General features: G+C 43.1%; 1 protein-coding gene across 5 annotated transcripts; it reads right to left on the bottom strand.

The window, feature by feature from the left end:
• Positions 1–2,664: 2,664 nt before the first annotated feature.
• Positions 2,665–61,584, bottom strand: TMTC4 (transmembrane and tetratricopeptide repeat containing 4). Of its 5 annotated transcripts, none has more exons than XM_014466813.2 (18): positions 61,349–61,584; positions 57,470–57,585; positions 56,110–56,326; positions 49,707–49,794; positions 38,166–38,263; positions 33,797–33,889; positions 33,403–33,567; positions 32,417–32,619; positions 30,920–31,091; positions 30,688–30,819; positions 24,562–24,641; positions 23,609–23,716; positions 23,361–23,502; positions 16,364–16,478; positions 14,764–14,876; positions 9,266–9,335; positions 7,956–8,122; positions 2,665–2,791 (listed from the first exon to the last, which is right to left on the bottom strand). In XM_014466813.2, exons 1-17 carry the CDS (start codon positions 61,505–61,507, stop codon positions 7,974–7,976), a joined length of 2,220 nt encoding a protein of 739 aa, XP_014322299.1. In that variant the 5' UTR covers positions 61,508–61,584; the 3' UTR covers positions 2,665–2,791; positions 7,956–7,973. The 5 variants fall into 5 exon arrangements, with proteins under 5 accessions (XP_014322299.1, XP_014322298.1, XP_023620690.1 ...); XM_014466812.2 differs by lacking the exon at positions 2,665–2,791 and adding an exon at positions 6,884–7,846; XM_023764922.1 differs by lacking the exon at positions 2,665–2,791 and adding an exon at positions 56,745–56,864 and having other exon boundaries at positions 6,884–8,122; positions 61,349–61,364.
• Between the last annotated feature and the right edge of the window lie 1,764 nt (positions 61,585–63,348).

Genomic DNA, 63,348 nt, shown 5'->3' with positions numbered 1-63,348 from the left:
CCCCCCGATGCTGACCGGCTCTGCTCCCGTGTGTGCAAGCTATGATCCCAGAAGAATGTCTTGTGTTGAAATACAAGAAAAGTTGGCCACGACACGGGTCTACAAAGCCACCTGGGCAGCCATCCTCTTTTCTTCTTTACACCCCCTTTTTTCGAAGCACCCGGAAAGGTAAAAAACCTTTCTCCTTTCTTCCCAGGACGGGCAATCTACAAATCTTCTTATCCCATGTGTTCACCCAAACCACCACATTCCGGGTAATCTCCTCCCTTTCTTTTACTGGGGATTGGGGCGGGTTTACAAAAGCGGGGCACACTGGGGACCTGAACATCCTTCTTGTATGCAAAGGGACATTTATGTGCAGCGTAGGTAAAATGATCTTTACAGAAATCTTGCTCACATACATCACGTTTCAATGGAAGAAAATCTAGCTGCTTGCAGGTCTTTTCTGAACAATGCTTCCCCAAGTCAGGGAACTCCATCAGGAGAAAGTGTCCCGAACACAGAGGGCAGAGTGTAGCAGCTCCTGGCTCTCTCGAAGGCCGGCGCAGCCAAGCCGGAGGTGGCGCAGCCGGGGAACTGGGTGGTCCTCTTCCGCGGCCCAAGGCCGAAAGGACGAGGAAAACTGGGCCCGAGAAGCGACCGCGGTCCGCCCGAGCCCGGGAGAGAGAGCAGCATTCAACTTTTATACATTTTAAAGTGTACTTCTGTATAAGATTTAGTTTTTTAAAAAAAATAAAGGTTAAGCACCTAATGATGTTTAAAGACCTCTGGTTTAGTCCAACCCTCACATTTCATAGAGAAGAAATTAACAACAAAAGCAACAACCATTACCATTATTTTTATTAGAAGCAACTGAGGCATAGAGTGATTGACTCATCTCAGGTTCCTGGTAACTAGACAGGATTGGAAATGTTTGTATTTAATTGAATTGTTGAAGTTTGAAAACAATGACCTATGCCTGTGAAGCTGGCCCTAGGATAGATCTCTCCCTCCTGGTCTCTGCTGTCCTCCTTATCACCTTGTTTGCCGATGTCAGCAGATTCTGTATACCAGGACTGTAAAAGCATAAACGCTGTCATCCACATACTGATCAGAAAGCTCTAGAAATGAGCATTTTGATATTCCTCAAGACAAATCTCTAGTCTATTCATCAAAATTAATGCTATCAAAATGTAACTACTGAGACAAAACTAATGAGTTAAATAATGAGTAAAAGTTCCATTTAAATCTACAGGGAAAACATTTTCTCAAACACTTATCACAAGTAGGAAGCAGAAAGTTTTATTGGTCCTCAAAAAATGCCACATATTTAAAAATAAAATGACTGGAAATGCAGGATGTTCAAGCCAGTTTTGATAAACAGTGTAACAGTTTTAAAGTACTTCCTGAACGAATCAGACTCAGAACATAAGTGATCACAATTTAAATCTGAGGTTGTTTCTAGGTTACTTACAGGATAAAAACCTCATGAAAAGTGAGGGTTATCATTTTTTACTGAATATTATGTGCCAAGCACGGGTCTAGGGCTTTATATAACTGGTCTCATTTAAACGTCCCAGTCATCTTGGGCAAAAGGTCATATTCCACCCCGTTTTATGGATGAGGAAGCTGAGTTGCTGTGTTAGTTTCCTAGGTCTGCCATAAAATACCACAAACTGGGTGGCTTCATGTAGAAATGTTGTTCTGGAGGCCAGGGTCCAAAGTCAAGGTGAGGGCAAGACCCAGCTCCCTCTGAAGGCTCCAGTAGAGGATCTTTCCTGGTCTCTTTCAATTTTCGGTGGCTCCCTGGTGTTCTTTGGCTTGTGGCAGCATTAGTCCAATCTTTGCCTCCATCTGCCATGGCCTTCTCTTTTTATATGATACCAGTCATTGGATTTAGGGCCCACCCTAAATCCAGTATGATTTCCTCTCTACCTCCTTAACTAATTATATCTGTAAAGACCCTATTTCCAAATACAGTCCCATCCTGAAGTCCCAGGTAGACATGGATTTTGGAGGACACTATTCAACCCACTACACCAGTGGTTCTCAACCTTCTGGCCCTTTAAATACAGTTCCTCATGTTGTGACCCAACCATAAAATTATTTTCGTTGCTACTTCATAACGGTAATGTTGCTTCTGTTATGAATCGTAATGTAAGTATCTGATATGCAGGATGGTCTTAGGCGACCCCTGTGAAAGGGTCGTTCAACCGCCAAAGGGGTCGCGACCCACAGGTTGAGAACCGCTGTACTACACTTGCCTGAGTTCATACAACTAGTAAATGGAAGAATGGGATTCAAACCCAGTTGTAACATGCTTTCATCGCACATTCAAGCTTTGCGTACCCAAATGCCAGCTATTTCCAGACACCCACCAAGAGGGAGTCACAGCGCACACAGAATTCACTGACGATTTAAAGACACGCTTCAGAGAGGAGTCTGTATTGCACTCCAGTAGTTCAGCCAATAATCTGAAAAATGCTGCCTCCCCAATTCTTTTCACTCAGCATTGCTCTGGGGCCCGAGTCTCCTCAGCGTCTCTTGTCTGTTGGGCAAAGCAATTTAGCAAACACCTGGGTTACCTGAGTTTCCCTTATGGTGTTTCTTTCCCAGCAGGAACCTTATCACAGCTTTATTACAAATGCATCCATGGCTCTCGTGAATAAAGATTTCTCTGTGCTGTCACATATGTTCCTTTATTTAGAAAGAAAATTTATCTCAAATAATGCAGAAATTTGCAAAGGAGAAGTCTCTCTCCACTCCAATTCTATTCCTCTCAAAAAGCCAATGTAAATATAAACTGCGATTCCTATAAGTTTAAAGAAAAGAAGAACACGTGAAGACCTGTAATATTTGTTAGCATCCCCTGGGCTCCTGTCTCCACCATTCTTTCCTTGTCTGCTTCATTGCAACCAAACTGTCCCACAGGGGACCTCTGCTCCTTCTGCTTTGAACTAGAGGTCAGCTCTGATCAGCATTTTGTGAGGAACATCATCCTGAAAGAGGCCATCACCAAAATTAATACTCCCTCTGTCCCATAATAATAGTAGCAAGTGAATATTTAAACGGGAATTATTGGCGAATGCAGCTGTAAATTATGTTGTAGCGCAAAATTGCTAAGTCTTCAATTAGGATCAATGTTTCATGACATCTGTCATTTGTTTTGACACAGCTTTCAATTTTTAGGTTAATCTAATTATTACGAATTATAACTATTTTTCTAATTTCATCTGCTGATCGAAATCAATTGTTTTATTTCAGTTGAATATCAACCCATTGTAAAAGTAAGATGAAAAAAAGAGAGTTTTCAAGCAAAGATCGAGTTGCGATTGTCCAGTTCTTGATGCATCAAAAGAAAAAGGAAAAGTTGCAGAAAGGTGCAATTACGTTAGCTGCAAAACAATTTACGTGCAACAGAATGGCCATATCAAGAACTTGGAAACGTGCTTCCGAAAATAATTGTCAAGGAGAATCTTATGCTAATGTTGATTCTTTGAAAAAAACAAAACTGTGAACGTAAATGCAAAGATTATGGAGAAAAACTTGAAAAACTTAGACATATTTCTCTTAGCAGAAGAGGCAACATACTAGCCTTTGATAATATTTCTCCCGAAATACTGGATAATACGTTTCTGTCACTTCAACAAGTTATGCTGGAAGCAATGAAGAACGATGGCTCCAATAATTTTAAGCTCACACATATAGGGAAAGCAAAGCTTCGCAGCCAAGGGATCCTACCTACAAGTTTAAAATGCAGTAACAAAATTATTGAAAAATCCAGAAACTATCTGAACACTCAAAATAAAAATTAGGAGTACTATTTTTAATTTATTGTTTAATTTAATCTAGTTTTTTGATAATGTTGTGTTCTATATTTTCTTTTGCTACTATTATTATGGGACAGAGGGAGTATCTTCTTGGTACAATTCAGAGCTGAGAGAGACCATTTAAGACAAGACTGTGTGGGGTTTTAAAGTGAGAATGTAATAATAAACATATTTGGTATTTATGAATGAATCCAGAAATATTAAATGTCTCACTTTACTGAAAATCAGGGTTACTCAACTCTTGTCTCAGCAGAACTCTGTTTTCCCTGGATGCCTGGCAAAGTTTTTACATCAATATGAGGTCAAAAGAAGAAGGCAAAGGCAGCTGAACCAATATCTGTTCTTAGGAAGCAGATATTGACAAAGAAAATTTGAGATGATTCTGTTTCATTGCCTCCGGGAAAAAAACCAGATTTACAAACTGAGGGAGAATTTTCAACACAGAAGAAATGCCCTGACAACCTGCAACACTTGGACAGGTAGCAGCAAGTGGAAACGTGAATGAGCGACTCCCCAAGAAGTCCCCGGAGAGGGGGCCGTTAACAATAGCCCAGTCCCAGATGTCTACACCTGCATGCGTCACCAGGTATACAAGGCTGAGGTAACCTAAACTGTGAGCTCCCCAAGGGCAGGAATCCCATCTGTTTTATTACTGTTTATTTTTTAAATATATTTTTATTGATTTCAGAGAGGAAGGGAGAGGGAGAGATGGAAACATCAATGATGAGAGAGAATCATTGATTGGCTGGCTGCCTCCTGCATGCCCCCACTGGGGATCAAGCCCGCAACCCAGGCATGTGCTCTGACCGGAAACCGAATCATACCCTCTGGTTCGTAGGTCAATGCTCAATCACTGAGCCATTCCTGGCTGGGCGGCCCATCTGTTTTCATTTTCCATTGTATGCGCACTGCTAGCGCACAGTCAGTGCTCAAGAAAATATTTTGAAAAAAGTAATAACATGAGAGTAGCTCAAGAGATCCTTGTAATGGAACTGTTCTGTATCTTCACTATGGTGACCACACAAATCTATATGTGTGATAAAAATTGCACAGAGCAAATCATGCAAATGAGTTCATTTAAGACTGGTGACATCTGAATGAGGCTGGTGGGTGCATCAATGTCAATATCCTGGCTGTGGTAACGTACTACAGTCATGCAAGATGTTACCATTGGGGGACACTGGGTGCAGGGTGTATGAGATCTCTTTATTATTTCTTACAACTACATGTGAATCTATAATTATCTTCAAATAAAAAGTGATAGAAGAGGGGAAACAATCTCAGATTGTTGATATTAATCTAAAATCTAGTAGGATGGAGGTCAAGATGGACTATGGCTTTGAAAAGCTGTACTGTTTAAAAGAGAGAGGCCACTGAGAGAGGAGGCACACTAATCAGAGACAGACATTTGTGCGGACATTCAGGGGTGAAGCTCACCCGAGGGGGATAAAAAGAGGAATGAAGGGGTGGAATTACTGCCACAGTTCAGTGCTGTCTACTTGGGCAGGCAGGGGAATGAATAATGGGTCTCAAGATGCAAAATACATCTATATATATAAAAGCCTAAGTGACCATTACAACCGGTCGACTGAACGACCAGTCAACTGGTCACTATGATGCACACTGACTACCAGGTGGCAGATGCTCAATGCAGGAGATGCCCCCTGGTGGTCAGTGAACTCCCATAGCCAACCTCCCGCATTCCCTACCTCTGGACTGGGCTAGACGGCTCCAATCACCCTGATGGCCAGCCAGCCCGAGGGACCCCACCCATGCACGAATTCATGCACCAGGCCTCTAGTTAAGAAATATAAAACTGCATTAAAACAGGGAAGAGTTGTAGCAGTAACACATGTTAAACAAACTAAGAACAACCCCAGATCGCCATCTGCGTTTCATGATGCGCACTATCAGGGAGGTGAAAGATGACAATTAGGAATCTCAGATTTTCCCAACTGGCAACTCCCCACCCCATGTCTGTTTTTTTAAACATATTTTTATTGATTTCAGAGGGGAAGGGAGAGAGAGATAGAAACATCAATGATGAGAGAATCACTGATTGGCTGCTTCCTGCACACCCCCACTGGGGATCTCACCCGCAACCCGGGCACTTGCACCGACGGGGAATCGAATCTTGACCTCCTGCTTCATAGGTCGAAGCTCAACCTCTGAGCCACGCCGGCCCAGGACCCCATGTTTGTTTTGAAATTCCCTTACCCAACCTCGACGATGATTAGCAATAAAAACATTACAATTTAAGAAGATGCCAAATAAGAGGGGGACTGGGATACAGTTTCCCACCTCAGTTTCCTTAGGAAGGAAACCAAGGAATGAAGAGGGTGCTGCTTTGAAGTTGAAAAAGAAGGAAGGAAAAAGAGAGGCAGCATGTTGCACTGCCATACTCTGCAGAGCTAAATACTTCCTGAAATATCGATCAGACTCACGACTGTTTTCTCTGGAAAGAAGGCAGACAGCTGCAGTGCAACCCCGGGAGGCAGCGGGGAAAGCGAAGTGGGTTTGTTCCGTAGGCTGGAGTCCCAGATTTGCACGTCTCGATTTGACACTAAAGTTTTAGTATCAGAGGGGAAACAAAGAATCCTAAAGGGGCTTTTACAAGACATATTTTTTTCTTTACCCTCAAAAGAGAAGTACTGTTTTCAAGAAATTTGCTTTAAAAAAAAAATCAACAACCATATAGTGTATCTGTTATCTGCCATGTGAAGCACTATAAGAACCTAAATAAGAATAGACAGCTCCTGCCCCTAACGGATCTATAAATTGTTACTGGTATTTTGGGACCATTTAAGAACTGTTTGAAACACAGCACTTTCTTTTCTGATGTATGTCAATCACCAGCACTTTGTTTTCTGATGTAACTGAACCATCTTACCAGTAAGTTACAATTACTGATATACAAAACTATATAGATCTGCACCCCTAAAGAGTGTAGAGAATCAAATTCATCTCAGTGTGGGATCTATTCACCCAGTCCTCTGAACCTGGGTTAAAAAAAAAAAAAAGCGATTCTGTTAAATGGTCCCTAACACCAAATAGAAGCCACATACTAGACAGGATTTGTGCAATAATTTTACTGTGTAAGAAATCACAGAGATTGCATAAATCATTAGGTCAACAGTATATATAGAAGAATGAAACAAGACAAACATGATTATTCTGAGCAAATAAAATAGAAAAATAATCCAATTCTTAAAAATACCACAAACTCCCCAAATGTGGCTTCTTTTGAGAGAAAATACACATCTTGTGTTTTCTGAATATAGTGATGACTGGGATTCCCTTAAGCCAGATGGTAAATTGGTTTACAGCTAAAAACAGTAAAAAAACAACTTACATAGATGTGTAGCCCTCTTAATACTGGATATAACAAATAAAGACACCAGGCTGCCTGCTTTTGCCTATAGCATAGCTTGGATTTTCTATTCATAGTAACAATTCATGTAGAATGCCACACAATTTTTTGTGTTATAAAACTATAGGAGTTGGAGAATCCAAAAAATACTGCAGGAGTGAACTTCCTCCTATGAAGGAAAAAGTATATAAATGTACTAGATGTTAACATTTCCATTCTTCACTCAATTATTTGCCCTGTTCAAAACATAAAAATACACATAAATATATTTCCTTACACATGAAGTTCATACTATATTATTTAAAAAAAAAGATTTAAAAACCCCAAAATCTTAATTTACCCTTTGTTGTCATTAAATAAAATGCCTAATATACAGACACATTTGATATTTATATAAATTGTAGGAATCAGCTTGTCATTTCCTGTTCACAGCCGATGTTTAATAAGTGCTAGTCTACACAACACCGTTCACATCCCAAAGGCAGGGTTAATTCTAATGTAAGTTGCTCGAGATAATATTTTTCTCTTTTTCTTTTTAATTAAGAAAGACTTCATTCTGGAAATTTTGGGACTTATATTTGAATGGTCTGAAAAAATACAACTTCAATGCAAAAACCACATCACGTGTTCAAGAGTATACTGCTGGTGCTGTCATCTTTTTGCATGTCTTTGTTTTCATAGGAAAAAAACAGAATAAAAAGAATACATAAGACTTTTAAATGTTTAAATGTAACTACATAATATTAGTGATATGCCTCATGCATTCAAACACACACCAAATGGAAGGAAAAGGATCAGACATCTTTCTTTTGCATTTGTTCCAGCTTTCGTCGTAGGAGACCGTAATTCTCTTTAGTTCCTGGTGCCGTGGGGTCAAGCTGCAGAGAGATTTCATAGTGTTTTTTGGCCAAGTCTAGATGCCCCCAACGATGATAGAGCACAGCTGAAATAGCAAGAGATGTGTTTCATTGGGAATGCTCTGAATAACTCGCAGCGTTCCCAACCACTTCTACAAAGAAACATTGAAGAGCCTCTGAAACTGTTTTCAAAAATCATTGTGTAAAATAATATTGCTTGTACCACAAACTTTATTTATTGTAATCACAGTCCCCGTGATTGTCTGTTGAAACACCCCCAGTTAGTCCTGGGGGTCTTCATATCACTAGGCATGAGCTGTCTCCCTACAGCAACATTATTACATAAAGAGTAAAAGGAAGAGTACATTAAGTTTCTCAGTCTTGTCATGAAATTTCCAGGAAGCCAGGCTGAATAGCGAGGGTGGGGCTCCCTCATTGCTCAGAGCCCTGACTATTTACTTTACATAAAGATCCCCCCAAAATAAGAGCTTGTTTGTCACCAGCTGAAAATAAGGGCGCTCACATCAAGGTCTGGCCCTAGAGTGATAGTTAAAGTAAATCTAATTATTAGAATGGCAAGCTTCTGAAGATTATAATGATTTTGTAGGTAAAACCAACTTGCTAAATGGGCAGAAGAGCAACTATGCATGAGTCATGACTATAGACTATAGGGAGCAGATTTGGTGAAAAAACAGTCACATGACTGAACATTCTAAACATCAACCCACTGTGCTCTAAAAATCTTAGTTATTGAGATGTATAATGGAAGAAAGAAATTCTAGGGAACAAATCTTTGCAAATGCATTTCTAGCTAAGGCATAGGAGTACATAAGAAAGTGGAGAAGGACAGGCTAGAATGGAAGGTCCACTATGCAAGACAGGAAAAGGCTGTAAGTCAGACAGCAAATTTCCACAGTACACCGGTTTAACATTCCTAAAATCCTTCGCAAAAAGAAAGAAAATCCGAGTTTTATCATCAGAGTGGATGATTTTGGAGGCTGTTCTAGTCACATAATTAAGATCTGTAAATATGACTATTATTTACCTCCCATGTTAGTATAATTTCTTTTAAAAAAACCCCACAAAAAAACCCACACACATTTTGAAAGGATGATACAGGCTATGTTTGAAAAAAAACTACTCTCCCAATATCAGTCTTACAGAAATACACCCATTTCATCAAAATTACAAAGACTTTCAATATGATTAAAATTGAAAAATTTCCTTACCCAAATTGCCATGGTAACTTGCGGTATTTGGATGAGCTTTAATTGCTTTGAGGAATAATGCTTCAGATTCCTAAAAAATGAAATACATAAAAAGGTAATGCACACAATACAAAACCAATGCATAGTTTTATTGCCTATGGTTTTCGAACCCTTAGTGTGCTGTTTTGGTACCACTTCATCCTTCTTCCAGAGACACAGGGACGCCCAGCACAGCCACCCCCTGTTGAGAAGAGGCTTGGAAGGGCAATCGGGGAAGCGTGTGACAGGGCAAAGGTGACAGGGCCATAGTTGGTGGAGTGGGAGCAATGGAAAGAGATGGTGGCTGAAGAGAGAAAATGAATTTGCTAATGAGCTCTGCCACCTGCCTTAATGAAGTGGCTGGAATTCTGTGACTGCAGGCAGGTAGCGGCTCAGGGTGCAGTGGAGGGCGAGGGAAGGTCAAAAGACCGAAAAGGGCTGGACTGTTGAAGACACCTATGAAAGTGTCATTTTCTTTTTTTAAAGTGTCATTTTCAGTCGAACTCATTTCCAGGGTACTCAAGGTAGGAGTTGGGGCTCTTTTATCTCCCCCAACAGCTCACAACCCAGAAGCAGCCCCTTCAGCTGGAAAAAATGAGCAGAGAGAATGAGGGAGAGGCAGCCGCCCGTCACCTAAGCCATTGCCGTATTGAATATGACCATGACCAAATGCCCCTGATGTGCGTGAACTGATTTTTCTATCGATTTGCATTTCCCTGATGTAGAACTCACTTAAAATGGGGTCATAAGCAGCACGGCCGCGTGTTGGCTTCCCTGATCATTACTGGCCATGGCTGGCTGGTCCCTTTCTACCCAAATGTGGAGAAATAAAGATGCCTGATGGTTCCCACTGACACCTGCCGGGGACAGCTATTCCCGCCACCTACCTCCTGTTCCCACAGGGCCCAGCGCTCTCGTCAGTGCCCAACACTGGGCTTCAACGAAGTTGTGGTTTGGGGACAGGTCCGCTCCTTCTATCTGGGCCCTGGGCGGGTTTTCCCAGGTGGGCTTCCCACTGCAGGTCCTAGCACTTCATAAAGGGTAAGAAGCCTAGTGTCCTTGCTCCATGATGGCCTGTGGCACTCCTGAGGAACAGGCTGGGAAGCTGGGCAAACATCTCTGAAACCACCACCTTTTCGACAGAAGTGGCAGGAGAACGTGTGTATTTTAGAAATGTCGTCCAAGGGGGACGAATAAAGACTCAACATAATAGCACATGGGATGCCAGCAAACATCTCTCAGAGCTCAGCTCAGACACAGCGCCCACATTCCAAGGTTCAGAAGCTGAAACTCCTTCAAGGAAGCCTAAGATTTTCCTGCTCTTAGGGACACCGGCAAAAAAAAAAAAAAATCAAGTGAATTGTATAGATTTGTAGTAGTTTTTAAGTAGCAGTGCTGTTTCTGTTGATTTTCAAACATTTCCATTTAAAACCTAAAATCTGAGGAATAAGAAAGCCAGGGAATCTAAATCTACTTTAAAATGCTCCTCGACATGCCCAATGTGCTAACTAGAGAAAGCTGACAGAGATAAAAGTCGTCAGGAGTTCTCAGAGGGTGCCGGATCCATTGCTTGATTAACTAATTTCTCAAATGCCCATCAGTGTGGACATCATTTAAGGTGGTGTGGAGCGAAGTCAGGTCTGGGGATGTTCAGGGTGCTGTGCACAGGGAGGGTCTCAGGGCTTACGCCCCATTAGGGGCTGCTGCTCTTGGCGAGGCAGGGCCTGAACCCTGGGGGGTGATGAGGAGCCTGGGTGGGAAGGAATGGGAAAATAGAAAAACGAGCGAGGTGTCAGGAGGAAGAGCAGGTTTGGGGGGCATTGTGAGTGTGGGCCAGACACCCTCCCTCTCAGAGCACTGGGGCAACCTTAAAAGGAGGCTTCACTGGCCCCTGGGACTGTATGTGCGCCCTGGGAGCCAGGGCTGGGCCGGAGGCCTCTTTAGATTACAAATGTCTGTGGCATTCAAAGTCCATGAAATGCTCATCTTTTAGATCAGGCCTTTTAATGCCCTGTTCCGGAGAGCAAGGAACTGTTTATAAACTGATCTTCTGTGGAAGTGTGTGGATGCTTAGAGACCCAGGTAACATGCTGATTTATGCCAAGGAATAAATAAATAAGCTCACATTTTAAATCAGGGATATTTTTTCATCCACAGAAAGGGAAAAGAATATTATTTTCTGAAGTGCATTAGACAAGATGTACTTAACAAAGGTTCAGGGCAACATGTGAGACAGAGGAAGGCCTTACGAAGGAACAAGCGAGAGTCTTTATGTCTAGGTCAGCGGTTCTCAACCTGTGGGTCGAGACCCCTTTGGCGGTCGAACGACCCTTTCACAGGGGTCGCCTAAGACCATCCTGCATATCAGATATTTACATTACGATTCATAACAGTAGCAACATTACAGTAATGAAGTAGCAACGAAAATAATTTTATGGTTGGGTCACAACCCGAGGAACTGTATTTAAAGGGCCAGAAGGTTGAGAACCACTGGTCTAGGTGGAGAGGAGGGGGCAGTCAGAGGTCAGTCCAGCCACACTGGCTGGCAGGGCAGCATCCTTAAACCACGGACAGAGATTCACAACGGACATCCTGGAGCCTGCTCCAACCAGGGCCGTAATGTAGGCAGTCCAGAGGTAAGTTGAAACCACAAGTCACATAGGAAGTGAGCAGTTCCCTCTAATTTGCCTTCCTTTCTTCCTGTTCATCCCACACAAAAGTCTCTGTTTGGTGGTGATTTGGGGGCCACAGCCTCAACATCTGCTATTTTCCCTTTGAAGCTAAAAGAAGGCAAACCTCAGGATTAGAGCCTTGGCCAGCAATAGTATCTACCTGAGATTTAGAAAAATTATTTTATTTTCAGTTACCTTATATTTATAGCAATACTATGTTTCCACTTTAATACATTTATCTGTGTTAAAAATGTAAATAAAGATAATTAAGTAAATAATGAAACAAGTGATATGTAGATGTGGCCAAAGAAATTCATGAAGATGCGGCATAAACGTCTGGAATTGGGGAAACTGCTCTATAAACATAATCTGCTTTTAAACTCCAACGTCAGTGGAACAGGCAATACAGAAAGAGGAATTAGATCGAGAGACCATATTTTAAGCACTAAAACATTATTCTTATATTTTTGCTGTACCACATTAGCCATAAATTGGAAATTAAATGGCAATAAGTAATATCAATTCTAATTGGCTTTAATGATCCTTAGAATTTCATTTAATAATCACTGAACTAAAATTACTGTATATATATATATATACAATATATAAATTAAAAAAAATATATATATACCATTCAATAGTTATAAATTACCTTCTTGTGCATTTTTTCCTATCACCATTTTTCCTATCACAGATGAGTAAACTAAGGATTGGTTAAGTGACTGCTGTTAGGTAAAAAGGGCTGCTCGCATAAACAGATGTCCCACAATCACAGGGGTATAATAATGAGAACACTCACTCTGCACATCAAAGTCTCAAAAGAGATTCTGGAAGCTTAAATGTTTCAGAGCCAAATGTGAGACGCATTCAGCCATTTCACAATTACTACTGGGGCACTTAATAAATGCCCAATAGCACACTGGACAGCAATGGAGATGGAAAAATAGGACTGAAGACTCTGACCTCAAAAAGGCTCCAGGCTCACTAAAGAGTCATCAAAAGTTCATGAGAATCTAAAACAGCAAATGCTCAGTGGAAAGGGAGTTGCGTGAGCAGCAGACATCTGTCCTGGCGGGGACCATGCCGAGCTGGAGGCCAGGCTCAGTGTACCCCGTGGGCCCCCCCCCCCTCCCCCCCCCCCGGCCTCCTCTCCAGAGCTGCCCACCGGGGGCTCTGCAGGAACAGGCCGCAATGGCTGACCAATAGCAACAGGTGTCATTGCTATGGGAGAAAACCCTAAACAGTGGTTTAAAATTCCAAATCTTGAATTTAAAAAATATATGAAGCCAGGGCGTGGTGGCTGACCCACGGCTCATAGTGTGCCACCGCATCCCTCCTTTGGGCAGCTCCTGAAGAGTTTGTAGGAAGCCCTTAGTTCAGATTTCATCACCTTAGGTTCAGTGCCCTGGCCTAGCTAATTAGGGTGCAAAATGTGTAGAGAATGAGAAACGCATGTCTATTCCGCTTTATACGGAGTATTTTCTACTTTATCTAGGAAAAAAGAACAATGTGAACTGGAAGCGAAATGAACCCCGGGTTCTGTCACCTGAATATAAATTCTAGTTCACAGGCTATGGGATGATAGAAAAATCAATACAATGATTACATAAGCTGAATCATGAAGACTCGCTGTAGGTGGTCCCTGGACACCCCCAACATGCCCCAGACTGACCGGATGGCTGGAAAGGTCGTTAGAAGGGAAACCCACACACCTCATCTCCTTCCTGCACCCCCCACCCCTACACAAGTATATCCGTAAAAAATAAAACAACCCTTCAAAAAGTCACCTCTGGAGTAAAATCTAGAAATGCTAAAATGTATACTGAAGCTATTAAACCACCTGACATTCAAAAATGAGAGAAATGCAAGAAATGCGTTACTATTGTTAAAGGAAATTATACTGGCAATGATACCTAATGAGCAGAACAGGAGAAGTAAATAACAGGACAAGTATGAATTAATCACTACCTTTATGCCTAGTGTGATTAAAATCAGATGTGGCCCACAATTTTAAAAGAAAAATTTTCCCTCATGAATGGACTAAAGTAATGCTTCTAAAAGTGTGTTCTGTAACATCTGTGTTAGATACTGAGGATGCCAGTTAACAATGCATATCCCCTGACCTTACGCAACCGACAAAGTCTTTCTCGTGGGGAGGACGGTGGACATCTGCATTGTAACACTCTCCCTTGGTGATTCTGGTAGAATTAAAGCTTGAGATCACCAGTATTAGCAACACTGAGTCCTCTTCAACACACCTTTTCGGATTCACAGTCTACTCCTGGCCAACCCAGTTAGATAGAGCCCGGATAAAATACCTTGGGTTTTTCATTGGTCAGGAATTTCTAGGGCCTTGCAGATTACCTATAACTCAACTCTCGACGAGGAAACAGTTGGAAGCAGCAAGAACCAGTCCTGCATGCTCCATGGGCCGTTATTCCTTTAGTGTGGAAGACGTCACCCACATCTAAACCCAGAGCTCCAGCCCCGCTGCAAGGGGCTGACTCACAGCTTCTCGCCAGGGCAGGGCTGGGGCATCTGCTAGGATGCACCTCTTCTTGGGGGCTTCTCCTCCCCGCCCACATTTGAGCAATGGTAGTGAACTCTGATGACAAAGAACACAGAGTTTGACCCTGCAAATCCTTTTTTTGGGCAACTTCTCCAGGAAGCAAATTGACCAAGCCACACTGGTGTACTGCTACCCCTGTTTTGGTCTAATTCCGAATTTAACTGGGCAGAAGTAACATTTATGGTTTCTGTCAGATGCTGGCATTAATTGCAAGAAATCACGGCCTGCAGTTTACACACCTTGTATTTCTGGGACTTTCCCAGCACGTTTGCCAACGAGAACATCAGAGAGTGATCGTTAGGTATTAATTCCAGCGCCTCTCTTCCAACTGCTTCAGCTTGGGCTAAATTACCTGCGAGTGGAAAAGGAAAAACACGTCCTAGTATGTTGGTCTCTCTCTAAGAGGGTTTATGTACATTAGACACGATTATGAATAAACTACTTAAGAAAATCAATGTAAATGTGTAACACACACACACACACACACACACACACACACACACACACACAAATGATCCTATCAGTTGCAAAGCCAATGCAGCCCAGTGCCATTCTGAATAATACAGAAACAGCTTTTTAAAAAAATATATATATTTAATTGATTTTTTTACAGAGAGGAAGGGAGAGGGATAGAGAGTTAGAAACATCAATGAGAGAGAAACATCCATCAGCTGCCTCCTGCACACCCTCTACTGGGGATTTGCCCACAACCAAGGTACATGCCTTTGACCGGAATCGAACCTGGGACCCTTCAGTCCGCAGGCCGATGCTCTATCCACTGAGCCAAACCGGTTAGGGCCAGAAACAGCTTTTGATTAAATTTTGTATGAAAACTAATTTTAATTTTCTCCCAGATGCCAATTATACCCAAATCAGAGAAAACAAGCCTGCGAATAAGAACATCACAGGAGCCGAAACCGGTTTGGCTCAGTGGATAGAGCGTCGGCCTGCGGACTGAAAGGTCCCAGGTTCGATTCCGGTCAAGGGCATGTACCTTGGTTGCGGGCACATCCCCAGTAGGAGATGTGTAGGAGGCAGCTGATCGATGTTTCTCTCTCATCGATGTTTCTAACTCTCTATCTCTTTCCCTTCCTCTCTGTAAAAAATCAATAAAATATTAAAAAAAAAAAAAAGAACATCACAGGAATACTTTAATAACGGAATAGGTGTCATACTGAAGGACATGTTCTGTGCCTTCATTAGAAACAAGTGAGTATCTCTTATCCACACTGATTAGATGGCCTACTCACTGGCTTTAGTTTCTGCCAAATGAAAACTACCATTTCTTACGAGATGCTTGAATTTTTAAAACTAGAGGAGCAGAGTGTCTCCTAGTGGATCAAGTCTGCCAAGGGCTAAGGAACTAGATCACCAAGGCTGTTATTAGCATTATATCTAAAATAAGAATCTCTGAGTGTAGGTTTGAGGGCATCTGCTTTGAGAAGAGCCCATGAGCTGTAGAGCTTGGACCAGCACCGCCCATTGCACAGGCCCAGAGCATTCCCGCTCACTCTGGTTGCCTCCAGCGTCCTAGCTGCTGGGCGCTGCTAGAGAACAGGCTTCAGAGAAATGAGAGGTTAGCACACATTTTCCTTCATGACTCAACACCAATTTTAAGCGAAGTATCATTTCCCCAGACATTTATATTCTAATATATCAAAGGAAGCTCCATTTTCTAGAAGAATAGACATTTTGTAATGCAAAATATTAAATCCCATCATAATTTTTAAAAATAACAACTCTAGCAAAACCCTCCCCAATAATCTACATTTCCTAATTACTCAGTGGTACTGCCCCATGAAACGACTCCCCTGACTTATGTAATTCACCTTTCTGTACCTGTGTTATCGAGGAGTATGATCATGTTGTTCCAAGCCAGGCTGTGCTCTGGCTTCAGCACAGTGGCATTTCTCCATGCGTTCAACGCATCCACATGACGATTCAGATCTGCATACTGAAAATAAAGCATGAGTCGGAAAAATAAACTTTCCAATATTTTTCTTCGTCTCTCTAAGACATAACTAAAACCAAACCCCAAATCAAATAAAAGCTAACCTGGATTGATTGAGTTCCTAATTTTCCATATCAATTTATTTAATACTCAAAAAAATCCCAATGAAGGAGATATCTGTCGCCATTTTACATATGAAGCAACCGAGGCACAGAGTAAGTAACATACCCAAAGTTATAGATCTAGAAATAGTGGGGCCGGGTTAGAACCAGGTGGCCTAGCTCCCAAGCCTACAGCATCTTAACTGGAACCCATAACTTAGTGACTCCAGGTGTCAAATCATATTGCAGGCTAGGGATGAGAGAGAAGTTAAAAACCTAATCCTCAGTCCTTTTCTAGGAAGACTTCACATAGTCCATCTTTGGTAAGATGTTAGTTAAGGGTAAACAAAATATTTAATGTGAGTACAAGCTAAATGTGTCCCATTCACCGTGTGCCTCTTCCGGCCTACATCTAAGCTTCATCAGAAACTATGAGTACATCACACCTGTAAACACCCTGGGAAAGCCGTAAGCGGTGGTGTAGAACCCTGGGCCTTTGGGGCCTGCAGCCCTCCTTTGGAAAGGAGAGGATTACCTATTGCTTTCTGCTGACAGGCAATGCTGTCTAACATTGGTAACAGAAGGCAAAATGGCTGGCTCTCCATTTGCATAGTTACCAAAAGGGCGCCCAGGGAGAAAGTGATGGCTTTTTTAGCAGGTGACCCTCTTGCCCTCTTGAACTCAGTTCAAACGCACATCTCATCTGAATGAACATGGTTCCTTTAACTCTGCAGAGAGTACGAATGATAACAATTTATCAGGGTTTAAGGCTATTTTCTTACTGACTGTCAGGTCTGTCTTTTCCTTAGAAAACAGAAACATTTTGCCTTGCTCTGTGACCCACACCGCAAACAGGTGGCATATTATGCAAAAAAGATATAATAAATTATGAAAACATTTACAAATACCCATTTGCTAAAGATGTTGTCAGAATTTCCCATGAGACTTGGAAACTCAAGTTTCTGAATCTTATCCCTTAAATAAGGAAATGATATGAAAAGTTCAAAACCTTAAAATAATTTAGACTACTAATTATACCAACATATAATTGTTTCTCTATATTTGATGTTCCCATTGATTTCTCAGTCAATTCTCTCCAGCAAGTGACATGCATTTGAGTAGACAAAATCTGTGGTGACATTCTTTCTAACAAACCCAGGAAAACCAGTATAACTTCATGTAAGCAACAATACAATTCCTCACATATTTTGCTATTTATTACTATTACTAGAGGCCCGATGCACGAAGACTCATGTAAGAATGGGCCTTCCTTCCCCTGGCTGCCAGCACTGCCTTCGTTCTGGCCCGGAGCTGCCTTTCCGCCTTCCCACACTGCCCAGAGGCCCGGAGTGGCCAGGGGCGGTGCAGAACGCCTGTGTCCCACCCCGCCCCTGGCCGTTCAGCACCTGTGTATGCAAATTAACCCATCTTTGTTGGGTTAATTTGCATACACACTCCTAATTGGCTGGTGGGTGTCGCAAAGGTATGGTCAATTTGCATCTTTCTCTTTTATTGCTGTAAATTATTACTATTTATTAAAGAATAACAACAGACTGAAATTTACTTTTATTTTGTGTTGATCTTTATCCTTCTTATAGCTTCTATACAAAGTGAACAAGCGCTTTAAGGAAAGCAGAGACAAATGGTAATTTAGCAAGAACTATGCATCCAGAAAGTGGATATGTAATGCACATGTTATATACCTATTAGATCTATGCCTGTCCTTCTATACTCTCCATACTACATTTCCCAGGGTCCTTTGCTCCTTGGCTCCTTGTAAAGATTCTGCCAATAGGAGCCACAGGTGACCATCAGCTGGTTGGAAGAGGGGAGTAGCCCTTTCCCTCTACTCTCACTCCTTTCTATTTCTTGGCAGCATCTCTGAAGTGCTTATGTCCCTTTCTCCATAGTGCCAAGGCAGGAAGCAGTGGTTCTGCCTTAATGACCTCAGCTCTTGAGGCTGTGGTAGCTCCCGAGATGGTGGCCCTTTCTCTGAGCTCTTACCTTCTGGTGGCACCACTTCCTCCCGTTTGTTTCCCTTGACTGTCTGAGTTAATATCACCTTTCCATTTTTGTTCTTCTGGCCTTTTAACAATTGTCTAACTCAGTGGTCGGCAAATCGCGGCTCGCAAGCCACATGCGGCTCTTTGGCCCCTTGAGTGTGGCTCTTCCACAAAATACCACGTGTGGGCGCGCACGTACAGTGTGATTGAAACTTCGTGGCCCATGCGCAGAAGTCGGTTTTCAGAAAGGAGATAGACAAAACAAGTATACAAGACGAGTGTGGATGGGAGAGTTGGAAGGGGTTGACCTCAGCGAACGTACCTCAATCAGATTGAGGACGTTTTTAGCAAAGGCCAGCTTAGGAGTACCCTAATTAAGTTAATAACAATGTACCTTCCTATATAGTTTAAGTTTAAAAAATTTGGCTCTCAAAAGAAATTTCAATCATGGTACTGTTGATATTTGGCTCTGCTGACTAATGAGTTTGCCGACCACTGGTCTAACTGATTCCCTATATTAAATCTTCCCTATTTATACTTGCAATGGTTTCTGTTTTCCTGAATGGATCCTGCCTGATACAATTAGTCCCTGCACAATGACTTGTCTCTAGTAAATATCTTCCGTCACTATTGTTATAGTTCTCTATTATCAGTAATATGTCCCAAATAATCCAGCTCTTGCCAAATTCTTTTCTTATCTGGATCCAGAATCAAAATACATTTCTGTCTCCTGTTACTAAACAGTGACTGAAAACGATTTTTAAAATATTTATTTAAATTTATTGGGGTGACATTGGTCAACATGATCATATAGGTTTCAGGTGTGGGATTCTATGTTACAAGATCTGTATATTGCACCATGTGCCTGCTACCCAAAGTCAAATCTTCTCCTCTCACCATATATTAGGATTCCCTTCTCTCCGGCCCCTTCCCTCTGGCAATCACCACACTGTTGTTTGTGTTCACAAGTTTCAGTTTTATATCCCACATATGAGTGAAATTATACAGTTCTTAGCTTTTTCTGACTGACTTATGTCACTTAGCATAATGTTCTCAAGGTCCATCCATGTTGTTGCAAATGGTGCTATTTCATCCTTTCTTATGGCTGAGTAGTATTCCACTGTATATATATTTACCATATCTTCTTTATCCAGTCCTCAATTATAGGACACTTTGGTTGTTTCCATGTCTTAGCCACAATGAATAATGTTGCAATCAACACAGGGGTATATATAGCTTTGTGAGTACATGATTTTGAGGTTTTTGAGTAATCCCAGCAAAGGGATTACTGGGTTGTATGGTAGCTCTATTCTTAATTTTTTGAGGAATCGCCAGACTGCTTTCCATAGTGGTTGTACCAATCTACATTCCCACCAGCAGTGAATGAAGGTTCCTTTTTTCCCACAACCTCTCCAACACTTGTAATTGCTTGTCTTGTTGATAATGGCTGCTCTAACAGGTGTGAGGTGGTATATCATTGTAGTTTTGATTTGCATTTCCCTAATTGCCATTGAGGTTGACATCTTTTCATATATCTATTGGCTATTTGTGTGTCTCCTTGGAAAAGGTGTATTTCCAGGTCCTCTTCCCACTTTTTGATTGGATTGTTTGTTACTTGGTGTTGAGTTTTATGAGTTCTTTATGGAGATTAAACCTTTGTCGGAGCTACTGCTTGCAAATACCATCTCCCATCTGGTTGGCTGTCTCTTTGTTTTGTTGTCAGTTTCTTTTGCTGTGCAGAAGCTTTTTAGTTTGATATAGCCCCATTCCATTTTTTTTTTGCCTTTAAGGAGGATTTTTTAAAAAGAAACTTTTAAGTTATTTTGTTCATTTTATTTGCCAATATATAAATGTGCTGGTTGAGCTGTTAAAGATTAAGCTCTTAATGCTCTTAAGCTGTCAAGCAGGCAAAGGCTGGATAATTAAACAACATGGAGAGCAAAACCTTTAAATAAGCAAGAACAGCTGGCAGAAGAAAGAGGAAGATCACTTCATGTAGCATAATTAGTAAGCAATATACTCAGAGAGCAATGAAGGTCTCAGTCTATTTAAATTATTTTATTACCACTGATTTTCAGAGAGGGAGGAAGGGAGAGAGAGCGAGAGGGAAACATTAATGTGAGAGAGATACATTGATTGGTTGCCTCCTGCACATGCCCTGACTGGGGATCTAACCCACAACTTAGGTATGTGCCCTCAACTGGAATCAAACCTGCGACCTCCTGGTGTATGGGACAATGCTCCAACCAACTGAACCACACCAGCCAGGACAAGGTCTCAGCCTATTTAATCGTATACATGATCTTCTACACCAGTGGTTGGCCAACTGCGGCTCGCGAGCCACATGTGGCTCTTTGGCCCCTTGAGTGTGGCTCTTCCACAAAATACCGGCTCTTCCACAAAATACCGACTTCTGCGCATGGGCCACCAAGTTTCAATTATTACACTGTACGTGCGCGCTCGCACGTGGTATTTTGTGGAAGAGCCACACTCAAGGGGCCAAAGAGCTGCATGTGGCTCGCGAGCCTTGGTTTGCCGACCACGGTTCTACACGAATGTGGGAATGAACTCCAAGCACTGGAGCACATGATAAAAACCTATGTTTTATATTCCAACTTCCTTTCTTGGGATGTAATTCTTACAGAAGGCAAATTTAGCATAAATCCTGTATTTTCCAAACCCCAAGGAATTGCAGTGACAGGCAGCTACTAGGGGTAAGGAATAAGACTATTTCAGTATTGGGGCTTTAAAGCATAACCTAGAAGGCTGTAGGTTTAGATCATTTGCATAAAATGAAATTAAAAAAGAGCCCCCCTCCCCCCAAAAATGAAAAAGGAATTCATATGGAATCAAGTATGATGTCATGCAAGTACTAGTTTAAAAGACACAGTAAATAGAGACAGTAACCCCTGCAGTAACCACTAAGGCAAGGATTTAGATAACACCCGATTTGTGCCAGTCCCTCAGCTAGCCCTTATTCTCACTTAATTAACTTTGCAAGGGTCCACCTGCTTTGTGTGTGATTGATTTTTTTGGTCTCTACTTACATCATTATGCTGAAGTTTTACTGTTTTTCAGCCCTTTTCCCCAGAGAGAACAACAGACATATGAAAAGATGCTCAACATCATTACTCATCAGAGAAATGCAAATTAAAACCACAGTGAGATATCACCTCACACCTATCAAGAATGGCTATCATCAATAAATCAACAAACAACCAGTATTGGCAAAGATGTGGAGAAAAGAGGACCCTCATGTACTGTTGGTGCAGCCCCTGTGGAAAGCAGTATGGAGTTTCCTCAAAAATTTAAAAATGAAACTGCCTCAAGACCCAGCAATTCCACTTCTGGGAATATATCCAAAGAAACCAGAAACACTAATTAGAAAGAATATATGAAAACTAGAGGCCCGGTGCACAGACTTGTGCACATTGAAAGTAAATTAATTAGAAGGTGTCTGGTGGGACTGGGCGAGACTAGCCGGACATGTCCTGGAGCCAACCTCCCACGGTCCCTCCCCAGCCGGCCTGGGGTGGCGACGGGGCTTGAAGGGTGTCTGCGGAGTGAGCAGGGTCCCTTCAGCAGGTGGGGTCCCTTGGCCTGGCCTGTGGGGATCAGGCCGAAAGCGGCAGTCTGGCATCCCCCAAGGGGTTCCAAAGTGCGAGAGGGCACTCTGCAAAGTTGCTGATGCTCAGCAGCTCCTGCGTTGAGTGTCTGCCCCCTGGTGGTCAGTGTGTGTCATAGCTGTCAGCCAGTCGGCCAGTTGCTTAGGCTTTTATATATATAGATAAGGGTTCATTGCAACATTATTTACAATAGCCAAGATTTGGAAGCAGTTTACGTGCCCCTGTAAATAAATGGATAAAAATGCTGTGGCACATGTACACAATGGTATACTACTCTGCCATAAAAAAAAAAAAAAGAAGGAACTCTTACCTTTTGTGGCAGCATGGATGGACTTGGAGAGCATTATGCTGAGTGAAATAAGCCAGTCCGAGAAAGACAAATATCATAATTTCACTTATATATGTGGAATCCAATGAACAAAATAAACTAACAAAATAGAAACAGATTCATAGATACTGAGAACAGACTGATAGCTGTCAGAGGGGAAGGGGGTTAGGGGGCTTGGTGAAAAAGGTGAAGGGATTAAGTAAAGAAAAAAAAATCCCACAGACACAGACAACAATATGATGATTACCAGAGGGTGAGGGGGTGAGGGGGCTGTGGAGTAGGTATAAGAGGGTAAGGGGGCATAAATGGGATGAAAGGAGACTTGATTTGGGGTGGTGAACACACAATATAATATATAGATGATGTATCATAGAATTGTACACCTGAAACTTAAACAATTTTATTAATCAATGTCACCCCAATAAATTCAATAAAAATAAAAAATCAAAGAAATCACATTATAGGCTTATGTTTTTTTAAATCTCAGTATTTATTTGTGATTTCAAAACAGAGAAACTAATGTTTATCAGGAAGTTACCTTATCCCTAGGAGTGCAAGGCACAAGGGACTTTAAAAATTCTAATTTATTCTTTGGTTTGACCTATTGCCTCTGTGCTCTCTTAAGCTTGGCTAATTCAAGTTGGATTGCTCTCTAATTAGAGCTTTAGAAGTTAAATATAAGAAAATCAAATAGCTGTGCCTTCAAATGAGATAAACCTAAGTGAAAGAACTTTATGGAGAATGCTAGTAGGGGGATATTAGTATCCTCATTTAATTATAAATAAAGAAAAAAACAAACTTTTCTCCTGCAGTCACAGGCCACTTACCAAACGCCCGAGGTTGTAGTAACAGTCGGGGTACTTTCTTCTGTGTCTGATCGCTGTCCGGTAGCTGTGCTCGGCAGCTTCGAACCGCTTCAGGCTGTTCTGCACGATGCCCAAGTTCATCCACGCCGCAGCAAAGTCTGGCCTGGAAGAGCAGTTTGAAAAGGGAAACAAGGAAAAGAAAGGCTCAGGCCCCAAAAGGCAGGAGCTCATTTCTTTGCCACCAGCAGAATTCTGAGAACAATGCTTACTGTATTTGTACAGCCAAAGACAGCAGCTCCTCCGCTTCCTGTAGCTCATTCCTTTCCTTTAAAATATTTCCAAGATTATTCATGGCATGAACATACTTGGGATTTAATCTGAAAGTGGAGAGAGAAAACAAGCCATCTGTTAATGTTCAGTTGTCTTCACTAAGCTCTCAGGAATTGGCAAGGGTATCTTAAAGTTGGTGTCTTTAAGGGGACAGGTTTGGTTTTTTTAAAATTTAATATATTTGTATTGATTTTAGAGAGGAAGGGAGAGGAAGAGAGAAACATCAATGATGAGAGAGAATCATTGATTGGCTGCCTCCTGCACAGCCCTCACTGGGGATTGAGCTGCAACCCGGGCATGTGTCCTTGACTAGAATCAAACCCGGGACCCATCAGTCCACAGGTTGACACTCTATCCACTGAGCAAAACTGGCTAGGGCAAGGGGACAGAGTTTTAACTCTAAAAAGTTAAAACAATCTATAATAATAAAAGCATAATATACTAATTAGACCAGACATATGAAGCTACCGCAGCAGGGGCTGAGGCAGAGGCAGTTAGGGGTGATCAGGTAGGCAGTCAGAGGTGGTTAGGGGCAATGAGACAGGCAGGCGAGCAGTTAGGGGCGATCAGGCAGGCAGGCAGAATGGTTAGGGGTGATCAGGCAGGCAGGCAAGCGGTTAGGGGCAATCAGGCAGGCAGGTGAGTGGTTAGGGGCGATCAGGCAGTCAGGCAGGCGAGCGATTAGGAGCCAGTGGTCCCAGATTGCGAGAGGGATGTCCGACTGCCCCTGCGGGATCGGGCCTAAACTGGCAGTTGGACATCCCCAAAGGGGTCCCAGATTGTGAGGCCGGGCTGAGGGATTTCCCCCCCACCACATCCTCCCCCTGTGCACAAATTTCATGCACCATGCCTCTAGTACATATATATAAATGAGACAGGATGCCTGCAGTACCTCACAGCTTCCCTATAATATCTGATGGCAGCTGTTTGATTGCCATTATCAGCCAGGTTTTTGCCAACATTGTAGTGAACCTGAAAATAGAGATAGAAACTTGGTCATTAGCTGATAGACTTCTTTCTTCAGAATAGGGATAACTATCATATCTTCTAAATGAAAACAAAAGGTAATGGTATTTAAAACTAAAACAACCCCTCCCCCCCTCCCCACACCAGAACTTTAGCTAAAACCCTACAGACTTGGCCAGGGGCTTGCCCCATCTTGTAAGAAAAGAGAAGAAAGGGAGATAACAAGCAGATGATACCACTACATAAAGATATTTAACTAAAGAACTCACTGGAGAAAACTGAAAAATTAGGAAGCTGGGCTGGTTTTACTGCTAAACAAACCCTCGACTCCCACTCCTCTCTCACATACCCATCCCCCATTAGTACGACCACCATTCTACTTCCTGTTTTTATGAATTTGACTTCTCTCGGTACCTCATATAAGTGGTATCACATAGTATTTGTCTTCTTGTGACTGGCTTATTTCACTGAGCAGAATGTCCTCAAGGTCCACCTATGTTGTAGCATCTGTCAGAATGCCCTTCCTTTTTAAGGCTGAATAAACATTCCATTGTATATATACATTCCATTGTATATATACACTACATTCATCTGTCGGTGGACACTTAGGTTGCTTTCATCTTTTAGCTATTGTTAACTAATGCGATGAGGTCCTGCTCTCAATGTTTTTGGATATGCTATCCTATATAATAAAGAGCTAATATGCTAATTAGATTGGACAGTGGGACAACCTTCCGGAACGACCAGTGGGCGGGGCTGCGAGGCAGCCGGGGCTGAGAGCGCCTAGCCCCTTGCATGAATTTCATGCATCAGGCCTCTAGTATGTATATAATACATATATGTGTATGAATATATGTATATGCTGTATATATACACATACTATGTGTGTATATATATGATGAGGCAAAAGTAGGTTTGCAGTTGTGGGTACATGAAACAGTTTATTCTTGTATTATTATTAATTATTGTATTATTTTCCATATGAACATACTTTTGACCAACCCTGTACATCTATCTAGCCATCTTTACATATTTACCCAGAAGTGGACTTGCTGGATCATATGGTAATTTCTATTTTTTAATTTCTGAAGAACTAAAATGGTTGATTTTATGTTATAAGAATTTAACCTCAAATTTTTTTATAAAAGAAAATTTTTGGTGATTTGGTTGTAAAGTGGACTAGAAGAAACAGGACTCACAGCTGCAAACCTACCGGAAATTCTCAGGCATCTCAATGTGAGGGCACCAGGGTGGCTAACTTGTGGCATTTTCTTAAGAGCACATGGGCTCAGAATACATTACAAAGAAAGGAGTGGAAACGGAACTCAGACCAAGGCAGCAGAAGTGCACAGAGTCATGAGGACAATTATCAAAAGTGCTTATAACATTGAGGGCCAACAGCAATCTCAGAGGAGATGATGCTATCTAAAGGAATTTATTCCATTAGGGGTACTAAGTATGACTAATAACAGTAACAGAAACACCAGCAGGGGGCAGGTGCTGAAGGAGGCCGTGAGGCAGGGGTAGGGGTTGGCATCGCACACATATAGTCTCTCCTCTTCACAGCATCCCGGACAGGCAGCTGCTATCACCCTCCCTTCCGAGGTGAGGGACTGCGTTGAGGTTCTGGGCTGGATTTGAATCCAGGATCCAAAGCCTGTGTTTGTTCTTACTATATCACACTCACTTATTAGGGTGCTCGATAAAGATGAGCCATTTCTAGACCCACTCATTCATACCATCTATTACTTTTCTTAAAGTAAAATAAGGTTTATTTGTGTATGTTAAGGGCTGAATTGTGTCCCACTTCTCCCTCCAAAGTCCTATGTTGAAGCCCTAAACCCCACGTGATTGTATTTGGAGACTGGGTCTTTTAAAAAGTCACTGAGTTAAAATGAGGTTCTGCGGGTGGGCCTAACCCAACATGACTGGTGTCCTTACAAGAAGGGAAAACTTGGACACACTGAGAGACACCAGTGGTGCGTGCACACAGAGGACAGGCCCTGGGAGGGCACAGCCAGGAGGTGGCTGTCTGCAAGCCCAAGAGAGAGGCCTCAGGAGAAATCAACCTGCTGATATCTAGATCTTGGACTTGCAACTTTCAGAGAATGAGAAAAAATAAGTTTCTGTTGTTTAAGCCACTTAATCTGTGGTATTTTGTTATGGCAGACTGATATACCATGAAATACACTAATGGTTTAAACACATTCAAGTAGCTCACATTCAAATACTTCTAAACCCCTTCTGAAAATAGGAGCACATCCTGCCTCAGCAATCCTAACCTACACTTAGAGCACGTTTTCATAACTACTGATTATTTCTGAAAGGGCGGGGAGCGGTGCACGGTCTTTAAGCACATATGTAACAGAGATTTGTTTTTTAACTGTCAATATTAAAGTCCATTCATCTCTTTTTACCTGATCTAACCAGAGAAATCACAAGCAGGGATGCCACGGGTGATAGAAATATGCACGACTGCACAGCACACTGCATAATTTAAACTTCCTGGTCCAAAATACTGCCCATCCGTAGGTAAAATCATCTTCAAATCATAGCTTGGAGGCTAGTTAATGCCACGGTCAGCTGTTGAAAAGTATGCTCTAAATGGTTTGATTGTGTGCCTCTCCCAACCCCAGCCAAGACATGTGATCCACCTCTGGTCCCACACACAAAAGAACCACATCCGGAGACTCCAACCTGGGAGGGAGGCGCCTGTGGTCCCCAGAATACAAAGAGGGCTCCGAGGCACACTCCCGCCTCTTCCACCGAGCTCCCGCTGCTTTCCTTTGTTACGGGGAGATTCTGTTTTCTCAGTAAAAAGCTCAAACAAAGAGTTCAAGTGCCCTCTGCAGCATAAACAGTGTTCTGCCAGACACCCTCTGCTAGACACCTGCAAGGCCAGACGCGGGAAGATGAGGGAGGACGAGGGGCGCTCTGGGCCTTCGGGCCGCAGTCATTTCAGTGTCACCACTTAAAAACCTGGCAGCGCTCTGCAAGTCAAGCCGTCCAGGAGGAAGAACTGGCACACAGGTTCGCCCAGGGGCCAGCCTCAGCCTCTGGGTTATGTGAAGGGAAGTATTGGAACAGAAAACAGCTGCCTAGATAACACACTATAAAAAGATAAAACAAAATAACCCCGACACCTTTTACTTAAAAGAGTGTCTAAAGAATGAGTGATTTCTGTTTCCAGGGAAGGTAAGAGATTGAAAAATCCTATTTAGTCTTGAGCTTTCCCTCCAGCCTTTGTGATTCCTGCGCTGAGGCAATGAACCAGCACAGAAGCTGCAGATAAAGCCATCTGCAACCCAAGGACACGTTAATGTAAAGGAGGTGAAGGGCACAGTAATGGAAGGCAGTTTTAACACCAGCAACAGAACCAGTTTGTGTCAAACATTCTGCCAAGGGTTGATGTTAAATTTAAGATCTTTTAAATACCTAAAAGTCCTATAATCTATCCTGGGTCACTCCTTGGGGAAATCCCTCATTGTGGTTTGTGATCCTTTCATTATTAAAAGAGTTTAGAATTGTATCCCAGAGTTGATACAAAGTGACACAAGCCTTAAAAACTAAAAATGACTGTCAACATAATTAGATACTTGGCATTTCACCATAGTAAGCTCAAGGAATTTAATTTCCATTTGGCTCAATTCAGTCACTAATATTGAGTGCGTACCATATGCAAGGCACTGTGGATCATTCAAATGCAGACCAGGCACGGGTACTACCTGCCTACATATTGCAATCTTTTGAGAAAGATGAGCCTGTTTGTAAATCTGGGTCTAATCTAGAGCCAGGTGTCAACTGCTGACTTAATATTCAATGAACATAAAGTGGATACCAGTGCAAAAACTGTATCTCCTGTAATGGAGTTGAATGAAACCAGTGTCTTCCTAATGTGATCTCTACCCTGAAATCAACCTAGCTTTTTTTTTTTTTCTAAACAAAGTAAAGACAATTTTATAACATTTCAACTTATAGTGGCAAGTAAAATATAAACTCTCTTTTGCTCGGACTGAATGGCATCACTAAAAAAAGTTCATAGAAAGGACTATCACCACCGGGTCCATTTTGAAGAAGACGTATAACTGTGTGTGTGCCCATGTGTGCACACCCTGTGTTTTCTGGTCTACAACATAAGAAGTCATGTCACTAGGACACATAGACAGGCTCCAAATCACACAAGTCCCATCTCTCCCCTCTCCCACTTACTAGAGTAACGTGGGCACTGTATCATATCAGGTCTCCATCTAGCCACCCAGATCATTAAGCTAGATAACACCAGTTTCCTTTTCCTATGCCTCACTTTCCACCATTTGTAATAATAACAATAATAATAATAATAATATCCTCTCTCTAAAAACCTTAGAGGGACTATAATGGAGATTAATGATAGAGCCATTACAAAGATACAAAGAGATTTGAGTTCCTTATAAGGAAGAACTACTAGTGTATAAATAGAAGGCATAATTTCTGCTATTCAAATGCCAAAGTAAAAATAAAGCAAATCTATTAACATGCACAAAATTAAATCACAGGCAATTTGTTTTTAGTAATGGGGAGGCCAACAAATCAAATTAACGCTAAGTTTGAAGTAATTCACTTTTTTACCTAAGTCTCTTAACTATAAGACATGAACAAGATTTTTTTAATCCAAGATTAAGACAAACAAGGAGTCAGTATCTTTTACACTATTCTTCGCTTCGAGGTCACGATGTCAACTTTTCATTAGACTTGTTCATATAATTTTACCTGAAATCACCGCTTTTTCTTAGAGAATGTAAAAACATGAGAGCTGCAGGGAGCTCTTTGTTTCTACCTCCTGAGGATTCATTTGGAGCATCCAATTCTGATGACCCAAGGCAGTATGAACCCTTATTTAGTAATAATAATGATCTCCATGAACAGAAATCCTTCTAACCGATTAGGTTAGGAATCTAACCTAACCCCTTGGCATCCCACTTTGAGCAGTAACATTCCCTTCTTGTCAGTGAATGTGACGACCAAAACTAAGCCGAGCCTAAGAAAGCCAGCATTTCTTGAGCACCTGCTAGGTTCTCACTACCCTGTGAGGCCACGTCAGATGCCAGGTTCCAGGAAGGCCTCGCCACAAACCCAGGAGACAGGCATTACCGGCCCCCTTTTCTAAGGGCACTGAAAGTTCAAAATTTCATCCAAGAAGGCAGAGCCGGTGAAGCGAAGAGCTTGGATTCATGAAGAATCCAAGTGAAAAAATTCCTTCCAGACGGCTTCTACAAAAACACTGCCAATTTTAAAGTCTACACATTTATTTTCCCCAACCTGACAAAAGGAATCACGAGCAGGTGACGCAAATGTGTACTAGTGCATACCACACAGCACAATTTAAACTCCCTGAATCAAATTACTGTCCGTTTGTAGGTACTATCATCTTCAAATGATGGCTTGGAGGGTGGTTGATGCTGTGGCCAGAGCATGTATTCTGAAAAGTGTGCTCTGCATGTTTCAGCTGTGGGCCTCCTCCAGCGCAGACTGGATGTGTGGTGTTAGCTCCCCTGCCACCACTTCAAAGGGAGATGGGACCAACTGGAAGATGAGTAAAACTTCCTTTAAGTAATCCCTTGCTTCACTGACATTGTCTTTTTTAATATATTTTTATTGATTTATTTTTAGAGCGAGAGGAAGGGAAAAGGGAGAGAGAGGGAAAAAAAACATCGATGCAAGATCAAAACATCTATCGACTGTGTCATGCATCCCCCCTACTGGAGATGGAACCCGCAAGACTCCTAGGCATGTGCCCTGACTGGGAATCAAACCAGCAACCTTTCAGTGCACGGGATGAAGCCCAACCAAGTCATACTGGCCTGGGTAGACATTGCTTGGTTTTAATAACTTCTTTTGAATTATTTTGGCTCAGGGGAATTTTAATACATTTTATCAAAAGAACAACAACAAAAAAGAGAAACCCAGAATTATGCTAGATTCTGTATGAAGGCAAACATTCTTCTTATTCAGCTGTTGAACTGAAAACATTTCCTAGTAATGTCTTTCTAAAGACACAAGGCAGCCAACACACCTTAGCATTGAGAGGGCACACAGACAGGGCACTTCTAAAGAGCTGTTCTTCACTCCGCCACTCGCCGCTGCGAATTATGCACCTCAGCGTGTTTATGAATAGAATTCCCAGTACGAGAGCAGCGATTAGTTTCTTAAGAACAGAGAGACATGGTAAATGTCATGAGGAAAGTCCATCCCACCATCCAACCATCCAACCATCTGGTTACGAAAGGCACCCTCCTGGCCAGTACCTTTCTCTGCATATGTTTACCGAGAGCTCCGCACCCGAGCGTCAGCAGCATGCAGTACCCAGCACTGGGCAGGTAGAGGACTCTCTCGGCCACCACGAAGCCCACGCGGAAGAACAGGTTACTTGCAGGGAGAAACGGGATAACGAGGAATCCCAGGCCCAGCGTGAGGATCCTGGAAAGTGAGAGGAACGGAGATGGCTATTTGTAGCTATCTCAAGAAAATGGGCTACTCAACATTAAAATAATAGTGAAGGCTTTTTTTTCATGCCATCCATTGAGAAAAGGTATTCTCAGCAGCAAAACGCTGTCATCAGTAGAGAGGGTTTAGCCTGGCAATATTAAAAGATGTAAAAATCTTACAGAGGCACTTAGCATCAAGCACAAGGATAAAACAAGTCACACGATTCATAACAATGAGGTTAGAATGACTATATTTGTGAGGCCTTATTCATTCATCTACTCCTAACACACCTCAAACCATGTAGTTCCTATATAAACTACATTAGACTAATTGGGACCAGTGGATATTGGCCCCAATTAGTCTAATGTAGTTTACATAGGGAAAAAAAATCCCCCTACAAACTTAACAGGTATAATACTAATTAATTAGTTTAGACTTTATAAAATCTGAAATAAACTAATATCATTTTGGGGGTTACAACCCCACAAATTTCAGTCAAGTAGAAGAAGGCTGGGCCTGGGCTATCATTTCTAATGTCCCATATGATACAAGAGGATGAATTGGGAAACTAGGTCAAATTTGCTGACTCCTTCCTGGACCCTGTGCCTACAGTATGTTAAAAATAAAATCTAATTGCACATGTACACGTGAACTGGGGCAAAAGTTTGTCGACCTTTAGAATTACGAACCAATTTAAAACACAGGTAAACTTGAACCTTAATTTATTTTGAGAAATTACTAATCTAAATCCATACATACTTATATGTAAAGGAAATCATTTTAAATAGTTTTCCTTCTCACGAAACACATTTGTTTTTCCTCCAATTTTATTCTCAATAACCTTCCCCTCCCCACCCTTTTTTTGTGTGAGAAAGGAATAGTCTCTTTGGGGCAGCAGTTTATTTTGTACCAAACAACAACAGAAAGAATCACTAGGGCATCCACCAGGGTTTTCTGAAGGAGAACTGTGAAATAACGGGCACAACACACATCAATTACACTCTCTGTTCTGACCATAAATTACTCTTTACCACCTACCGAGAAAAGGATCTCAAAATGCTACGTACTTCAGGGGGAAGGGGAGGAGGGAGAGATAAGGCAGTCATCCATACCCCCTCCTCCAAGTTCACTCCCCACCAGTTGAAGCCAGCGATGGATTCCGAATGGGTGAACTCCTCCTCGTCATAAATATGCATTGGAAATAAATGTCCTCAGACACGACTTCCACAAAATCGTTAAAATGATCGGTGATGGATTTAGCAAAACGCTTCTGACTTAACCCAGGGTGGAAGTTAAAACTCGGCGCTGTCTCTTACCTTCTCCTGTGACTGTCTGCAGAGCACAGGGCTTGGCATATCAGGCCAATTAGGCAGAACCAGAGCGCTGCCAGTGCAATTACCCTCCAGTCCCCGGCAGACTTAATGAGGGGGATGCAGCCCATTGACCAATCAAAACACAGCCACCAGGGGCACAGCAGCAGCCAGGCATTCAAGGAATAGTAGTAATTATAGTTTATGGCCTGTCAGTCAAAAGGAAAACAAACATTTACTTAATACTAAACTTGAAAATATACCTATGTACCCTAACTTCACTTCTGAGGCATCCATAGGCTTCTCTTCCAGGAGAGCAGCTGTAGGAAATAAAATGCTGCCACTTTCGACCATGGGTGAGGGGCACTAATTTGCAAGGTATGAAATGCACTGAGATTTTAAGAGAGAAAAATGCAGCACAGCCGCCAGACTCTGCTCTACAGTTCTTCCATTTCTGATCAGTCTATGTCCCATTTACGTAGTGAGGCCCGAAGTCTGTGACCCAGGAAATCTGAGGCCCAGGGGTCAGCACAGGATTCTATGCTGTTTCTCTTGATTCCGGTCTCTATGAAATGCACTGCTCTGTGAAAGCACTGACACCCTTGCCTTCAGATAAAGCCAACCTTTGCAATAAAGAGAGTCTTGACACCATTAGACTTTTAAAGATACCACTGATATTGCTGCATTTCATCTTAACCCCGCCATGCCAATTTCCTTTATAACAAAAGTCTCGGGGTTAGGAGACACTAACGAGGCCGGCGAGAAACCTGACGTTAGAAGGAACCACTCAATTTTGATTAGAGTGGAAATACAGGGAGCTTCCACCTGCTCAGTCCCCTGATCAAAGCCTGGTTTCAACCTGGAATGTCCTTCGTGACGGCAAACAAACACGGAGGGGTTCCATTTATTAGGGATTTTGTGGGTGTGCTGGGGGTGAGAGGCGGAGGAGGGGTAAAGGACCGGGGAACTGGGTGGACACACTCAGAACTCACCCTGACCACCACGCTGTCGGCAAAGGAGGCGGGGTTGTCCACCTCGGTGAAGGGTGGCGGGCCGGTGCCCATGATTTTCCAGCGCACGTAGAGCACCCCGGCTCCCCCCACGGCCAGGAGGGTCATTCTGAAGAGGAGACCCCCATTTCTGAGCACGCCAATGTACTGCAAAGACACCACAAAGCCCCTGATGTCACAGATTTTCAAACAGAAGTGTGGCCCAGCCAGGTACAACTGTGCAGCAATTCTACCTGAACTGTGCTGACACTGTGCTTTAAAAGGCTGGCTATTTTAGAATTCAGACTCACAGGAAGAACTTTGAAAATGGCATTTTAAATCAGCTGGTACTTGACATTTTCCATGTCAGGGTTGGAGACAAAAAGTACATACTCACCTCTAATGACTTGTCCTTGTGTAGTACCTTCTGGACAATTTCCAGAACATTTAATTTGCCTATCACCAAGATGTCAAAGACTGCATTCAAACCCTAAGGAGGCAAAACAAGGCAATCAATGATGTGGGCACCTAACTCTGATTAGGTAGCAATTATACTGCACGATTATATTGGTAAATCTAGGTAAGGAATATAGTGGATTAGGTAATTACGGCAGACTTCTTCAGCTCTTGGAAAAACAACCATTGTTCCTATGAAATTAGCTCATGGTAATATATTATATCTAGTTTATTAGCTAGTAAATTCATGTTAGTCATAATTTCATAGTCGGCATGTTAGAATACTGTAAGATTTTGGATAACTAGAAATTTGGACATCCTCAAAGGTCATTCCTTCCCCCTTTTTTTCCCTTTACACTAAGAGAGTCCCTTAATTGATATAACAGAGTGGTTATGTGGGCAGTTATTATGCATACAACGACAAAGGCAGCCATCAGCCTCAGAAACCCAGCCACATAAGTAAAGACACCTCAGGAACCCCAGGTGCTGACTGACTTCGGCAAGTGCAGCAGCAGCAGGAGCAGAACAAGTACAAGGGTCTCTGATGGGCCGTTGGAGATCCCTCAGCTTCAGACTCCTAATTGTCTACCAGCTTGCTATTCTCCTTTACTTTTTTGTAATCCTCACCCAAGGATATATTTTACTGATTTTAGAGAGAGGGGAAGTGGGAAGCAAGGAGAAAGAGAGAGAGAGATAGATAGATAGATAGATCAGTTGCCTCCAATACACATCCCGACTGGGGATTGAACTTGCAACCTGGGTATGTGCCCTGACCAGGAATCGAACTGGCAACTTTTTGGTGCACAGGATGATGCACGCTCCAACCAGCTGAGTCACATGGGTCAGGTGCAGCTTTCTGTTCCTGCCCAGCACACAGCCAGGCTGCATTTCCCAGCCTCCCCTGCAGCTACGTGCGGTCATGGAACTGAGTGTCAGCCTATGGAATGTGGGCAGAAGTGACAACGCCCCATCTTGGAGGTTTGGTTATAAACCTGGACACCCTCCACCACTCGGTTTCCCCTTCCCACTGGCTGTGATGGAGACGATGAGGATACTCACTGAAGACGGCAGAGGCTCCGCCAGCTTGGGCCACTGTATGGAGGACAGTACCTCTGTCACGTGAAGCCCTGACCACGACGGCTAGGTGAATGATAAAAACGCCGATTCTGTGATGCCACTGGGTTTTGAGAGTGAGATACTGTAGCTCTACCTACGCTAACAGCTTCCAATACCACCATGACAGTTTCTTTCTAGCACAGGGGTCCTCAAACTACGGCCCGCGGGCCACATGCAAATACAAATATTGTATTTGTTCCCGTTTTGTTTTTTTACTTCAAAATAAGATATGTGCAGTGTGCATAGGAATTTGTTCATAGTGGTTTTTTTTAAACTATAGTCCGGCCCTCCAACCGTCTGAGGGACAGTGAACTGGCCCCCTGTTTAAAAAGTTTGAGGACCCCTGTTCTAGCAGGTGAGGGCTGCGTCTGCAGCTATTACACCTGTAGTTCGTTACAGGCTGAAGGCCAGATGAGCCTTGGATTCTATTGTCTCGGCTGCAACACCATTGTCGCTGCTGCAGGAAACATCATCTAGCACAGTGGTTCTCAACCTTGGCTGCACATTAGAATCACCTGGGAATCTTTTTAAAATTCTGATTTCTGGGCCTCATCCTCCAGAAATTCTGTTGCTTTGTTACTAATGTCGTGGGCCGCCCCCTCGCGCGCCCCATAACAAAGAAACAGAATTTCCAGAGGATGCCGGCCCAGAAACCAGGATTTAAAAAAGATTCCCAGGTGATTCTAATGTGCAGCCAAGGTTGAGAACCACTGATCTAGCAGAACTCTGCCAAATCTGGATACAGTGGTCAGAATACACACGGGGTATTTGGATCACACTGCCCCTAAATGACTTGCGTCTTTTTAATATGGGGCTTCGTGGCAAAGATCATAAATCATCAGAAGCCAGTGGCGATTCGTGGTTTTCAGAGCAAGGATGACATTCCTACTTAACCCTCTTCCAGAAATGCTGGGAGCCATTCATTATCCAATACACGGGCCAGTGCTGGATTAATCATTTCAAGAATCCTGATTTCATTCACCCAAGCGACACATGATTTAGTGGGTCACAGGAGGCCATTTCTGCCGGGGCGTGAACTATTTTCTAGGAGGCAGGGCTCCCTGTTGAGCTGCTGCCGTCACTGTCTTTTCACACCGTTTGTGCTTCTGCCTGTGAGCTGTAGGACAGTCACCACGGGTGACGGGGCCTTGCGGTCAGGGGCACCGAGCCGAACACACGTTTGGCCCTCCCTCCTCCTTCCCACTTAAATGTATCATCAAAACGTCTACATCCTCAAAATGTCCACATTCTTATCAAATTTTTGAAAACAGCTAAATTTCACCATATCCTTTCTCACATAAATTCAAACTGTAATGGGAGTCACCGTGGGTCCTTGTTAAGTGGAGATTGGGATGCAGCAGTCCTGGTGTGGGGTCTGAAACCTAAGTTTCTAGTAAGTCCCAGGGGATGCTGATGCTACTGGGCCTCAAACCACACCCTGAGGAGCACGGGTTCAGAGCGGTGGTTCTCAAGAGGATGACTTTGCCCCTCGGCGATGCGTGACTATGTCGGAGACATTTTCGGTTGTTACAACTGAGGGTGTCCTACTGGAGTGAATGGAGGCCAAGGATGCTGCTAAACATCCTACAGAGCACAGGACAGCCCTCCATAAGACAAAAGATCTAGCCCTCGCTGGTTTGGGTCACTGGATAGAGTGTCAGCCCGCAGACTGAAGGGTCATGGGCTTGATTCTGGTTAAGAGTATGTACCTTGGTTGCAGGCTCGATTCCCCAGCCCTGGTTGGGGTGCCTGTGGGAGGCAAATAATCGATGTATCTCTCACATCAAGGTTTCTCTCTCTGTGTCTCTCCCTGTCCCTACCACTCTCTCTAAAAACTGATGGGAAAATGTCCTTGGGTGAGGATTAACAAAATAATAGATCCAGCCCATGCCAGGCTGGCGTGGCTCAGTGGTTGAGCATCAACCTATGAACCAGGAGTCTAGGTTTGATTCCCGCTCAGGGCACATGCCCTGGTTGCAGGCTCGATCCCCAACAGGGGGTGTGCAGGAGGCAGCCGATCAATGATTATTTCTCATCATTGATATTTCTATCACTCTCTCCCTTTCCCTTCTTTTCTGAAATCAAACTCACACACACACACACACACACGCGCACACACACACTAGAGGCCCAATGCATGAAAATCGTGCAAGAGGCTCGGCCCTCGCAGCCCCGGCTTCGTCCGGAAAGTCGTTGGGCTGTCTGGTCTAATTAGCATATTATGCTTTTATTATTATAGATATCAAACATATACACACACACACACATACACACACACACATACATATATTAATAATAAAAAGACTTTTAAACAAAGGAAAGAAAAAGATCCAGCCCTAAATGTCAATAATAGCAAAGTTGAGAAACACTGGCTTAGACCAAATTGTTACTTTTAAAAAGTAACTCCTGAAATCCAAGGATGCTGGCACAGTAATTCCTTCTATACCATCTTGTACAGTAGATAACTAACCTTAACATTATGGACCAAGTCCAATAAAACCACTGATCTTTGCCTGACTTGTGTCAAACCCCAACTAGCTCTGACTGCCTTTTCTTCCCCAAGGTATTCCTACCTGGGCCATTCACACCCCTCACCTTTATTTTCCATTTCTCTGCCTCTGCTCACATCTCTGATTTCTAGATTTTCCTCTAATAATGTGGGGCAGAACACTGGCTAGAATAGAGAAAAAAGGAAAGTGGATTTCAATGCCTCTCCCTTCCAGGGGCTTCAATTCAGATTAGCCATCGGAGGTGCGTGCTTCTCCTCCTCTCCTCTCCTTTCACATTTCCAATGGAAGCCAAATATAACATGACCTACACTCAGTACTTCTTTAACCAGGACCAGAAGCATTAATGGGGTCAGCCCACTGTTGCATTTAGGACTGCCCAAATATGAGAGCCCCCAAGAAAACCCAAACCGTTCTTTCACCTTTTTCTATGGGACCTCTCCAAGAGGCCCAATGGCCACTCTTTAAGAACCTCCCACTCTCCATTCCCACCAGTCGCTAATGATCGTCAGCTGAGACAGCTCATTCCCTGATGCAACACCAGGACTGTGAGAGCACAAGTAATCGGTCCAGAAATGTCTACAACTGCAGGCTGGCAATGGGGTGCAACAGAGGAGGTCACACAGGCAGGGCCGGCTCGCTCTGTCTCTACAGGAGGGGGAAGGGTGCGTTCAGAGCAGGTCTTACCAGCACAGTGATCCCCTGCTCTTTGCACAGCATGGCCACAGCGCCCAGAAGGATGCTCAGCAACACCCAGAATGTAGAATGGGTCCCTTCCTTGTTACCTGCCAATTAAGAGAAATGACAAACATAAAAGTCATACAACCCAGCTCGGTTTTATCAGCGCTAGGAACAAAAATTTGAAGCATGCACCTCATGTTGCCACAATTTAAAACCAGAGTTTGGTCTCTGACAGCATTTCTCTGAAGTTGTGTTAAACCCCTGAATTCCTGATGAGGCGACACCCTCTAAATGTACACACGTCCCCTCTCAAGGTGAACTCTAGCAGGTTCCCAGAGCCTTTGGGAGGCATTGTAACCAAGTCCTGGCCACAAAGACTCTCATCTCACAGTCCCCAAGGGGTAAGTTCCTTCTCCCCAACCTGCCACTCTCCTAATAGGCCATTCTGACAAGTTATGTTGAGAACTCCCACTGAGAGCGTAAGCACTGCACCTGGTTGCATAAGGGCTCAGCAGTTACAGCTGCTGTCACCACGGCAGGAGTGATGGGAATGCCTGAGCAGCTGAGAGTCTCTGCTACTGCGATAGAAGGCTGGGCTCTGAGCATCAGGGGGTGTGGAATGGCTCAGACCCGTGACGATGCGGGACCACCGACTGAGGGCTGGCACCCACCTGGCACCCGGGGCAGATAAGGGCTGCCATCCTGCATGGGAACTCAAGCATCACTAGGAAGACAAAACATCACCAGAAATGCGAAGGCCGCAGTCGGAAGCTTGAGTGGGGCTGAGCTTGAGTAATCACCCCTGGTCCCTAAATTGCCTTCTGAGGAGGGTGGGCCTGGCTAGACACTGTTTGGTGGGTGGTATCTGCAATCTGGGGGCCAGAGCTGAACTGCTTGGGAGGAGAGGAGAGGAAAAAGGTGGGGTGGTGTTCATCTCTATTCTTCCGTGCTGAGGCCCTCACCTCCTCATCCAGACAGATGGTGAACAAGCATCTAAGACAGTGGTTCTCAACCTTGGCTGCACATTAGAATCACCTGGGAATCTTTTTAAAATCCTGATTTCTGGGCCCCATCCTCCGGAAATTCTGTTTCTTTGTTATGGGGTGGGGCCACAACATTAGTCACAAAGAAACAGAATTTCCGGAGGATGAGGCCCAGAAATCAGGATTTTAAAAAGATTCCCAGGTGATTCTAATGTGCAGCCAAGGTTGAGAACCACTGATCTAAGAAGACACAGCTTTGAGGTGGGGCAAATGAACCTGCGTGGAGGACGAGATCATTAGCTTGCCCGTGTGTCCATGAATCTTGGTTTAGTTTTGCTTAAAACCAGAGCTCCTGGTCTAAATTCCAGCTCTGCATCTACTATGTGACCCTGAGCAAGTTACTATACTCACCGTCTCAGTGACATCGCCTATAAAATGGGGGCAACATTCACGATATATTCCTCATCTGAGAGGGAAATTTCAGATAGAAATATCTGGACATCCATGTTAAAAATTACCTAAGTATGCTTGCAAATGCAAAACACATCTCTGGAAAACACACAAGAAACCAACTATATTGGTTTCTGAACAATTTTAAGTAGGAAAATTTGGGTAGGGAAGTCTTACTTTTCATAGTATAACCTTTTCTATCTTTAAAATTTTCTTAACTGTGTGCATGCATTAAAAAACATTAAAAAAAAAACACTTGATATAGTGTGGGGCCACAAAAAACATTCAATAATCGTTTGCTGCACACGAATCAGCAACCCTGCCTCAGGTTCCAGGGAGGCGGATTTCCAGGGGGCCGTGAGGCAGTGGTTCAGGTTGTAGCTGCTCAGTCACCTGGTCAGAAAAATGTGCCCAGCTCATCAGGCAGTGAAAAGATACACTTTGGTTCTCATTAAATTGCCTGATCGGGAAACCAACAATTAAGTGTGTGGGGAGAGAGGGAAGGAGGAAGGAGAGAGAAGATACTAAAACCAACCCAAGTGTATTTGGCATGGGTGTGTGCCATGTAGATCCTGAGTGAAGTGATATAAAAAGTCCTGTGAATGTTTAAGACCCAATCAGAAAAGCCCCAGGATGGAAGTCCTAAAGGATACCCAGGCTTCCTATCCAGGAACAGCCATGGGCTCTGGAGTAGGAGGCCTTCCTAGCCGCACACATTCTCGTGTCAAGACCAGGAGGGTCTCCACCCAGCTGGGCGAACTGTGAGCAGGACTAACCCTCGTGTGACTGACACCCACTCTGGCGTTGGCAGGCTGCCGGGGGCCCAGGCGACTCATTGGGAAATGTTCTCATTCACAAACAGGCTCCAGTGGCAGGAGACATTCGGGAATCAAGCAGAAAGGATGCATGGGCTAGCTAGTATTTTCTGAACTTTCCATCTTTTCTTCAGAATCTCTGTATATAGAATTTCCTGGTTTAATGTACAAAGAGGCAGAACAGATATAATACAAAACAATGTTATCTGACTTGTATAGTTGAGGCACTTTTAAGGCTCTCCACAAGGCCAACTGACTAGCAGCAGCGCCTCATCAACTTGGATTCCATTGTCTCATAAAGCACAATGAACCTTTATCCTACTGCCTACTGGATGAAGGTGACCCTCCGGAGAGTAATGGCATTTAAGGCTTTGTGACCTGGCCACATAAAACCTCTCTAGCTTTTCAGGGTCCCCCATGATCAGTTCTTCTTGGCTACAATGCCCCTGGCAAAACCCAAGCCATTTTATACAGCTGTTAAATATCACTGCAGCCGTGAAACCCCATCCATGCCCACCCAGGTAGCGTCCTTTCTCAATTCACCAGTTTTACTCCACAGTTAAAAAGCAAACGGGCCTACTGTGTGCATGTCTGGTGCCCCTGAGAGCAGCATCTGTCTTACCTACCTCTGTGCCCCTGGTTGACACCCTACATCAGCTGCAGCATCCCACACTGCCCTTATCACAACCTATCCCTACATTCTTCACACAGTTTGTTACAAATACTTGATTTTCTTCATTTTCCCCAAGACAGGGGTCTCCCAACTTCAGCACTACTACTTGGGCTGGTTAATTCCTTGTGCGGGCTGCTCTGTGCATTGCAGGATGTTTAGTAGGACCCCTAGCTTCTCCCCATTAGATGCCAGTAACATTCTCAGCCTTCAGTTGTGACAAGCAAAAACATCTCAGATTTTGACAAATGTCCCGGGGACAGAGGAAAAGAAATGAGACCTCTGTCCTAAACCAGTGCTACTGACAATGTGTGGTCCATGGACCTGCCCTTGGGTCCCGTTCGAAACAGACTCTCAGGCCCCACCCAGATCTGCAGAATCAGAAACTGAGGGTGGAGGGCCAATGCCCTTTAACCAGGCCTCCAGGTGATCCTGATTTAGCTAAAGCTTGCCTGCCCCTGAAAAGGCAACAAGTGGTCAGCGAATGAAATAACTGTCCACTATCTACCAAAAGGGACAATGAGCCCACAAATCACAGGACCACAATGTAGTAAAAGTTGGAGTAGTGCTTCTCTGAGGTTTTGCAATAACCTCTTTTGCAGTGATGGCAGAATAGATATAATACAAAACAATGTTATTTGACTAGTATAGTTGAGGCCAGCAGGGGGCCACCTGGCCTTCCCTTCAGTACCTTGGAGATGGGTGGGTATTAACTTTGTATGGTAACAGCCCATTTTGTCTTTTAAACTGTTGGCTGTTAGCATATTCTTTCTTAGAGTGAAAATATGTAAACAACTGTCTCTTTCTGGATGTTTCTTCAATTTCAGAGATTATTAAATATTAAGGTCACATCTCAACAGTGACAATATCAGATCAAAGACAGAATTTCAGGGTTCAGTTATAAAGCAAGTGATGGCTTCACATTCAGAAAACCACTTAGACCACCGCTGCCCAAAAACATGGGCATTAGAGTTAACGAGCGCCTGAAACTCACCCAGTTACTACTGACGTTGTTTTAACAGCAAAACACTCACCTGATACTGAAGAGTTCAGTATAAAAAAGACTGTAAAATATTTCATAAAACTTTTACACTGATTACATGTTGAAATCAGTCATTGGGCTAAATAGAATGTATTGTTAAAATTCATCTCACCTCTTTCTTTTTATAATGTGGCCAGCACAAACTTTTAAATTACATGTATGGCTCATGCATTTCTATTGCACAGCACTGTCTACATCATGTGATCAAAGACCCAGCTCAGAGATGAAATGACTGGCACAGGGCTATGTCTGTATTCCAAGTCTGCCTTTGAAAACAGGAAATGTGAAATGATTTTGCCTATTTGAATCCAACTCTTTCCCCCCAGATTAGTCATTTGATATTTTATCAGGAGTCATAAGACTAATTCACATGCATTTCAGGTTTTCCAGAATCTGAACTGGAAACTTAAGTAATATTCATCAACTAGTTTATGTCAATCAAAAGGGTTTCTTTACGGGTGTGTGGCAGGTATGTGCATGATAACCCATGGCAAGTGGTTCCAGTACAGGCGGTGAACAAGGACGGACACATAGAGATTAAACTATCTACTGGGAAGCCGGTCCTGAGTTTGGGGACCGCCCAGCCTAAGGGACTTCTGGTAATACAACCTGCTGTGGTATAGTTTTACCCATGGACTTTCCCAAATTAAGATTTTGTTTGAGTCTCTATTTGTCAAAGTGACAAATGCTAATATACAAGGTGACTAATTGCCAATATACAGCATTATCTTGATGAATTTGGACTCTGTTTTTGTGACTATGTTCTTATTTAGTGACTAATGCAAACCAAACTTATTTCCAAACTTGAGCATTTTAATAAGACAATTGAAACAGATAGTGGTAGGCCACCTTGTGTATGGTTGGCACTCAATAAATATCTGTCCCATCAGTACTTTTACTTATTTCCACGTCTACCAGAATTCTTATTTAATTATCATATTTGTTAAGCAATTTAACTTTTTGGTAACTTAATACCAAAAAGTTAACAATTTGTTTAATGTAAACAAATATAGCCCAAAGTCAATTCTTTCCACTTTTAATTTAGTCGTTGAAACTCCTCACAATGGAAAATTCTTCACTGTGTGATTCTTTTTTAAAAAATCAATTTTAAAAAATTATGTAACGGATATTAAAAAGGCATAAGAAAAATGGACTATTTTAATTTTAAATTTGGAAGTAACTGTAAAAACAGTAAGAATAAAACCTGAGAGGCAGATGTGGTCTCCAGTAGTTGCATTTATGTATATTTTTATTAAAATAAATCTCCCCCAAATAGGGAATTCTAACTGGCGCATTGCTCTACAGCATTCTCCATCTCCCCTCCATTCAGTCTGCTACCTTCTGAGTTCCCAGGAGAAGAGAAAAAAAAACTGCAAGCTCTTTTTACACCATGAGACATCTCCTATCACTTAAGAAGACAACTTGCTCTAAGATAATCATGCAGCATAGGAAACATCACAGTTTATGATCCAGAATTTATAGAGACAGGCCTAGAAAACATTTCCTTGTTTCTGTATATGTCTCTACCATCTAAGATAATTCAATCACTTAGGTAAATGGAGGCAAAGATTAATGGGGTACAGGGAGCACGGGGGGGTGGGGGTGGGGGGGAATACAAAAATGCACTCACTAATGGAAAGATACTTGTCAGTGCTAACACCCACAAGTGCCAACAGATGTGATTCATTTAATGAAGCACGTGCCTCGGATTTGGCACTATTTTCCAGGGGGAAGATCTTTCAGAAAAAGCACCGCATTATACCAGCTACCCTCTTCACCACTCAATGCCTGGCATCTCCGCTGCCTTGAAACTGGCACGTCGTGTTGTGTGTGGGAACCACGCCACCCTGACAGGTGGCCCCGACTCTCTTTGCCAGAGCGACACAATGAGCATCAGATTCTCTGTCCAAAAGTTGGAGCCAACTAAGCAGTGCTTCCCCCAGAGAATGAAAGAAGTCGGGCACTGCCGTTCTAAAATACAGGACCATTCTGGGGAAATCGAGACATGCAGAAACCAAAGGAACACGAAGGCCGAGAAAAGAGAACACACAGGAATACTGCTGTCACAATTCAGTTGGCAAGGACCCCAAATCCAAAAACAAGAGGCCTACGCTGTGTGACTTACTCAATTGACCTTTTTTTTTTTTTTAAAGCTAGCATGATTCTAAGTCAAAGAAAAAGAGATGTCTTAAATCAGAACAAAAATATGAGGAAATGTTAGCTCCAGAGTAAGAGTTATTCTATTTCAGCTGCCTGAACTATGATAAGGAGAGCTATAATATAGCAAATAAAGTTTAAGAATTTAAAACAACTGAGATTTAAGATCTGGTCTTTTACAATGGATTCGAATTTAAAATGGCTGTTCTAGTTATGTAGCAAATTCATTGCCCCCCACTAAGATTCTCTCCTCCCCACTATAAGTGAGACTAATTAAATTTCTCTTCATAGTTCTCACTTCCATGAAATAAGTATTTTAAGTTATCAATTTTGAAAAATTGTTTTGGTCATTCTAGCAAGTTTATCGTGCAGAGAGATTATGTTCACAATCCCAAGTATGAGGTATTAAGAGAGAGATAAATATTGAAAAGATGTCATATCATAAGAAAAATACTTTTTGTTTTGGGCATTCAGAAATAATAACTAGTGCATCATCGACTTCATTTGACTTAGTGTTTTTCCTTTTTATGAGAAAATGTATGCTTCCTTTATAAGGAAACTTTTTTTTTTTTTGAAAAAGGATTCTGTTTCAAAAGATCTTGCTTCGAGATACTCAGGTTAAGCACACACCCACAAAAGGTCAGACAAATGTTATGTGTGTAGATTTTTTTCATTTTATAAAAACCCCAGGATTCTGGAGGTTAGTACAGAATGGCTTGTTAATAAACTCAGGCAGTTAAAAGTTGTCCCGAGGTTTATAATACAAGCATCGCATCTATAAAGAAAGCTAATGAGGTTATCAAAAAAATATATATCCTCTGAAAGAGCTTTTGAACTAGTTCCATCATTAATTTCAGAGTACTCACTATTTTGTTTCCTTATAAAAAATATTAACTCTGTTTCTCTGCAAAAACCTTTCTTGAACTTCAAATTTATATGCAACTAACGTTAGGCCTTTCTTTGAATTTATGTTCAGATCCAAGAAGAACAAAGACCAGGTCACTTTAAACATAAGTTTAAATAATAAATAGCATTAGTATTTGTATTCAATAAACGCTGGGCTGAACTTCCACCAGAAGAGCTTTGAGTCCCAGTGGAACACTTGCAAACATGTGGACAACACGAGCAACTGGCCCAAAGACTCCTCATTGCCATGGCGTGTTTACCCCCCAGTGTCTTTTACAGCCCACACTGACTCGAGGGGGGAAAATAAAAATGTGTGACTATTGTTTGCGACATCTCAAAGTCCAAATGAAAAAATACACACACACCCAATGTCCATTAGTATCAAGGACTCTTCTCTGTTTGACTCAAAGAAATTTAAGAGTAGATGAAAAAAATTAGTAATATAAAACGAATCACCATATGATCCAGCAATTCTACTTCACGGTATTTACCCAAAGGAAACAAAATCACTATCTCGAGACGACACACGCACCATGTTCACCGCAGCATTATTTACAATAGCCGAGATATGGAAATAATCGAAGTGTCCACTGACAGACCGACACATAAAGAAAATGTGGCACATATGCCAATGGAATATTATCTAGCCATAAAAAAGGAAAGCTTGTCATTTGCGACACAACAGACCTTGAAGGCATTATGCTGACTGAAATAAGTCAGACAGAGAAAAACAAATACTGTATGACCTCACTTTTATGAGGGGGTCTAAAAAAAACCACACACACACCAAACTCAGAGAGAGAACAGAGTAGTAGTTGCCAGAGGTGGGGTGGGGGATGGGGTGGATGAAGGTGGTGAAAAGGTACAAACAGCCAGTTATAAAATAAGTAAGTCCTGGGGTGTAATGTATACCATGGTGACAGCAGTTAATACTGTATTGTATATCTGAAAGTTGCTAAGAGAGTAAATCTTAAAAGTTCTTATAAGAAAAAAAAAAAGGTGTAACTATGTGGGGTGATGGATGTCAACTAGACTTATTATGGTGATCATTCTGTAATATATACATATATCAAAGCATTATGATGTACACCTACAACAAATACAATGTTATATGTCAATTATATCTCAATAAAATAATAAACTGTACATTCCAGGGCAAACAAAGAAATTAGGAATACAGAGGGCACAGTCATCAATTCTGCATAAACACACCATGAAAAGAAGGGGATACTTATTGAGTACCTGCTGTGAGGAGGCTACAGGGAGGAAAACGTTGACAGGGTAGTATGGAAAACCAGAATATTCTGTTCCTTGAGCAATCTGAATAATGGAAGCTTTATTTTAGTCAAACTGTACCAGGCTCTAAGTCCTTCAAGGGCATGGACTGTGTCCTTTTAGTTTTTGTGTCCCTGACACAGGGCCTGCTATAAAGGATGCCCTTCGTGCTTGATTAATTATTGGTGAAAGAATGAATGACCAACCCTGATAATCCTGTATGCCATTTTAGAACAGAATCAGAAGTGTCTCACATGAATTCCTTAACCAGAATTATTTTTGCACAGAGCTCTCACTGCTTCTCCTCTGTAAAGTTATTATTAGTTTGTGAAAACTTTGTTCCTCTTAAACAAGACTCGGCCATCATATTTGTGAAGTTGGACATTAATATGATGTTTAAAAATTACTCCATGGAGGGGGGGGGGGAATTATTCCAGAAAGTTATTCTCTATAAACAAAAAAGCTGTGTTTTTTTTTTTAAATCCTCACCTGCGGGTATTTTTCCCCATTGAGTTTTGGAGAGTGGAAAGGCGGGGGAAGGGGGCGAGAGAGAGAGAGAAAATTGATTGGTTGCCTCCCGAACACCAGGGCCAGGGATGGAACCTGCAACCCAGGTACATGCCCTTGACTGGAAATAGAACCCGAGACCCTCTGGTATGCAGGCCAACGCTCTAACCACTGAGCAACACTGGCCAGGGCAGAAGCAGTTTCTATTTTAGCATGTTTAAGAAGGAGTACGGAGAATCTGACACACCGAAGAGAGGCTGAACACATAGTGCCTGTGTCAACGGAGACTAGGAAAGGCTCCACCCAAATTCATCAGCACTGAGACAAAGCAGGATTTGGGAGTTGTGGACAGGAGAGGACAGGGCAGTGCCCGGCAGAGTGAAGGGGCTGTTCCAATGGTGCCGCCTGAGTAGAGCAAGGGACAGGGCTGGGCATCTGGTCTGCTGGATCCTGAGGTTACAGCGGGTGGGCTCAGGACACCGAACCTTCTTGGGGAGGGCACAGAGAACTGCCTCGTGTGTAGGACACAGGACTTCCTCCAAATAAGCAGGTAACTGAGTGTAAGTCCCTCTCTTAAGTGTCCCCGTTGTTCTGCACCTCAGACCCGCAACAAGCTTGGGAGGCAGATTTGGATCATTCCGGCACCAGCCATGAAAACAATGCGTGGGAACTGAAAGTGGCAGCGAAAACCACCTCACGACGATGGAGAGTGCAGCTGGAGGGGAGGGGGTTCCAGCCCACTTTAAACTCCCAAGAAGAAATCATTCTGATATAGTTTAACTCAAAGCCTGCGTGGGCAAGAGGCCACAGCCAGAGGACAGAAAGGAAACAAAAGTCCGAGGCCAAAAATAACTTTCAGGGTCAAGACCCCGAGGCCCGGATGCGCGAAGAGGGGCAACCTCCTACAGCTTTCTATCTTCCAAAGACTAAACAAGCTGTCGGTGACTGCAAGGAACACACCAGTCTGGAGGTGGGTCCAAAGGCTCCGTTTTAATCCACTCTTTCCTTTTCCTAAAGAGGGTTCAAGTGAACAGAGCACCGAAGCCCGGGGAGGTCAGGCCTTCCTGTAGACACAAGGCCGTCAGGAAGGCTTCTTCAAAGGCTTCCTTACCCATCCATCTGCCTTCACTTCAACCAAATGAAAACCTATTCATATTCCTAAAAGGGTTTCCGCTAAAGCCACATCTACCACTGTTATCGGTGTGCAAACACTAAATATTTCCAGGTTAGCTGTCTCGAAAACATCTGCATCCTTAACATGAAAGGCCTGTAACAATCTCTTTACAAAATCCCTTTCCAATTTTAAAGTAAAAATGTCATAAATGTTAAAAGAATGCTCCTGGACTAAAAAAATAAAGGTTATGCCTAACCGGTTTGGCTCAGTGGATAAAGCATCGGCCTTCGGACTCAAGGGTCTCAGGTTCGATTCCGGTCAAGGGCATGTACCTTGGTTGTGGGCACATCCCCAGTAGGGGGTGTGCAGGAGGCAGCTGATTGATGTTTCTCTCTCATCGATGTTTCTAACTCTCTATCCCTCTCCCCTCCTCTCTGTAAAAAATCAATAAAATATATTTTAAAAAATAAAAATAAAGGTTATATTGCTGCTAATAGTTAAGATAGTCCCATTAATACTGAAATATGCTTAGCTAATGTTTCATGAATCAAAGTATTAATTGAAAATCCATCACACATTAAGCACTTTTACCTTTGGTATTAGTTTCCAAAGGTTTTATTTAAAAAAATCTCTCAAAACACAACAACCCAAAACCTATGGGACACAATGAAAGCAGTCCTGAGAGGGAAGTTTATAGCTCTACAGGCCTACCTCAAAAAACAAGAAAAAATGGTAGTAAAAAAAAAAATCTCTCTTTTGTCTGGATGGCTCTCAGATATAATTTTATAATTTACATATGAATTAAAAACAGACACATATATGAGAAAATGTATGCATATGAATTGGAACAGAGAAAAGATTAGCAAAAGGACCCAGGAAAACAATATACAATGTCTTCAGTTTTCCACCTTCTGTGAGAATATTCCATTAAAGGAGACTAATAAATGTATTAATTCACTTGATAGAATTTTTAGCCTCCCGATAATTTTTCCATTATTTCATAAGAGAAATCTTTAGAATTAAAGAGAGGTTTTATTATACCTCCTAAATAAATGTGCCCCACATATGTTAAAACTATCAACATTTAATACTTTCTTCAAAAAGCACTCCTGATGTCTTTGAAATCTATTCAGAATAGGAAGCAGTTACTTTAAAGGAAGATAAGTTAAAATTAATAAAATGGTACTTCCTGAAACTTTAGAGTTGTCTTTGAGAAAAGTCAACAGACTTTGTAAGTATTAATAATGCTCCAATAAAAAATAAGAACCTCACACTCCAGGTGCATAGCTATCCATTTCAGCATTTTTCTGTTTTTTTCCCCCTCCATGAGGTTTTAATAAAAAAGAACCAAAAGCTTTTTTTCTCCTACAATTTTGCTGGAAATAAAATCACAAAAATCAATCACAACTGCTTCAGTGCCTAGGGCAGAAGCTCTTGGTCTCGCCGCACAGCAGGCTGCTCCTGTGTGACTACTGATGCACAAACTCTGCGTTATTAAAAAAGCAATGGAGTGAAACAAGACACCTACAGCGGGCATACACCTTTTCCCCACATTCCCGCAAAGTGATGACCTTATATACGCAAAGAATTTCCCATCTCAAAATTAAGAAGACAAACATCACGCTTACTTTCTCTAAACGCTCTACAGTAGCCCAGGAAGGATAGCAGAAAGAACAGGGCACCCAGGAGGTCTGCACGGCCCACAACACCAGCAACCTTAAAAGAAGGGGAAGAAAAAGAAATTTACATTTAAAAAAAATGTATTTTTAACAAATCCTAAACTTAGGAAATACAAACAAATTCCTTAGAAATAGAAAAAAACCTTATCAGACTCTGCCATCTCTATTAAAATAATCTGCGTACCTGCAACAGCCTGTGGTCTTATCTTAGAATCGGTTTTCTTATGCTTTTGGTCTAGGACTTGACTTAACTGTTTCTAAGAGAAAGTCGGATTGCTTAGAACCCACCGATGGCTCCTGTGTGGGCTGGACAGTCAGCGAGGCACGTACCGTACGCAGCAGAAGCCCTGTTACTTAGCACCCTGTCCCCAGGAGCGGCAGACCTGTGTTTCTGAGGTCTCCAAAGTGGACTGTCAAGTGGAAAATGCTACCAGCTGAAAGGGAATGATATTTAAAAAAGAAAACCTGATTCGAAACATGAAGCGAAGGTGGGAAATAAGGGTTAAAAGTCATCAGGCAGATAAAAAAGACAGGAATAATGACTCAAAGCTGCCTCTGCCACCTTTTCCTCCCTTCAGACCCAAACCGATGAAGTGGGTTAATCTGGAAAGAATGCTTCAAAAGCTATCGACAAGACAAAAGCAGAGTAACATTTCTACCATTCCTCCCCCCATTTTCTACACCTGATGACTGTCCTTCCCTTCTTTATATAGTGACAATGAAGCCATATGCAATTCAAGTTTCATTTCTTCCAGGCTAATTACTCCAAATGTTTCATGGCAAATGAAAGATGCAGAATTCCACCCATGAGTATTGGGTAGTTTATGTGGCATTCTTTACTAACTAGCACCTGGATGTGACATATATCCAAGGGATACTTTAGGTATCACTTTAATGACTGGTAAGTTCATCTTTTCTTAAAGGGCATATGTGATATATGAGATACAGAATAAAAACTATTCTATAAATGGAAATAAGATAACATACAATGAACATGAAATTACTATATTAACATACCAGAGGCCCGGTGCACGAAATTCGTGCACTGGGGGAGAGGGGTGTGTGTGTGTGTGTGTGTGTGTGTGTGTGTGTGTCCCTCAGCCTGGCCTGTGCCCTCTCGCAGTCCGGGAGTCCTCGGGGGATGTCCGACTGCCGTGGAGGTGGGAGAGGCTCCCGCCACTGCCGCTGCACTTGCCAGCCATGAACCTGACCCAGGGCTTCTGGCTGAGCGGCACTCACCCTGTGGGAGCGCACTGACCACCAGGGGACAGCTCCTGCATAGAGCATCTGCCCCCTGGTGGTCAGTGCACGTCATAGCGACTGGTCGTTCTGCCTTCGGTCGATTTGCATATTAGCCTTTTATTATATAGATGAACCACAAGTGTGTGTATAAGCAATAGCTATAAAGAAAGCCTTTTGGGAGTTTCCCACCACACGAGTTAGATGTGAAAGCTGAGGGCAATCACACATTCTGATCTTGAACTCCTGATGCAGGTGCACGTGGCAGCCCGAGGTGTCCCGCAGTCTCTGAGAAGACTGAAAGGGTTGATGACTCCAACCTGTGAATGCCACCCACATCCAAGAGGGAACCAAGGACAAAGGCTCAACAGGTCTGAATGACTATGCCAGCATGCCAGAGGGTTAAACAGTGCAATCACTTCACAAGTGAAGTAAATATGCAATGAGAGTTCTTGAATAGTCTGGCCTGTAACTCACTCAGTGAGGGATACAGTAAATCAGGAGTGCAATGAGACTGAGCAGAGCACACAGTAGGTGCTGGCTCACTGTTAGTTTCCTGCATGAATCCCAAATTGTGCTTCTATAAATGTGAGGGGCAGAAAGGAATGAAAACAGGACACAGCAGCTGAGGGTGAAGCAGGTAGGAGCTCCAGAGCACCTTGGTGAGTGAGGGATGGAGCAGCTGGTCCTGTGGGCCTGCCGTCAGGAGAGAGATGGGAGAGAAAGGAGGGCATCTTCCAGCTGTGGCTATCTACAGAGCCTGAGGATGGCCCGGAACCCTAATTCCTTAGGGAGAATAAAACAAGCAAAGTCAACCCAGAGAAGCTTATCCAAGGGGGTCCTCAGATCATGGAGGGATTGGGGAGAGGGTTCAGAGAAAAAGGTTCCTTGAAATGAGTGAAGGGGAAGGAAGTGGTCTGGATAAATACAAGAATAGGGGCCAAAACAGCCAACCACTTGTTACCTAGGGACAGTTAAAGACTAACCTTTTAGTAGGAGTTTCCCGCTACAGTGATCAGATATGAAATGCTAAGGGCAATTATACATTCTGATCTTGAACTCTTGATGCAGGTTCACTAATGTGAACTTTAAACATCATCACTTATTTTTAAAACAAATAGTCTTCCTTTGGCTAGCTGGTGAAGACACTACCAAGTTTTAAGCAATATACATTACATTGTCTGACATAAAGAAAAACGGGGTTTAAAACACCATGCAATTGTTTTAAAGTAAAAAGAGTATTTAGTCCTTACAATAAATTTTTCACATATTAAAGAGATTTCATAGACAAGATTGTAAAAGGCTATCCAAGCAGACACCACATCTAACTGGGAAATGGGCATGAGTACAAAGAGACTTTATTCTTCCTTTCTGATTTTTGCCTAATATATTTTCAGGCAAAGTTCTTTACAAAGGCTATTTTTTCTTACAAATAACCTAAAACATTCATATCAGGATTTTGAAGGGGTTCAGAACAAATTTCCCCATGATGCACCATTTTGGCATGCTATTTTGAGCTGAAGGCAGTTGAGACTCTATGGGCTCAGGAGAAATTTTTGCTCTTCCCTTAACTATCCAGAAATCTAAATTGGGGGCCTTGCCCTTAATGACTTATTACCAGAAATAACTTTTCATGAACTACCTATAGGGCAGGGCAAACTTCTAATTATTATTGAACATCTGCTTTTATCATCCTGCAAATTTCCCTCCCCCCACCCCCGCACCCCAAGGCATCTCACATCATTCCTTGGCGCAGGATGCCTTACATACCTCATTTTCCCTTTTCTGTCTCTGAACCTTCATGTATGTGGGATCTCTGACTTTCTCATGGATGTGGGGCTCCCGTACATACTTATGTAATTAAATTTGGTTATTTTCTCTTATTAATCTGTCTCATGTTGATTTAATTATTAGACCAGCTGAAAGAACTTAGAATAAAATTTCTTCCTCCCCTACGGTTCTCTAGAGGAATCACTGCCAACCTCCTCCTGCCCCACACCCTCCCCCGAATCCTGAAGGTGGCTCACTTTTATTCCCACTAGGAACAATGTGCACAGGGGCCACAGGGAGGAATTAGGAGAAGGTGACAGGGAGAATGTGTCCCCACCCAGCGCTTTCAGCATTAAGCTCTGGGTTTATTGAACAGGCAGATTAAGGAGGCCCGAGCATCCCTCTCTAATACCCAAATTCAGGCAACTTGACATCTTCATCAATGCTCTGAAGAAAACGAAAACTAACAATTGCCCTGTGTCCTCAGGGAACCCCCAGGGACTGCTTCCTGGTCTCCAAAGAGACAAGGGACTAGGCAACCCCCTCCCTTAGCTCCCCTCCCTCTTCTGGTGACTAGTGTGCTGGAGCCCTTCCCATCTACAAATACCTGAGTGATTTGGGGTGGCATAGCTGAAAATAAGAGACATTCATATGAATTGGAAAGCAAAATAAAACTGATTACAGGTATGCATATATGCATAACCCATGGACACAGACAATAGGGTGGTGAAGGCCTGGGGCGGGGTGGGCTAGAAGGGGTCAATGTGGGGAAAGAGGGGGCATATGTAATACTTTCAACAATAAAAATTTAAAAAATAAAACAACAACAACAAAGAAGGATTACAATTATTTTACTACCAACTGGAGACCATGAGGTAGGAAGTCTGTAGGGTGTGACTGACCGATCTCAGTTTGCCTATGGCTATTCCATAATCCCCTTAGTCTTAAGCAAAGGGGATGGCTGGTCACCCCAAAGACTGGAAAATGTAGGCTCTTTTTTAAAAATCCTCAACCAAGGATATGTTTTTTATTGGTTTTTATAGAGAGAGGAAGGGAGGGAGAGGGAAACATCAATGTGGGAGAAACATCAATCAGTTGCCACCCACATGCGCTCCAAGGATGGAACCCACAACCTAGGTATATGCCCTGACTGAGAATCGAACACACAACCTTTTGGTGCATGGAACAATGCTCCAACTGAGTCACCTAGCCAGGACACAGAAAATGGAGGTTCTTATTTTCAGTGTGCAAAAGCATTCTCATTACTAATGTCAAGACACAAAACACATAAATGTTAATATACGGAAATTTACAGTACTAACACGGGAGGGGCCTACACTGCCACTACTTTCCCTTAATAAATGTAAACAGAAGCAGCACAATTACTCCCAAATCCTCAAGCCTCATCCCAGATCAATGTTCGTTGGGGGTGGGAGGTGGGGATGCTGTGCCCAGGGCCAGGCCCCAGCCCACAGCACAGGCGGCCTCCTCAGTCCTGGCCTGGAACTCTGAGGAGCTCTCCCTCCATCTGATTCTCTGGGTCGTCCTGCTTTATGCTCACTTTAAAGCTGGGTTACATGTAGAGTGGAAAATAACAGGGAGGTGTAGGTAAGAGGAAACTGAATACCGACTATTTGTCAAAACAATGGAAGGTGAATATATAAATGATCTGTCTTAGGAATGCTAATTTCTAATAAGCCTAAACTTTTCCTTGCATTATGAGTTCGAATGACTTTCATAGAATGGAAGGGTGGGAGAGATTAAGAAATTTTTTCAGATACTCCCCTTTCTCCTATTTTTAAACATCGCAAATGTAGAATTTTGGTGGTAACATCCCCGGATTGCATTTATCTGGGGAGGTGTGTGCACATCCAGTTATACTTGTTGGCATTTCAAACTTGTTTATAAACTAACTTCTCAATATTTAAAATCAGAGTTTTAGAAAAACGTCTTTGGTTAATAATTCAAATATTTGCTTTTGCTTTTAAGATCACACAAAATCAGATAAGTACCAAATCAGTACTTCTGCCAGAAATTCCCTTATTTCTGATTAATGTGTACACTATTTCTGAATCCCAACAAACATTTAGACCATAAAGAGAACTAGGACAGAAACAAATTCTAATGTGAACACAAATATATAGCTTGCAGCAGTTCCCAGCGTGCCAATACCTGAAGTCCTCTGAATTTGCTGAAGTAAAAAATTATGAGAATTTTTTAAAGCTTTAAAGTAGATATTAGAAGAACACTGAAAGAACAATTCCACAACCCTCTTAATACCAAAGAATAGGTAGTTTAATAAAATTTATAAAATCAGACGCTCAAGGCAGGAATTCTGCTCAAACTTTTGACACTTAATTCCAAGATGCTCAAAGCACTTGGTTAATGTGTTGGTATTTAAATAACACATGAAATGCAGAAATGAACTATGGAGAAGTAATAAAGCACATGTAGTATTTTATATGAGGTACTTCATGCTCACAGAATGAATGAGCAAAATAAAATCTTTTACCTCGGCAAACATGATGACTTACATTTTCAAAGGGTTCCCATGGAGGTGGGGGTAGCGTGGTTTCTGAAACCCCCATATGGTTTGTAGCACATATACTCAGCAGCAGCTCAGTGGAATAAAGGCATGGCCCACAGGACAGCAGGTCAGGCCCATCAGGAGCTACCAAACCACATGTCCAGGGGAGGAGAATAATGCAGGGAGCCAAGAAGAGGAGAAGGAAGGTGGGGAGAATTCGTAATTCCACAGCAGGACTTGGGGACCCGCTTTCTAGTTCAACTCAGAGTATGGCGGCAGCGTCTCTGCACAGACCTGGGACAACCAGGTTTCAAGTTCTATTCCTACATCCGCCAGCCACGTGACTGCCCTGGGATAAGTCCTTTACCTGTCCTCCCAGGCCAGTTCCTCTCCTGTAAAGTGAAACTGTGATGCTGCCCCATCTGATCCCACAGAATTTTTGTGACAATCAGGACAGTGTGAGAAAGTATTTTGCAAACTATAAACCTCTCAGCTAACGCAGGAAAATGGAGAAAGGTAATGCTGGCCTCTGGCTTGTATACCCCAAAGCCAGGCAACATTCAACATGCATACCTTTGCAGTGTGGGTATAGGAGGGAACCAGAGAGCATCAGCAGTGAGCAAACCATGCTGCCATTCTAAAGTCTTGGTCAATTGGGGACTCTGCATTTTTCCATGAGAGAGACCTGCTGGACCTGCATACAACTGTCTCCAACGCCTGGCAGGGCACCACCACAGCTCCACAAGCATTTAAAGGGAGCCTGTTTTAGGAAACAAACCCACACAAGTGCAGATGCCACGGGTGGGAGATACTCACACACTCGGTGTGCACCGGGTGCACGGCAAACAGCAGAGCGGCCAGCAAGGAGGACCTGGGGGCCAGGTCTAACCTCCGGCCTTTGCTGGTGTACTGCAGGCCGCCAAACAGCACCGAGAAGACGTCCACCATGAGGACGGAGATGCCAGCGTGCAGGAGGATGTTGACCACGTGGAAACTCACGGGGTGGAAGCCTCCCGACAAATAGTAGTTAATCCTGTAGCAGAAGAAGGGTGCTCACACCAGGCGCGCAGAAGCACATGAAATAAAATGCGAACCATCTAAAGGAAAAGGCTGGTGAGTAAAAATACTAAAAGGAGAAAAGAAAGACGTTGTGCAATGTTGGTTAAAATAACACCCAGCTAAATAGTGCTGCTAAGCTAAGAAAATTGGAGAGAAGGTAAGAACAATTAGCTGCAGAGGGGGAAGTAGACGACAAGGGGATCTCAGAGGAGTGGGACAGAAAATACGTGGAGAGGGAAAGCGAGAGGAAAGCCAGTCAAATTTTTAAGTGCAAAAAAGGCAAGACTGCAAAAAAATATATCACACGTTACTCATGGCTATCCCACAGGAACCTGGATAGAAGACAGTCATGTAACTTGCTTATTCAAAAAAAAAAAAAAAAGGTACTTTACAGTTTTTCTACCAGCCTTCTGAACAATGAACCACTTTCTCATTGTCAGGGATTCTTATTTCTGACTGCTTTTCCATTACCAGTGGTTCCATTTCATCATCTCCATGCTTCTTTGAGAGATCTACAGACAAGTATTTAATGCGTCAAAGAAATAGCGATGAATAGAAACTCTGTGTGGTGAATAAATCTATTTCATGCAAACAGCTCCCTGATTAACGGGGAGAGTTAGATTGTTTTTAACTTTTTTTTTTTGCCTATTGACTTGGTAACAGCAGGAAGATTGATGCCTTTTATTTGTAGTGAAAAAAAAATGACAATTTCATGTGACGCCACATGTTGCCCGTCTCACAGTTTCCTGGGTATTCGCCAGCAAAGGGTCCAACCTCCAAGAGCTGTGAAACATGGACGCTTCGCCCATGTCATGTCATCCTTGAGAGGGCATGCTAACCGCTGTATTGTGGTCCCACTTTTAGCACCTTTCCTGCCAGAGCAAGCCCTGCAGTAACGTTTCCACATGCAGGTCCTCTCCGTCCTCCTGTGACCTAACTCCTAATAGTTAGAACTGTCACGTGCTTCTTGGAAACCTATATGGGTGAGTGGCGTATGCTTCCCTAGGAACTATTAACTTGACTCCCAGACCCCGGGAATCCTGTCACATGCAACCTGGTATATTATAATGCACAAGCTGTGGGTGACCCTCGCGTGCAGCCCACAGTCATACCTCACCTGAAAGTCAGGACGGTGAGAGGTCGGTAGGACTTGTGGCTGGTGTTGCTGCTCAGCCGACTGCCCCAGAAGTCATGATGCCACAGGTCCCCAAGGGGCGTTTCTGCTCGGAGGTCCTGCAGGAACACAACCAGAGGACATTCAGGACAAAGGAGTCATGACTCCTGAACCCATAGCTAAGCCCTCACCAAGTCCCCTTCTTTAAAGCTCCTCATACCTCTATTCCCCAACCCTTCCACCACCTGGGCTGAGCCACCATCATCACTCACCTAGGACACAGACAGGCCTGCTAGCGGGTCTCCTGGGCGCTCTGATACGTTCTCCACATTGCTCTTTCCGAAATGCAAATTGAGTTACTCTACCCACCTCAGCTTAAAACAATGCTACAGCTCCCTCTCTCTCCCCACTTTCTAGGAGAAAGCCAATTGTTTTGACATAGATGCCACAGTCTGGGGTGCTCTGGCTCCCACCAGCCTCTGCAGGCTCATCTCTTGGGCTCAGTGATCTGCTAATGGCCTTCGTCTGGTCTCCACACAGCTCCTGCTACCGTCCACTCAAAGGCTTTGCATGTTCAGTTTTCCATCCAGCTGGTCACTCCTCAACTCTTCACAACTCAGCTCCTCCTGCCATTCATATCTCAGCCATTGAGCTATGACCTTTCTAAGGTGATGCAATTTCCCTTCCCTGCGTCTTGGGCATCTTGCACCCGTCCTCACAGTGCCGGGCACACTGGCGATTTATAGTCTAGTGACTATTATCTGTCTGCCCCACTGCCCTGGGGCTCCGAGAGGCGGGGACACATCTGTGTTTGCTGGGGGTACATGGAAGATGTTCATCTATACTGAATGAATGAATGGACCTTATAGCTAAATGAGGTCACTATTACCCTCTCTCATGAGTGTGGATAAACATGTATTTAAGTTTCCCATTTTTAGTCATGAGCTAAGCAGACAGTAATATTAAAGGAAAAACAACTTCTACATAATTTTTAAAGATAAATATCACTATTTAAAAAATTATACCTATCTTACTATTAAGGTAATTTAATTTGGTACTGTACTACAGATGCTTAAAAACGCATCTTTTTTTACATTTAAATTTGAAACTGTGTCTAACAAGAAAAAAGGCAGTCAGGCTACTGTGGAGTAACAAAACTGAATATTAATTTTCTCTTTAAAGCATAATTAAACAGGAATATTTTAGGGACTAGAAATTATGATGTTCTGAGCACCGCATGATATATCAGTCAAGATTGTGCAGTAACCAAAATCAACTCTGATTAATGTGAGCAAAAAAGGAACGCTTTAAAGTGAGTACAAGGTTCCTGGACGCCCAGGTGGGCTGGAAAAACAGGTTAGGACGGTGCAGCCAGAAGCACACCCACAAGTCCCACCGCTGGCACCTCCCTGAGGCTGCCTGGGCGCCTCCAGACCCCACCTCTTTGCATGACTAGCTCCTCACTCCAACAGGTGGCACACCTGATAGGAGAGCCTACGTCTGTGTCTGTATCTAAACTGGACAGTCTTTGTAGCTTCTAACAACCAGAAGGCGGGGAATGCCCCAACCAGAGGAAGTGTGTCAAATCGTGGCTGGTCCAGAGAGCACCCAGTGTCCATGGCACACAGTGGATTCAGTGAGTCCTGGCTACTTAAGTGCTTGCTAGCTCAAAAGGACAGGCTTGAGAAGAGGCAAGAGATACAAGGTTGGTTACCTGATGCCTACCCTGAGGCGGCAGTTCTCTTCGACTGGGTATCAGCTTCAGAGGCCTTGAGTGTACCAACACCGTCTTTGAGTCGGTTAGATATTTCTGGAAGGCCCTGTACAACCCACCCACTAACTGAGTCCACTCAGTTACAAAACTGGAAGTCCACCTTCTTTTGCATTGTCTCAGAAGCACCTGTTCAGTAGTTGTGAAAGGGTCAGGCAGAGGCTCTTTCCTTCCATTTGAGCAGTAAATAAACACCAACCAAGTTCTAAATATTTGATTAGGTGTAGCCTACACAAGCAGGGCGCACTACAGGAAGGCCAATTTTTCCTGATAAGGATTTACGGAAAAGAAGTGTTATGTCTGAAATTCCTGCTAACTTCACGTCTCAAAGAAAATCATCTCAATGAAAGAAGGCAACTCAACCCTGCAAGGACGCATCTGGAAAGCAGGCTTTAACACCAATAACACCCGGTAACAGCCTGCTCCACATTACTGTAGGCACGGTGCCAATGAATGGAGAAGTGCCTTTCATGAAACAGGAAAAAAAAGGGAGGGCTAACAAGTTGACAAAGGGGCAGTGTGATGCTCTAGAAAACACTGCCAAGACAATGTGCCATAGAGCCACGACTGGCTTCATCTGCCTTCCCCCACCCAGAAGGAAAGAGAACTACAACCACCCCCCCCCCCCCAGGGCATCCCACATACAACAGAGCTCAAGCTGTCCTGGCCTTACTTATCAAAGTTCTCCAATATGTAAGTTAACACCTTATATATCTTCCACTTAAGAAAAATGGAAGAGTCAAGAAACTCTCAATAAAATGAAGAATAAAAATTTTAAAGTAAAGGCATACCCTCGAATCCTTGTTAGGAATTCTATAGCTATTAAGCCACCAGTGTGACATACATAGTTGCTTAGGGCTACAAACTTCCTTCTTTTTCCTTTAAGCCTGGCTTTAAAAAGAACTGAAATAGAAACATCTGCAGGTAACTGCCGGGTGAATTGAGGAAAACTACAAATGAAGAACTTGAATTAAAAACAAGCATCAACAATGCTGTAGTTTCTGCCGTCAAAAAAAGAGAAAATCAGTTGCAATGCATTAAAATAAAATATATGCAAAACAGTCATTCCTCCCACCCCTCCTGGAAAAGAATGTTTGTCACATAGACAATTTTTTCCAATATTTTCAATGTGATGATGAATTTTCCCTCATTTGGTTGAATCCATGACTTCAAAAATTTAAGAGCATTAAAAAACAGTGTTACAAAGAGTTGCTACAATTGCATCTACCAGAGAGAAAAACTAGTATATTCCTTCAAACCCTCTTCATTGGTGAAGGCATACACATAAAATATCTGCTGAGTAACTAGATTGTCACAGGACTCTAACCTGTGCCCTTTCCACAGTCTTTCTCCTCTCGGCCCCTGCCTGTCCCCGACTTTCTTGTTCCGGTTTTCTTTAAGCTCGCTGAAATCTTTTTCTTCCCTTCCCACACCGTATGGCTTCTTCCCTATCCCTAGGTAGCAAGTGGAAGAGATAGACTTTCCCTGAACCGATGTAGCACCCACTGGTGAGCAGAAGTGCTGGGATTTTGCTGATTCTGCAAATGTGAGTCTCTGAACACGAAACGAGCAGGAACTGCATCGCTCCCCACCCTCCAGCAGCTGTCAGCAGCTGTCCTGATGCTATCATCCAAGGACAAAGAGGCCAGCTCGCTGCCTGCTGCTGAGGATGTACCTTTTGGTGAATGATCACTGCAGCATATGTGTGATTTTCTTTTTTCCTGGAACAGTTCTGCCCCAGAGTTCGGGAGATTTATCACAAACCCTGAAATACTCGGTCTGCAATGCCCTGCAACACGCTTGCCTTGAAATCTTAGAATAACAGCCTCTCTGATACATGTGAGGCCTGTGGCCTCACATCACAGCGGCTATATGGGGAGGGTAGAGCCCGAGGTGAGGCAGGGGTTGGAGACCCTGCTGCCAGCAATGAAACGGGCCCTAAATCCAGGAGACACTATCTAAAAGAGATGGGGAATCCAGAGCACAACTGCAGCCCAGGCAAAGGCTTAACCCAAATTTAATAGAAAATAATGCAACACCAGCTTAGATGACTACTGAGACATAGGCAAGTGGTTCACACAAGTTTATCAGGAAGGAATTAAGATACGAACCTTATTGTTAACAATAGCTTCGGAGTCATCAAAGACAAACTCTCCATCATAGCTCCGTGCGAAACACACGAGGGAAACCAATCCCACGACGAACTTCGCCCAGAAAGGAGGGGCAGAGGATGGAATGACGTGCTCCAAATCGGCCTCCAGCTCGGCCATCTTGAAAACCGCAGGCTGTCAGTCTCTGCCTCCAGCATTATGCTGGTTAGAAATCTGCAAGAAAAATGACATAATTATTTACCAGCGCACTGTTCGGAATGCTTCCGCAGTGGGCATACCTTGAGTGAGGGAGAGTGAGACAGCCATGCTGCTGCAATTTTAGAGCATGCACTCCTTAGAAGGTGTAAGTTGCAGTTTTCAAACTTCTGGTGGGCAGAAAAGGCACCTGGGACACATTCGGATTCTCCTGGGCCCAACTGCAGCCTACCAGACTGAAACCCCTGAGCGTCTGATGCTGGGTTATCTGTGCGAAACACTCATTTAATGGACTCCTACACTTATCAGCCTCCTAACGGAAATAATGTTTTACAGTCTTGTAATCAGTTTACAAAATTTAAAAAAAAAAGTTACCATCTTACTGCATTCAATCAAGAAATATTCATTGTTCGGTCTTATCACATTGTATATGGAGGAAGGGTGGGGGCATGAAACATGACTGGGATTCTGAGAACTCAGGCCGGTTAGATGAAAATCTGGGGGAGAGGCGTTTAATAGAGATAACGAGGCAGGGCACACAGATGGCCAGGTTAGTGGTTCACACACGGACGACAGGGGAAGGACAGAATGCTGTAGACTGACTGGTTTGAGGTAATACCTTATTCCAGAAAGGGCTGAGCTGTATGGAAAAGAGGAGGAAGTGATTCTAGGTGAGGCAATGACCTTCAATATCTGTGAAGGGGTCAAGTTAAAAATATACATTTATTTTTACCTTTTCTTTCAAAGAGGCAAAAGGTTAAAGCCAGACATTTCTGTCTCAGCCTTGCCACTTAGTCCCCTGGCCTGGTGGATGCCCCCTATCCCCTCAGGGTCCCCTGCCTGTGGGACTCTGCAAAGCGCAGTGACTTCCCAGCAGCGAGAGCTTCCTGCCTTGGGATTCACCCAAACCAATACCAAACTACCTCCCCAAATCACGTCATCTGTCTCCATTCCCACCACAACCTGAAGAGGTCCTTTCTTTGCATTTACCAGAATCACGTTTGGGTCAGACTGCTTGGGTTCCAATCCTGGGTCACATTTTGGGCAAGTTCCTATCCTCTCTGGGCCTCCGTTTCCTCACCTCTAAAGTGAGGGCGATGCTGTGCTGACCTTACATGGTCGTCAAGAGGGTTAAGCAGGACATCCACCTACAGCTTAGAAACACTGGCTTTAATAAACGCCCAGGGGTGGTTAGCGTTATTACAAGTACCTTCTTCAAGGTGGGTGAAAGCACAGGCACACAACTATTTTCTTTTGAAAACTCCTGTTAGTATCGGTTTATTGGTACTGAGGCTCTTGCCTTTCCTAGACCTGCCCCCATTCCTTTCATGCTGAGACACCGGAGAATCCCAGGCCCCTTGACTGGGAAGGCAGTTTGATTGTATTTATTTCCAGGTCTCCAAGGGAATCGCCCAGATTATGGAACCAATAAGAAGTCAGCCAAAGAGGCCCTCTGAGGTCACAGACATCTTTTCGATAGGCTTCTGAGTGAACGTGGAGACAGACCCAACAGTCAACAGGACTCATCGTCGGATGGCCTTTTTCAGCTTTCCAATCCAGAGACGGAAGGCTCTGCAACTCTCACTGCTTGCTGGTCCCTCGAGCTTCCCCACCTGATGTAACGCATGCTCTCTGCAGGTGCTGGGGGAATTCCAGCTGCTACCTGCTGCTGCCTTTTCTTTCTTTTCCAGGGAAAGGATAAACTATTGCTCAACTCCAAATTACAGCTGCAAACACAATGCAGGTCATCATGCAGGCCCCGACCATTCATTTGTTGTCTACATTTCAGCTAAACAAATTACTTC

The sequence above is a fragment of the Myotis lucifugus genome, unplaced genomic scaffold (assembly GCF_000147115.1).
Source record: "Myotis lucifugus unplaced genomic scaffold, Myoluc2.0 scaffold_363, whole genome shotgun sequence".
Classification (NCBI taxonomy): Eukaryota; Metazoa; Chordata; class Mammalia; order Chiroptera; family Vespertilionidae; genus Myotis; species Myotis lucifugus.
Note: the sequence above shows the minus strand (reverse complement) of the source record. Positions and strands in the feature narration are given on the sequence as shown.

Coding starts and splice junctions, on each gene's coding strand:
- TMTC4 (XM_014466813.2), bottom strand. CDS start 61,507: ATGGCCGAGCTGGAGGCCGATTTGGAGCACGTCATTCCATCCTCTGCC. Junction 23,503..23,608: donor TCTTTGGCTGTACAAATACA/GTAAGCATTGTT, acceptor CTGCTCTTCCAG/GCCAGACTTTGCTGCGGCGT. Junction 16,479..23,360: donor ACTACAACCTCGGGCGTTTG/GTAAGTGGCCTG, acceptor CTTTATTTTCAG/TATGCAGATCTGAATCGTCA.